The sequence below is a fragment of the Marmota monax genome, unplaced genomic scaffold (assembly GCF_021218885.2).
Source record: "Marmota monax isolate L192 unplaced genomic scaffold, Marmota_monax_Labrador192_F-V1.1 WCK01_AAM20220418_F8-fsc00611, whole genome shotgun sequence".
Taxonomy (NCBI): domain Eukaryota; kingdom Metazoa; phylum Chordata; class Mammalia; order Rodentia; family Sciuridae; genus Marmota; species Marmota monax.
The window spans coordinates 172,821-244,909 of record NW_026695053.1 but is presented as its reverse complement, the minus strand read 5'-3'; the positions used below and the strand labels follow the sequence as shown (position 1 = coordinate 244,909).

General features: G+C 39.0%; 1 protein-coding gene and 1 pseudogene across 1 annotated transcript; one reads left to right on the top strand and one right to left on the bottom strand.

Annotated features, from left to right (window-relative positions):
• Window positions 1-18,518: 18,518 nt before the first annotated feature.
• On the bottom strand, window positions 18,519-19,820 carry LOC124081563 (interferon-gamma-inducible GTPase 10-like). Its single transcript, XM_046427784.1, has one exon. It carries the CDS (start codon window positions 19,818-19,820, stop codon window positions 18,519-18,521), a length of 1,302 nt encoding a protein of 433 aa, XP_046283740.1.
• A 13,639-nt stretch (window positions 19,821-33,459) lies between these two features.
• Window positions 33,460-35,832, top strand: LOC124081572 (arrestin domain-containing protein 4-like; annotated as a pseudogene).
• Window positions 35,833-72,089: the final 36,257 nt, after the last annotated feature.

Below are 72,089 nucleotides of genomic sequence, written 5' to 3'. Positions count from 1 at the left end.
GATCAACTCCACCCCAGTCCCCTTATGCAGTGAGGGGGAGGGGGTTTCAGTAATTTTTATCTAGCAGTGATCTCTCTACATATTCCATCTAGACAGGTATCTGAGAAAACTTGTTTCAGAGGTAGTCCCTTTATTTTTTACAATCTGAAGGTGAGGGAGAAGCTGTATTGACTTAATTTGCTCTAGGAAAACTGGTTAGCTGTGAACTATACAAAATGGCTGCCCTGCCTGTGATATGCTTTTAGTCCACAATTTGGGCTGAACCATGAATTCTCCTTGACTGTCTTTCTGCTTCTATTCTGTATTAACTTGGTCTGCTTTTATTTATTTATTTTTCCAGCTGTTTTGGGGCTGTTTCACTCCCTCTTTCTTTGTTACCCCTCCTTCAGGGTTTGGGGATCAAGGGATTCTGTCTTTATTTTCTGCTCCAAGAATTAAACTCCAAGTCCTTCCAAGTCTCAATTGTCCAGTATTGAAATTTAGAAGATTTACTCTGTTACCTACCTCTCTGGTCAGCTGTTCTTTTACTGCTTCCTATCTGGGCTGTGGCGGCGTAGGGGGTTGCTGGCTAGATCCACTCTGCAAATACCCTATTTTTCTTTAAATTTGTGCTTTATATTTATACCCAACAGTGTAATCCATTGTGATATATTCATACATGCACATGGCATAGTCTGGTTAATTCAATTCTGCTATTCCTCCCTTTTCCCATTTTCCCATTCCTTCTCCCTCCTCATTCCTCTTCTATTCTCCCTTCTATTTTCATGAGATTCCCTCTTCCCTACTTAAATTCTTTATATCTTTCTAGCTTCTACATATGAGAGAAAATATTTGACACTTGAATATCTGAATCTGACTTATTTCACTAGCATGATATTCTCCAGTTCCACCCATTGAACCACAAATGCCATAATTCAATTCTTCTTTATGTAAAACTCCACTGTGTGTACATACCACATTTTCTTCATCCAATTGTCTATTGAGGGACAGTAAGGCTGGTTCCATTAATTGACTATAGTGAATTGCACTGCTATAAACACTGATGTTACTGTACTGTTATAGTATGCTGATTTTAGTTCTTTTGGATAAATACCAGTAAGTGGGAAAACCGGGTCATATGTTAGTTACATTCCTAGTTTATTGAGGAATCTCCCATACTGCTTTCCAAAGTGGTTGTGGTAATTTGCTGTCCCACCAATAATGTATAAGTATACGTCACCTCCCCTAAGTGAGAACGTATTCCCCAAATAAAATGTTGTTTGGTATTCCCAATGTATAATTGTACCCTTTACCCCACATCCTGGCCAGAATTTATTGTTATTTTCATTTTTGATTCTTGAGTGAGATGAAATATCAGTGTAGTTTTGATTTGCATTTCCCAGATTGCTAAGGATGTTGAGCATGTCTTCTTTAAAGTAGCTCATACAAAGCCATTCTGCACAACATGGTTTAAAAAAGATGTATATTACAACCCTTGACTAGTGAGCTTATTTCCAGGATTGTTCTTCTTTAATAGGGATGCAGGATGCATGTCCAAAAACTGCCCTGACTAAAAAAACAAAAAACACTAAGCCAAACCAAAACAACAAACAAATAAAAAAGCAAAAGTTACCCTGATCTGTGCTGGACCCAATGAAAGAGGACCTTTGTGACCTTTACACAAATGAAAATGACCAATAGTTGCCTTTTGGTGGAAACATGCATAATAGGAACTTAAAAATCTGATGCACTGTTACCATCACTCAAAAGTTAAGAGGCAGTTCTTGGGCAGGATTCTGTAGAAACCTCTCTTCCTTCCCAGATAAAACTGAGCTCACAAAGGAGGTATCCTCTTTCTGAGAGCATCAACTCTTTTCCTTGAGGGTGCTTTCCTGTGGTGAGCCGCTTCTGCCGTTTCTGCAGATTATGGTCGCCATTACAAGATGACGCTGGCTCCGCTGTGGTCTGTGACAAACAACTCCTTATCTGGGAGAGTTGGCACAGGATTTTTCACCACCCTGTGAGAAAGCTCCACGCGGCAGCTTTGCATTGGGGCTTGGGATGCTTTATTAAGGCTGGGAGGGGCATCAGAGAGAGAGAAGAAGAAATATCAAGGGCCTGAATAAACTGTTGAAAGAAGATTCCCGAGTTGCGTCTTCCTTGCGGGCAAGGGGTCGCGACAAGTGGTGCCGAAACCCGGGAACCAGAACTTTCAGCAGTCAGGGGTGGTGCACCGGTTAGTCCCAGGTAAGTGGGATCCGCGATCAAAGCAGGGTTAGTCCCTGGTAAGTGGGATCCGCGACCAAAGCGGGGCAGCTCCTCTGTAAACACAGAGAGAGCCTTACATTTTATTGCAGCTGCACTGTGTACTTTCGCTTCTACTTTCGCTTTTGTTTTTTGTGCTTCTTTTGTTGTTGTTACGACAGGGACGCTCCCCTGTAAAAGGAAGAGAGCGGGGACTTTTGTACTTTCACTTTCTTTATAGCTCTAAAAACATTATGGGCGTTGCTTCTTCAAGCCCAATTTTGTTGGCCCTAGATGGGTTGTTACATTCAAAAGGACTTAAGATAAAGCAGAGTACTTTGCAGATGTTTTTAAGAGAAGCTGATATAGCGGCTCTTTGGTTTGCTTTTTCAGGGAGTCTTACGATTCCTAGCTGGGACAAATTAGGGAAAGATCTAGCTTTCGCTCGTGAGCAAGGCACCTTAGAGGGTGGCGTTATACCACTTTGGAAGTTAGTTAAAGGATGTATAACAGATGGTAAATGCCAGGAAGCTGTGAGTGAGGGTCAAGCTATTCTTGAGCAACTGCATGAGGAAAAATCTGAAGGATCATGTAGTGAAGTGGCAGAGAGTATTAAAAGTAACAGTAGTGAGAAGGCAAAAGAGCCTGAAGATAAAAATAGGAGAAGGCTCTACCCAGACTTGACCGAATTAAAAACGCCTGAGAACACAAGCGACTCAGAGAGTTCTGAGGACCTTGATATATTGTTACAAGAACTACATAAGATAAAAATGAAAAAGAAGAAAAAGGAGACACAGGGCACGCAGGCCTACTGTAAGAAGGGGAAGGGAGTTAACATCGGTCAACAAAACTCTGAGGAGGAGGAGGTAGAATATCTAGAAGAAGATATGGTGCCGATTGCCCCACCTCCGTATGTGGGGGGGAGCCAAGGTTCCGGGAGATCTTTTCATGCACAAGTTTGGAGGACAGTTAATACAGATATGGGACTTGCATACCCTGTATTTCAGGACAATAACAGGGGAAGATATCATGAGCCTTTAGACTTTAAGATAATTAAAACCTTGGCAGAATCTGTCCACACTTATGGCATAGATGCCGCTTTCACTCTCACTCAGGTGGAGGGACTTACTAGATTTTGCATGACTCCCTCAGATTGGGCTAGTCTAGTCCGCGCTTGTGTTTCCCCAGGGAAATATTAGGAGTCCAAAGTTGGCTGTTTAATGTTTCTGGCAGTACCCAAGACTCGGAGCGAGGTAGGAGACTTAAAATTACTTCACACAATTCACAATTGTTTAATGCTACATTACCCTCCGCAGCAGTCTGTCTCCAATCTCCGTTCCTGTTTCTTTTGGCTAATGTTACATTACAGGGGATGCTTAATTGCTCTAATATTACCTGTTATTTGTCTGAGTGTTGGAATGGATCCTGGCCTATGGCAATGGTTATGAAAATTCCAACCTTTGTCCCGATCCCGGTTACTGCAGATCCAGAGTCTTTTCCTATTGTTGAACTGATTGGAGCCCGTAGAGATTTTGGAATTATGGCAGCTATGGTGACAGCTGTGGCGATATCTGCTGCTGCAGCAGTTACAGCTGGAGTAGCCATGGCCAGCCAGGTACAAACTGCTGCCACTATTAATCAGGTTATTCAACAAACATCCACCATACTTGAATCTCAAAGTAGAATTAATCAACACATTTTATCTGGGATTCTGGCTGCTAATCAAAGGATAGATCTGCTTCAAGCTCAAGTTGAGGAATTGTCTGACCTAGTACATTTGGGTTGTATTGACCAACGTGCACATTTATGTATAACCTCTGTCAGATTTTATGATTCCAGAAATGCCTCCCGCATCATCGGGGAATATTTATCCGGAACCTGGTCCATGGAAGCAGAAAACTTGATCCAGTCTCAACTAACTCAGATTGCTGTTCTGAATAGCACCCGTGTCGAACCAGTGACTTTGGGTCAATTCACCAGTTGGCTATCCTCTGCCTTTTCCTTTTTTAAGGAATGGGTGGGAGTGGGCATTTTGGGGGCAATGTGTTGCTTCAGTGTTGTGCTTTGTTTGTGGCTTCTCTGTCGCCTTAAAACTCGCCATGCACAAGAAAAGGCTATGATCATACAAGCTCTTGCAGCTTTAGAAAATGGCAACTCGCCTCAAGTCTGGCTTGCGCATCTTAAGCAGTAAACCTTTGTCATGGTCGTTACACCCCAAGTTATTATAACATTGCACTGGGATCGACATGACTTTCCTTGTTATTCTCTTAGTGTTGGAAAGCCCTTGCACTCTGCCGGTCTTACTGCCATTGCACGCAGATGGGTTTCCACACTAGTGCTTTTCTATCGTCTTAAAGTCCGTGCCTTTCTTTCAGGGTGCTGTCAACTTGTTTGTCATTATAAACAGCCACAGTTCAGCCTCAGCTATCCCCCTTCTTCCACCATCGTCACGATACAGGATGCGAGGCAAGGCACTGCACTTGAGTGATCCTTGACGTGGACCTCAAGGAGAGCATGTCCTATTGCATGCGGGTTAGACGCATTCACGCCCCGCCCCACGAAAAAAGGCGTCGGCTGATATGGCTTCAGATCTGGGGAAGGCGCCTCCTTAGGACTGAGTCATACTATGCAGCCACTTCTGCACAGTGGGATAGGACCTCTACTTTCGCCTGTATTGTTTTAAGAAAACAGAAAAGGGGGAACTGTGGTGAGCCGCTTCTGCCATTTCTGCAGATTATGGTCGCCATTACAAGATGACGCTGGCTCCGCTGTGGTCTGTGACAAACAACTCCTTATCTGGGAGAGTTGGCACAGGATTTTTCACCACCCTGTGAGAAATCTCCACGCGGCAGCTTTGCATTGGGGCTTGGGATGCTTTATTAAGGCTGGGAGGGGCATCAGAGAGAGAGAAGAAGAAATATCAAGGGCCTGAATAAACTGTTGAAAGAAGATTCCCGAGTTGCGTCTTCCTTGCGGGCAAGGGGTCGCGACACTTTCCTGCCTTTTTTTCCTTTTCTTATAACTTTCATGAGTTTATTATATAATAAACTTTTATTTATTAATGACTTTTTAAATTATATATAAAGTAAATAAACTATTGAATAAATCATTTACTTATTTTTTAAAAATAAATGACAGCGGAATGTATTACAGAATTGTAATACACATGTAAAGCACAGTTTTTCATACCTGTGGTTATATATAAACTATGTTCACACCAATTAGTGTCTTCATACATGTACTTTTTTTTTAATATTTATTTTTTAGTTTTCGGCAGGCACAACATCTTTGTTTGCATGTGGTGCTGAGGATCGAACCCGGGCCGCACACATGCCAGGTGAGCGCGCTATCGCTTGAGCCACATCTCCAGCCCCATACATGTACTTTGGATAATGATGTTCATCACATTCCACCATCATTGCTAAACCCCTTCCTTCCCCTCCCACCTCTCTGTCCTATCTAGAGTTTGTCTATTCCTCCCATTTTCCCCACTCACCTACTATGAGTCAGTCACCTTATCAGAGAAAACATTCAGCATTTGTTTTTTTGGAATTGGCTAATTTCACTTAGCATTATCTTCTCCAACTCCATCCATTTACCTGCAAATGCCATGATTTTATTCTCTTTTATTGCTGAATAATATTCCATTGTGTATATATGCCACATGTTTTTTTTAATCCATTCATCCACTGAAGGGCATCTAGGATGTTCCACAGTTTAGCTATTGTGAATTGTGCTGCTATAAACATTGATGTGGCTGTGTCCCTGTAGTATGCTATTTTTAAGTCCTTTGCTGTAGACTGAGGAGAAGGATAGCTAGGCCTTAGGTACAGGTCTAAAGCACATAAAGAAGTTTAAATAATAAAGTTTATTGGAGCTGGGGTTGTGGCTCAAGTGGTAAAGTGCTTGCTTAGCACCTGTGAGGCACTGGGTTCAATCCTCAGCACCACATAAAAATAAAATAAAGATATTGTATCTGGCTAAAACTAAAAAATAAATATCTAAACAAAATAATAAAGTTTATTATTATAATGAACTTTCATGAATTTCATGTCTGTTTGTGATCCTCTCATTCAAGACATGAAAGCCAAGAACACAATATAATATACAATAAGATCTTCTCTCAGGTATTGAGGGTGTGGGGCAAACAGACAGTTAGTGTGGGTAATGAATGATTGGGTCAGATTTGGAAGATGGGGGCTGCTTCAAAAGGAAAGAAAATAAACTGTTAATACCTCTAGAGAATTTCCCCCTCCTCCACCTATTGCCAAGTTACCTACCTCCAGAAAGGAGTTAATGAGTGCCCTGGGTGACTCCCTACCTGCCTGTATCTCTGGGTGGCTTAGTCCCTGACCTTGGATAACTCCACCTTTTGAGTCACTAGGCCTGAGGGGAGGAGAGGGCATGAAAACAAAGGAAATCTAAAATGTATAAAAGAGGCAGGACTCCCCCTTTCACTTCCTTGGGCACTACTTAGACCCCTTCTCTGTCTATCTCTCTGTTCTATTCTTTAAATAAAACTTTTTGCCTTGGGGTTTCTTGGGTGTTCAATCTTTAATACCAGGGGAATGGGACGGCCCTTATTCTCATAGATGGTATCATCTCGATTTCATCTCCCTTATCATCTTGGTTCCTTTAGATTTATCTCCTTCTCTGGATAAAGGCAACTGTAGTTTCCCTCTCCTCAGGGGAGAGCCCCAAATGCCTGCTGCTTCACTAACTTTGCTCTCTGCATACTTGCTAGTTGAGGAGATAGTGAAACCTAAACTTTTCCTTTTCCTGAGGGCTCACTATCTCTGGCAGACACACATTTGTGCGTCTTCGTTTTCTGCCTATTTTTATGTATAGTTGTGTACACATGGATTGGATGTTGTGCTTACATGGAACCAAACTGGCTTATAGATAACCAAGCAATCATAAATTTTTTAAAAAATATTTATTTTTTAGCTTTAGGTGGACACAGTATCTTTATTTTATTTTTATGTGGTGCTGAGGATTGAACCCAGTGCCTCATGCATGCCAGGTGATCACGCTACTACTTGAGCCATATCCCCATCACCAATCATAAATTTAAAGGGACATAAAACTAAAGGCCTTTTAGTTCATGTGACTTAAATCTTTGACAAATAAGTTAATTTAAGTTTGTTGGTAAGATAACAGTAAAGATGTCTATAAAATTATTTACCTACATATTTTATTTTTAGGTGGCAGGTAAATAGGATTGGGTTTGTCTCTGTTAAGATGTTTAAAATTCAATGTCCATGGCTTATCAGGTTTTTCTTTGATAGAAAAAAATGTCTTAAAACATTAACTATGCTTGTGTAGTATCTTGATTTTTATGGGTAATCTAAAAACCATGATAAAGATAAAACATCTAAACAATTTATAAGCAAATTAAAAATACTACATTGATTGATAAATATGAAGTATACTTGGCTTTTCAAAAAGTCTATATGTTAATATCTTTGGGTCTATTAAGTGTATTTTTAAAAGTTTTTGGTGTAACATAAATGGACTTAAAGACAAGAGTCACATGATTTTCTCAATAGATGCAGAAAAAGCATTTGACAAAATATAGCATCCACTCATGCAAACACTAGAAAAAAAAGAGATAGAAGGAACATGCCTCAACATTATAAAGGCTATATACTACAAACCGAAGGCCAAAATCATTCTAAATGGAGAAAAACTGAATGAATTCCCTCTAAACACTGGAAAAAGATAGGGATGCCTATTTCGCCACTTCTATTTGACATAGTCCATGAAACTCTAGCCAAAGCAATTAGGTAAAAGAAAGAAATGAAAGGTATTGTAAGTAGAAGAAAAGAGCTCACACTCTTTCTGCTGATGACATGAACCTATATTTAGAAGACTGAAAAAACTCCACCAGAAAACTTCTAGAACTTATAAATGAATTCAGCAAAGTACCAGGATACAAAATTAACACCTACAAATCAATTGTGTTCCTATACATCAAGGATGAATTAGCTGAAACAGAAATTAGAAAAATTATCCCATTCATAATAGTGTCTAAAACAAACAAACTTGGGAATCAATCTAACAAAAGAGGTGAAGGAACTCTATAATGAAAACTGCAGAACACTAAAGAAAGAAAGAAGACTTTAGAAGGTGGAAAGATCTCCCATGTTCTTGGATAGGCAGAATTAGTATTGTCAAAATGGCCATACTACCAAAAGCACTGTATAGATTTAATGCAATTCCTATTAAAATCCCAATGATGTTCTTCAAATAGAAAAAGCAGTCATGAAATCCATTTGGAAAAATAAGAGGTTCAGAATAGCAAAAGCAATCCTTAGTAAGAAGAGTGAAGCAGGAGGAATCATAATACCAGACCTTAAATTATATACACTGATCTATATATCTATATATCTGTATATCTATATATATCAGCATGGTAAATGGCACCAAAATAGGCATGTAGACCAATGGAATAGAATAGAAGACACAGAGACAAACCCACATAAATGCAGTCATCTCCTACTATATTTATGAGATGCCATAAAGTGCTATAAACATACATAGGATAAGATAGCCTCTTGTTGAAGGCACTATCTTGTTGGTGCTGGGAAAACTGGGAATCCACATGCAGTAGAATGAAATTGAAACCCCAATCTCTTACCTTGTACAAAATGCAACTCAAAGTGGATCAAGGACCTAGGCATTAGACCAGAAACCCTGCACCTACTAGAAGAAATTGTAGGCCTAACACTCTAAAACGTCAGCTCAGGAACAGACTTACTTAACAAGACTCCTGAAGCACAAAAAGTAAAATCAAAAAAGAAAATCAATCAATGCGATAGTATCAAAATAAATAGCTTCTTTACAGTAAAGGAAACAATCAAGAGCATGAAGAGAGAACCTACAGAATGGGAGGAAATCTTTGCCACCTGTACTTCAGATAGGGTGTTAAGTTTCAAACAGACAAATAACCCAGTTGATAAATGGCAAAGGAATTAAATGGACACTTCTCAAAAGAAGATCTACGAACAGTCACCAAATACATGAAAAAATGTTCAACGTTTCTATCAATTAGAGAAATGCAAATTAAAACTACACTGAGATTTCATCTCACTTTAGCCAGAATGGGCAATTATCAAGAAAGAGTATAGTAACAATAAGTATTGGTGAGGATGGGGAAAAAGGAACACTCATACATTGGGACTGCAAATTGGTGCAACTACTCTAGAAAGCAGTATGTATATTTCTCAAAAAATTAGAAATGGAACCACAATTTGACCCAGTTATCCCACTATTTGATACATCCAAAGAATTTAAAATTAGCATACCACAGTGACATTCTGCCGCAGTCCGGCTGCAGCAAAATAACTGGGGGGTGACGAGCAACTTGTGTAGATTGATACAGCAGGAGTGGGAGCCATTTATTGTAGGACAACAGAGGTATTTATACATTCCACACAGCTTATCTAATTAACATAAACTAGATATAGCAGTCAACTAACAAGGAATCTCCACACTTAATGGCTCGCTGGTGTTACTTCACAAACCACACCCTCTGGCAAAATGCCAGGCGCCATCCAGACTTGTTTACAGACTCTAACATTTCTCCACACTTAATGGCTCGCTGGCATTACTTCACAAACCACACCCTCTGGCAAAATGCCAGGCGTCATCCAGACTTGTTTACAGACTCTAACAACATAGTTACAATATTTATATTTACACAATATTTACATCAATATTTATAGCAGCTCAATTCATAATAGCTAAGCTATGGAGCCAACCTAGGTGCCCTTCAACAGATGAATGGATAAAGAGAGTATGGGTATGTTTACACAATGGAATAATACTCAGTCATAAAGAAGAATGACTTTATGACATTTGCTGGTAAATGAATGGGTCTGAAGACTATCATGCTAAGTGAAATAAGCCAATCCCCCCAAACCAAAGGTCAAGTGTTTTCTCTGATATGTGGAAGTGAACCCACAATAAGGTGGGGAGTGGGGTATAAGTTCAATGGATTAGACAAAGGAGAATGAACAGAAGGAAGGGGGACAGGGAAAGAAAAAACAGTGGAATGAATCTGACATAAATTTTCTGTGTATATGTACACCACAGTGCATCTCAACATTATGTACACAAACAAGAAATTAATTTAAAAAATAATAACTACGGGTAAATGGCAGAAAGTTTAATAGAGAGAAGGGAGCAGGGGAAGGGGAAAGGAAAAGGAAAGGAGAGGTACTATGATCTGAATTAGAATAAGATATAGTCCATGCTTGTATAATTATGTCAAAGTGGATTCTACTAGTTATGTATAACTAAAAAGAAGCAATTAAAAAATAAAAGATGGAGTCACTCATGTCAGCCCTATCCTAAACTAAATAAAGCCAGGAGGTTATAAAGGAAAGGATTCTTAGGCTTACATGCCTGATAATAACTATCACAAAAGACTCTGCCAAAATCAAAAGTTTGTACTGAGTCAATTTAGCCAGATCTAACAGATCTGCTAACCTCTTGGATCTTGGTTAAAAAAAGTTGTTAGTATTTCTGGAAATAATTATTTGGAAAAAAATCATACTCTGCTCTCATATACTACTGTGAAATTATGAACTTAACTCTTTGTTCACTGCTTCTCTCAATCAGTCCAGGCTGTCAGGATTCAATTGCCACTCTAATACCATTCATTTTCAAACACTCCTGAGTTTTACCATCGATCTCTTAGCCCTGATGCTAACTTACCTTGATTATTCATGTCCCTCTGACAGATAACAAGGATGGGAGACTCCTGTTCCAAGGCCTATGGTCCTCACCAGTAGGAAGCAGCCGAAGAAAGAACTCAGTGGTGTCCACTTCTCTAAGATGCTTCAGGTTCTCTAGTTCTTTGTGGGAAGGGGAATGTTAGACAGCAGGCATATATGAATGGTGGAAACATGGAGTTTAAAGGATTAATTCTATAGACTGAGACTACATGCTTTCAGCATGTCTCTCTTTAAAGCAGTCCACACAAAGACATTCTGATCTAACTGTAGTTAAAAGGATAACAATATATTGTAACACTGACTAATAAATTCTTATTTCCAGAGTTGTTCTTGCCTCTCAAGGTTAAAGGATGTGTCCAAAAACTCCTCTACTGATAAAACAAAAACAGACAAAGAAACCCCCCAAACCACAAGTTACCCCGATCTAGGTTGGGCCTGGATGAAAGAGGGCCTTTGTGACCTCTATACAAATCAAAATGACCAAAAGTTGCCCTTAGATGGAAATATGTGCAGCAGAGACTTAAAAATCGGATACAATTTTACCCTTTATCAAATGTTAAGAGCTAGTGCTTGGATGAGATTCAATAGAAATTCTCTAGGTGACCTAGCTGAATTTCTACCCTGCCCTGATCTTGTTCATCTTTGATGTCTGGATGCCTATAACCCAGAAGTTCTTCTACAGGTGGTCTAGCTGAAACTGGTTGGATCTAAAATGGCTGCCAGACAACCTCTAACTTCAGCATAACTCCATCTGCATGCTAAATGCCACCCGTAGTGCCATGACCATTTACAATTGCCCTATATTATGATTTGGATAGGAGATGTCCTCAAAAGCTCATGTGTGAGACAATGCAAGAAGATTTTGAAGAGAAATTATTGGATTATGAGAGCCCTAACTCAATCATGAATGAATCCCCCTGATGGGATTAACTGAGTGGTAACTGTAGGCACGTGCGGTGTGGCTGGAGGAGGCATGCCTTTGGGGTATATATTTTGTATCTGGTGACTGGTTCTCTCTCTCTGCTTCATGATTATCATGTGGACTGCTTTTCTCCACCCCACTCTTCCACCATGATGTTCAGCCTTACCTGGAGCCCTGAAAGGAGCCTGCTGTCTATTAGACTGAGACCTCTGAAACTGTGCATCCTCCAGTAACCTTTTCCTCCTCTAAAATTGTTCTCGTCAAGTCTTTTAGTCACAGCAACAAAAAAGCTGACTAAAACTCCAAGACAGTGACTTGAGAGTACTATTAAAAGGAGCAAAATGGTGGTGCCCAAATTCCTGGAAAATCTCAGCACATACCTAGAAAAGATATAAATATTCTCCCCCTTACTAGTCTATTCTTTCCCCTCTTTTCTTTTACCCAATTTTACCCTACTGATGCCCAAGGGGCAGGAAGTTGATTTACAAGTTTATCTCCCACTTTTCTAGTTCTTGGCCAAGAATAAAAATTTTTATTGCTCAACCATTGCTCCATCTTATTATTGTTTCCACAATTCTGAGAAGAAGAAAAAAAAGACTCAGCCTTTGGAGACAAAATCTGGTAATACCTTGTGGTCTTGCTGTCCTTTATCCTTGTAACTCTGTCTCTCGTGTCACCTCTCTGTCTCTATTTTTTCCAGGCTTATGCCTTTATTTTATTTCTTTATCTCCTGCCCTTCTGATGTTGAGAGCTCCCTCAAACCTTCCCTACCCTCTTCCCAGCCACCCTAGAAGGTGTCCTGTTTCCCATGGGAAAAGGAACCAGTAGGGGCTGTCTCCCCTCAAGGTGTCTCCAAATCCACTATGGTGTTTTATCTCATTGTATTGATGGCTTTTTCTCACTTCCTATTTTCTCCAGTAGGTGAATTTTGCAAAACTTTTGATAGAGCAGTTGTCTGTAGTATCATTATATTGATTAATTTACTCAAGTGACAAAATAAGGAAACCAGCATAGAGTAAATGGAAACACGAGGAAAGGAAAAACAGACAAACATTTGGATTCACATGTCCCCAATCCCATGAAAATGTGGTATAGGGGATAACCAGGCTGCAGTGGGTGAGGCCTGTCTCAGCAGGACAGTATTCCTGCCCTTAGAAGTCCCTGTCCTTGGGCACAGTGACTAAGCTTATCTGTCCCCTGTGTGGGCCAGGCTCTCTGTATCTAATAAAGAGGGTTCCACCAGTTTGTTTGCTAAAAACATAAAAAATAAAAAGAAATCATGGGCTAATGTTCTTCATAGCTGAAGATGAACAACAACTTTAGACAGTGATCTCATAGGTCAGGAATTCTGTCTTTATCATCCACACTGCCTTGGTGCATGATGGCAGGTTGGGTTTCATACTGGGCAAAAAGTGAATACCTATTTCCACCATGAAATACAGTTGGCATATTAGCTACTTGCAAACTTACATTTTTATCAGATGCAGATAGATTTCTTCTAAAATTGACTTGTTTCTTTCTGCAATATATTTACTCTTAAATAAAATAATAGCAGAGCTTAAATACCTCTTTAACACTTTAATAGCAAACAGTAGGTGATCCCTTTCTTTTTTCACTCAATAGAAATCTGCAAGGCATGAGACTTTGTCCACTGAGCCTCTGCAGAGATACACCACATGATTGAGAAGGTCCACTTGCTGAGTTTTGGGCCTTGTCTCTCTGTGACTCATTTTTATGCAGTGACAAGCGGTATAAACTATCAATCTGCATTGCCTCTCATCCTTCCATTCACTCTCACTGCCTTGGGATTAAACCTTAAAAATAAAGCATTGTTGTGAATTCTTTTAACGATTTTGGGTTAGGGAACATGTCTAGGAACTTAGGTATGCACACACAACATATACTTATATGCATACAAAGCAAAGTTTTCTAAAACTGTATTTGTCATCAATATATTTGACATAATCTCTATTCCAGTCAATTTTCTTATTTAAAAGGTTAGTTTGAGCCACTCAGTTGCTTTTACATCCTCGAAACCGTCATGTTCAATTTATATAAATAATCATTTACATACTGAATGTGCAAACAGGGTTGTATATCTTTCATGCCACTCACATTTCTGACCCCAACTGATTAGGAAAAGGGGCCTATTCCCATCTCCTAACATGGGTAAAAGAAGATACTTCTGGACCAAAAGCATAGTCCTAACTATTTAGGAGTGTCAATTCTAGTCACAATGCAATAACCTCTGTTGGGAAACGTATCAAAACCTGTGATCACCTCCTCATCAACAAACTTTGCAAGATCCAAGTTGGAGTGCCTTCCTATCCTGGGCTTACTTTACGTTGTTTACTTCTGCATCCAAGAGGTCAAAATTTTATATGAACCAAGGACTTTGCTTTTCTTCATTTCATAAAAAGAATTGTCAAAAGTCTGGGGATATAGCTCAGTTTGTAGAGTGTTTACCTCGCACGTACAAGGCCCTGGGTTCAATCCCCAGCCATCACCAAGAAAACAAACAAACACAAAAAGAATTGTCAAATAATGCCTCTATTTTTCTTATAGTGTTCCTTTCTCCTTCTCTTCTAAGAGGTTCTAAACTAGAGCCAAAATGATGCAGAGCTCATTTAACATGTTTTACAAATCTGAGAGTGGTCACTTCTTGCTGCTTAGACTTTGTCAAAAAGATCCCACACAATCAGGAAAGAAGTGTAATTAGAAAGCTTCTTAACTTTTGTTTTCTTTTTTCTTTCGGTACTGGGGATTGAACTCAAGGGCACTCAACCACTGAGCCACATCCCCAGTGCCTTTTTGTATTTTCTTTAGAGACTGAGTCTCACTGAGTTCCTTAGTGCCTCCAGGGTTGCTGAAGCTAGCTTTGAACTCGTGAGCCTCTTGCCTCAGAGACCTGAGCCACTGGAATTATAGGCATGCACCACTGTCCTCAGCTAGCTTAACATTTTTTTCCCTTTCTTTTAGCTGTTACCAAGTCAGGAATAGTGAACTAATCATGACTACTAAACACAATTTTCTTTCATCATTAAAATCTTAATGACCTTATTTTTTCTATTACAAAAACATTAAAAAAATTAGCAGTTTATTGAAATGATAGCCTCAATGTTCTACAAAGTAGGAGGAAATATAAAGCAATTAATTTAATTTTTTATTTAATTTAAATAAAAACCAATTAATTTAATTTCCTTTTAATATGTCCTTCTAGGTCTCTATTCTCTATCCCTGATGTTATCTTTAGCCTATCTCATAACTTTTACGATTACATTTGTGTAGCTCAACAATCTCATTTTAAATCCTACACAGTGCTGTCTGGTTCATGTCAACAAATATATCATCCAAGTTTTGGCTTTTTTTTTTTTTTAACCATTCCAGTGTCTAGTTCTGACTCAGACTGAAACACTCACACAGAGAAGGGAACTGTGTTCTGATATCTTGGGATTCCTTCACAGTTTTTGCTCTTTCTCCTAGAATTCTGCTTTTTTTTTTCATTCAGAGATGGGTTAAATTTCCTGATTATGATGTTGGAACTCTCTCAGCAAGTGTATATTTCCAAATTCTAGCCCTTTGCTTGCTTTTCAGGGTTTCTGATAACAACACTCAAGATTCCTCACAATAACCAGTTCTCAAATACTGGTCATGCTCTCTCCTGCCAACTTCACTGGTTTAGTGGTACCTCCCTTAATACCAGTCCTTTTGGGGTAGAGTGTTCTGAAAATGAAAATATATAAATTCACACATAGACTATACATACAATTGCATATTATTTATGATTTACTATGTATATTATGTTTTACTTATTCTTATTATATGTGATTTAATCCCTTATATGCCAGTATTCAAAATTAAGCGTTGGTTTCTTAGGATACTTCAAAGTTGACCAAAGTTTAACTATGGCCTTGCTGATGAAAACAGATTGGACATATTTCAATTTCCTACAGTTCTTATACATGTAGATTCTCAAATTGTCCCATTTTAGTCTAGTGGTACCATCTCAAATTGTTTTCTGAGTTGTTCGGTCACATCTGTAACATTCTTCAACAATTTCCTTATTTTCTAACCTTACAATGCAGATTTTATATTCATTGCATCAGACTAAGAAGTTCAATTTACTGTCCCAGAGTCATATATGCAGTGGTATTCTAAGATCACAGATTGGGTGGTGACAGGAGTGTTCATTGTTCCTGGATTAGTCATTGCTGTTAGGTTTTTTCCACTATACACAAAAAGATAAAATCTCATGTATTCATACTTCCTATTTTTACTTTAATTATTATTTTTTTTTTTGTTTTACATTTAAATCTTTTTTTTTTTTTTGGTACTGGTAATTAAACCCAGGGACACTTAATCACTGAGCCACATCCCCAGATCTTTTAATTTTTTTTCTTTAAAATTTTGAGACAGGGTCTTGCTAAGTTGCTTGGGGCCTCAGTAAGGTGCTGAGGTTGGTCTTGGACTTGTAATTCTCTTTTCTTAGCCTCTGGAGTCTGGGATTACAGATGTGCACCAGCATTTCAACTTACATTTGGATCTCTTGTCTGTTGTTCTGAATGTCTTGTTACTTAATGACATTAAACTAATTGCTTTTTTTTTTGGCTTTATCCTAATGTGTATAATACATTCACAGTAAAGCAATATCATTGTTATTATTATAAATATTGCTACTGATAAAGTGTAAGTTTTATTTTATCATTGTCTCTGTTCTTGGAATATATTCTACTAGAAATTTACTTTCATATTAATATGTATATTTTTTGGTGCTAGGGATTGAACCCAGGCCCTTGTATGTGCAAGGGAAGCACTCTACCAACTGAGCTATATCCCCAGGCCTCATATGAAAATATTTTATAATCTTAAAATAACTTATATTTGGTTATGCCAACCACCTTAATTTGTTTCATATTATTTTCTATTTCATAAATATTGTTTTTAAAGGTTAATTATTCAGCTGTTTAGGTATATAAAACTTTAGCATGGTTCCAAGATACAGTAAGCTAAAGTGAAATGTAGCTTTTACTACTGTCCCTCTACCCAGTATGATCCTTTCCCTTAAAGGTTATTAAATTTGATTTCTGAGGATTTGTTATTCTTTAAGGTATGTTGAAGGCATATTCATATTTTGAACTTTCTTAGATTGGCAGTGATATTCCATATACATATTTCTATATCTTGATTTTTGTACTTAATAGTCTGTCCTGAAGATGACATCTGAGCAATATAGAAGATATTCCTCACTCCCTGGTATGGTTGTCAAGGCTTCTATTTTATGGATGTACAATTCCCTACTAGAATATTTGAATAGTTTACGGTATTTCCTATTTCAAATAGTGCCATATTTAATAACTTCAAGCAAATACCCTTTTCTACTTTATCTAACTTTTATGACAGATTGTTCAAAGTAGGACCACTGAGTCAATGTGTAAATATATATGTTAAATATATATAAACAATGTAATATGTGTAATTCCCCAGCCTAATTATAGACCATGTGATTTTTTGTATCTTTTTTTATTGATACCAGAAGAGTAAAACGAAATTAAATTTTCACTCAAAATTAAACTTTGTAAGTTTTCCAAATCTAATATGTGAGAAATTATATCTAGGTTAGATTCTGTTTCTAATTTACATTTCTCTTATCAGATGAGAGATGGAACATCTTTTCATATGTTTAGGGAATTTAAAGAAAACATTTATTTTTTAGTTGTAGTTGGACATAATGTCTTTATTTTATTTATTTATTTTTATGTGTTGCTGAGGATTGAACCCAGGGCCTTGCCGTGCTAGGCAAGTGCTCTACTGCTGAGCCACAAACCCAGCCCTGTTTAAGGAATTTTGTATTTCTTTTTATTTCTACTTATTTTTATTACTATCCTCTTTTCTCTTATTCCATTTCAACTTCAGGCACACAATGATCTTTGTTAACAACCAAGGAGTAATTAGGCCTCCAGCATGCACACCCTTGGACCAAGTTCCTATCTTGTGCACTTACCCCTGTAATAAAGTACTTTAGATGAAAGTTTTGTATAACTAATGTTTCTCGGTCATTCCCATTAAACAATATCCAACTCACTCTTTTTTTAAAATATTTTTTTAATTGTGGATGGACACAATGCCTTTATTTATTTATTTTTATGTGGTGCTGAGGATCGAACCTGGTGCCTCACATGTGCCAGGCAAGGGCTCTGACACTGAGCCACAATCCTAGCCCCCAATTTACTCTTTTTATGTATTCACCAAATAAAATGATAATCCTAAAAGAAACAAGAAAGATATGAATCAACATTAATTGGCTTATAAATGATCAGAATGATACCTTTTTAGCAAAATATTGGGAACTCTAAAAAACATGCTATGTAAAAAATTTGTTCAAAAAATTTTTTTGAAGATATGCTATGTGTCCAGAAACTTCACTGCGTCCAATATCTTCAATGAGCCTTTCCTGGGTACAAATAACCAGCACACAGAGATATTCTCTTTTCTTAGCATACAATTCCAGATTCCTGTACTTTATTTTGCCAAGAAGGATCATATCCAAGAATATTGCAGCCTGGCCATGATGCTTCAAGAGATCCTTAAGCCATCTCTTCAGTCTGCAGTGCCATGAAAACACTGAGGTAAAGTCAGGGGCTCTCTGCTTCACTTACCCCATTTTTAAAGCTCTGCTCAGAGATCTTTGAGTCTGTGAAAAGAACTTCCCTTTTAAGGAGAACTTTAGCATCACTGACCACAGTGTCAAGGAAATAAGTCTGTAAATAGAAGACCTTTCTAAAGTAAAGACCAGTGGCAAGGAATCCTCCAGTGACTGAGCAAACTTTCTCAATATATGTCAGTACTTTTTCCCCTAAGGATTCATCCCTGTCAACTGAGAGCAAATGGGGAGATTTAATGTTTGCCTTGAGTTCCTGCATGGATACTTGGAAATCCTTAGCCATATTTTCCAGTGATGCATCATCCAACCCAAAGTAAGATCTGTAGAGGGTTAAGGTCTCCTTTAACTTCTCTATATCATTATCATTGATTAATCCCATCATAGGAATGGTAGCTGATGCTCCAGCCTTTAGGGCCTCCAGCCAGACCATCTGCTTCAGGGAATCTCTCTTCTGATCAATGACAGCCTCAGTAACACTTGGCAGGCATTGCATGAAGATGTAGCGCTTGTGAGCGGGCAGCTCCTTCAGAAGAGTGGTCTCCAGGTTAGGGAAGTCATAGTTAGACACGTGAATGCTAGAGACTAAGAAGACTTGAGCACCATTTATATTGTTATCTTCCAGGTGTTTGAGACAGTCATCTCGAATCTTTTGCAGGAGCTTGTCCCTATTGAAGGATTTAGGTGTGCATATTTTCTGATTGTATATATCGCTATCGATTTTTGTTCGAACGAAGTAAAACTGCTTGTTCATTTTTGCAATGGCTTTGGCCAGGTGTGCATCATTTTCTTTGAAGAGTGTATAAGGGATGATAATGAAAAAATCATAGTCACCAAACATCATTTTCTTCAGGTACTTTCGTGGTTGGAAGTTAGTGGTCCCAATCCCAGGAAGGTCCCATATTATCACATTAGGAAGCTTTGGGTGTTGATATGGAATTCTCTCCATGGTTGTCTCCACCACCCCAGTGGCAGCTGCATCTTTTTCTTCATGCCCCACCCCCCGCAAGGCATTGATGAAAGTGGACTTCCCTGCTCCACTCTCCCCTGTCACTGCAATGTTCAGTGGGGCATTCTGGATATTTTTCAATGCATCGTTAATTGCAGAAACAGTTTTCTGAATATTCCCCTCATCCAGGTGTGATTGAATTGAAGCAATGGTTTCTGGAGAGAGGATTTTGCTTTCCATCTTGAAAGTCTTAAAAAACTTGTCACAGCTGAAGGTAAAATCTTGAGCCTCTTTATTAGGGGTTGTGGAGGAGGATGCCTGACCCATGGCTGTGAGAAGTAGAGGGCACTAGGGGGAGGACAGAAGTGAGAAGTTCAAAGAGTTAGCACAGTAGGGAATATCTTGATTTTGCTCTTAAGGCAAAACAGAACTTCAGCCCTAGTCCCACATTGTGACTGGGGAAACGATCTCTTTTTATTCATGTATGTTGCCAGGATTTCTGGCCTACATGTTAAGTTGGCTCTTAGCAAGCCTTTTTCCTTATCTTGTCCTGCTCATTTTGATGAAGAGATTCTTCATTATTTTCAAGGTCTTATTTTTCTATAGAAACTTTCCTGCCAAGGCTATTCATTTTTAATGTTTTTTAGTTATTGATAGACCTTTATTTATTTATATGCAGTGCTGAGAATTGAACCCAGTGCCTCACACATGTCAGGCAAAAGTGTGCTAATGCTGAGCCATAGCCCAGCCCCAGGCTATTCTTTATTGATCTTCTTTTAGTTATTTTTTTTAATAAAAATAATATTTGCACATATGAGCAGTGAAACAAGGTAAAGATGAAACTACCAACCTGTGCTTCCCCCTTTAGGGTGGCTATAACTGACTTCAAGACTTATAATGTAAACCAATGGAACAGAATAAAGAGTCCATAAACATCTCTCTCTTTATTTATGTATATATGTATATATTTATGCATATATATATATATATATATATATACACACACACACACACATCTCAATAACAGTTTAGAGTGTTCATATATATCAATCGATATTTTACAAAGGAGTAAAGGCAACTCAATGGAACACAGATAATTGTTGAGACCCACAGCCGAAGGGGCCCCAGCAAACTTCCAGCTGCCAGCAAACTTCCAGCTGCCGGCTGATGATTGGCTCACAGCGGCCCCAGCAACATCTAGCTGATTGGCTCCTCAGCCCCAGCAACATCTAGCTGATTGGCTCCTCTGCGGTGATGCTCATTGGGCTGTTTCCCTGCCCTTTCAGACCACGGAGCTGCTCATTGGGGGACTTTTTTGGCTCCGCCCACGTGACCCAGCCAATCGGCCTCAAGAGCAGGAGGATTGTGGGAGGTGGAGAGAAGCTTGTGTGGGAGAGAGAGGCTTGTGGAAAGCCGGTGGTGGCAGTTGAGGCTCTGAGGGTTTTTCCTGAGAGGCTGTTTTGTTTGGTGTGTGTGGTTCTAAAAATAAAGTTAGTTTCTTTTGACAAGTGGCTCCTGATTGTGCCCAGCCAGACTGCGGCATTTGGTGGCTTGCACGGGGAGCGACTGAGGGTAAGGGAACTGCTCGCCCCTGAGGGCAGGGCGAGAGGATGGGTAGCCATTTTAAGATTCTTCTTTTGTTATTTTGTTTCACTTTTGTTTTAAGTTGCCTGTCCCTGGAGATGTGTAAGATGGAAGAAAAACCGCTCACATCTGAGGAACAGATAGGGAGAAAGGACGGATGGACATTTCAGGAGGCTATTATAATGATTTTGTGTTGTTCCAATTTTGTTTCACTCAGTTTCAGTTTTGTTAGGCGTTATCTTGTTGGGTTGTATTATAGTAGAAATACGGGATCAGAAATTAGTAAAAAACAAACTGAAAGAGTGTTAAGTAAATTGTTAGAGGAAGGAGGCATCTCAGTAAAATCAAGAACAATCAGGGCATACGTTGATACAATACAAAAATGTAGCCCATGGCTTTTTAAGGAGGAGTTGTTAAATATATCACAATGGAACCATCATGGTGAAGATTTAAAAAGAATAGAAAAGAAAAGCCCAGGGACTCTGCCAGTTGGCACATTGCCATTGTGGACGTTCATATCTTGTTTGCTTAGTCCAAAGCCTTCAGTTCAGACAATGGTAGAGGAAGAAGAAGACATAATGATTCAAGTAAAAGAGAAGGTCTCTCAAGTTAGTCAGACAGAGGAAAAGATTCAAGTAAAAGAGAAGGCCTCTCAAGCTAGTCAGACAGAGAAAGAAAGTGTAAAACAGAAAAAGCCATCAGGGGGAAAGTTACAACAGGAGACTGCTACTAACACCTTTCTATCACCAGAGGACGTAAGTGTCCAACCAACAAGGCCACCTCCATATGCTGGGAGGTCCCCAACCTCCGCAGTTGATAGTTGGGATCCTGAGACAAGATCTCAAATATTAACATGCCCTGTATTTGAGGCAGGAGGGCAGCGATTTTACGAAGTTTTAAATTTCAAAACAGTGAAGCAGCTAAAAGAGGCTGTAACAACCTATGGTCCTCAAGCACCCTTCACTGTAAGCATGGTCGAATCCATTAACAACTTGAACATGACACCAGCAGATTGGGCTAATATGTGTAAAGCTGTGCTAAATGGAGGACAATACCTGTTATGGAAGGTTGCCAATGAGGAATTTTGCAAGGAGACGGCTAGGCGAAATGCAGCAGCTGGTTATCCTCAGAGAAATCTAGATATGTTGTTAGGAAAGGGACCTTATGAGGATCAGCAGCAACAAATTGCATATGATCCTGGCGTATATGCACAAATTGCTGCAGATGCAATTAAGGCATGGAAGGCTTTACAAGGACATGGAGGTTTACAAGGTCAATTATCTAAGGTAATACAAGGAGCTAATGAACCTTATGCTGAATTTGTAGATAGGCTTATTCAAACAGCTACCAGAGTTTTTGGGAATACAGAACAAGCAATGCCATTACTAAAACACCTGGCTTATGAGCAAGCGAATCGTTGGTGCAGAGATATCATTAGACCATGGAAACATGAAGATTTAAACACATATATTAAATTATGTAGAGACATTAATGAACAAGAGCAAGTCATGGCAGCTGCAGTAAAACAGGCTTTAGATGCCAGAGACATTAATGAACAAGGGCAAATTGTGGCAGCTGCAGTAAAACAGGCTTTAGATGCCAGGCCAAGAACATGCTACAATTGTGAACAAACAGGACATTTTAAAAGGAATTGCCCCATTGGAGGAGGGTTTAACAAAACTAGGTATCAAAGGAGTAGAATACCAGGTATTTGCCCACGATGCCATAGAGGGAGACATTGGGCTAATGAATGCCGTTCTCAAACCACCATAGAGGGTACTCCATTATCAAAAAATGAACAAGGACCAGGTGTTTATCCACGATATCATGGAGAAAGGCATCGGGCCCCATTGCCAAAAAATGGACAGGGGGGCCCAATGCTCCGGGGCCCAAAACCACAAATATACGGAGCACTGGAGGAACCCAGCAACCCCATCAGGGTAGTGCCCAGGACACATTGTCCATCAGATCCCTCATCAGACAAACCAGAGGGAGCGCAGGGTTGGACATCTGCGCCTCCGCCAGAGCAGTACTAACTCCAGAGATGGGAGTTCAAATCATTCCCACAGGGGTGAAAGGACCTCTTCCCAAAGGAACAGTAGGCTTATTATTGGGACGCAGCTCTTCTACTCTAAAAGGACTTATGATAAGTCCTGGGGTAATTGATCCCAATTATGAAGGTGAAATAAAAATTATAGCCAGTTCTCCAAAGGGTATATCAGTAATTTCACCAGGAGATAGAATAGCACAGTTACTAATAATACCCAGCCTACATGATAAATTTTCCAGTCGTACTGTAGAAAGAGGTTCCAAGGGATTAGGCTCCACAGGTGTAGATTGGGCTATGCTTTCTTTAAATTTAGATTCTTGCCCCATGCTAAAACTAAATATTCAAGGACATGAATTTAATGGGCTACTGGATACAGGTGCAGACCTTAGCATCATCTCTCGTCAAGAATGGCCAAAACATTGGCCATTACAACAAGCCACTCAAACGCTTCGAGGCCTAGGAGTGGCGACTAATCCCCATAGAAGTGCAATGGTATTAGATTGGAAGGATCCTGAAGGATGTGAAGGAACTATACAGCCATATGTATTGGATCATCTTCCCGTAAATTTATGGGGACGAGATGTCCTAGATCAATTAGGTTTGACATTAACAAATAACATCAACCAAAATGCACCCACTATTATGACTAGACAAGGTTTTAGGAAAGGAAAAAAATTAGAAAAACAAGAACAAGGTATAGCAGCACCAATACAAATAGATCAAGGAACAGAAAGACATGGGTTGGATTTTCAGAAAGGGCCAGTGAGACAATAAAAATTACTTGGAAATCAGAAAGACCAGTATGGGTTCCTCAGTGGCCCCTGACTAAAAAAAGATACAAGCAGCCCATGACCTGGTCAAACAACAATTAGCGGAAGGACATATACAACCTTCTGTATCTCCCCATCATACTCCCATTTTTGTCATCAAAAAGAAATCTGGTAAATGGAGATTATTGCAAGATTTAAGAGCCATTAATAATGAGATGGTTATTATGGGACCTGCTCAATCAGGGATTCCTCAGTTGTCTGCTTTGCCAAAAACCTGGTATGTTTTAGTTATAGATATTAAAGATTGTTTTTTTTCAATTCCAATTTATCCTGAGGATAGTCCACGTTTTGCATTTACTATCCCTGCACTGAATCATGAAGGTCCTGATCAAAGATATGAATGGAAAGTACTCCTTCAATGGATGGCTAACAGCCCAACTATGTGTCAAATTTATGTTAACAAAGTAATCCAGCCACTTAGAAATCAAAATCCTGAACTACAAATATTTCACTATATGGATGATGTATTATTAGCACACAAAGATAAAAACACATTGCTAGAATGTTATGCCACACTTACAAACTTATTAAAAATTATAATCTAGAGATAGCAATAGATAAAGTACAATTAAATTTTCCAATTAATTATTTAGGAGTTCTATTATCCTCAACCATGATCCGTCCACCAAAAATTCAAATACGAGTAGATCAACTCAAATCACTTAATGACTTTCAAAAGTTATTAGGAGACATAAATTGGATAAGGCCTTATTTAGGTATACCTACAGGAGAGTTGGGACCTTTATTTGATATCCTAAAAGTTCCATCAGATCCAAATTCACCCCGAATGTTAACGCCTGAAGCAAGAAAGGCATTAAAAATCATTGAAACATATATGGAAAATATGCATTTGGATAGAATCGATATAAGTTTGCCTTTATTATTTATTGTACTACCAACAAAAAATATTCCTACAGGAGTATTTTGGCAAGAAGGTCCATTATTATGGATACATTTATCTTATTCTCCTAACACTATTCTTACTAGGTATCCTGAGGCTGTAGGACAATTAATACTCAAAGGAATAAAAGCAGCAAAAGGAGTGTTTGGAATTTCTCCCAATAAAATTATTACTCCATATACTATGAATCAAATTGATGAGTTAGCTAATGAGTTAAATACTTGGGCAATAATCATGTGCAAATCTAATGTTTCATTTGATAACCACTTACCATCTAATCCTTTATTGTCTTTTTGGTCATTGCATCCTGTAATTTTTCCAAAAATGACAAGAAAAACACCTATCATGAATGCTCCAAATATATTCACTGATGGGTCAAATAATGGTACAGCAGCAGTAGTTACCCCTGATCAAACTTTTACATTTTTAGTACCCAAACAATCAGCTCAAAAGGTAGAGCTTAATGCAGTTTTACAAGCTTTTGTGATGTTTAAAGATTCTGTATTTAATTTATTTTCTGATAGTCAGTATGTAGTTAATGCTATAGTATCTCTTGAAGATGCTGGTAGGATTTCCCCTTCTTCTACTGTTTTCTCTTTGCTTTCCACTATACAAAGTCTAATCTGGGACAGAAAAGATCCATTCTTTATAGGACATATCAGGGCACATACAGGATTGCCTGGAGCCCTTAGTTTGGGCAATGATTTAGCAGATAAAACTACACATGACATACATATTTTCTCTACACTAGAAGAAGCTATAAATTTTCATAAAAAGTTCCATGTCAATGCTAATACTTTACAAAATCGCTTTAAAATAACTAAGGAACAAGCTAGACAAATAATAAAACAATGTCAAAATTGTGTGACCTTTTTACCACAAGTTAATCTTGGAGTCAATCCAAGAGGACTGATACCTAACCATATTTGGCAGATGGACGTCACACACTTGCCAGAATTTGGAAAATTAAAATATTTGCATGTTACAGTTGATACTTCTTCTGGATTTTTGATGGGCTCCCTTCATGCTGGAGAAAAAACTAAAGATGTTATAGCTCATTACTTACAAAATTTTGCCACTGTGCATGTTCCAAAACAGTTAAAAACAGATAATGCCCCTGGTTATTCTTCTACCTCTTTTAAACAATTTTGCTCAACATTTGGCATTACTCATATAACAGGAATCCCATACAATCCACAGGGACAAGGCATAGTTGAAAGAGCTCATCAAACTATTAAAATGTACTTATTAAAGCAAAAAGAAGGAATTGGGAAGGGGTATGTATTCCCCAAAGATAAACTTAAAATAACCCTTTTTACTATAAACTTTTTAAATTTGGATTCATCAGGACTTAGTGCTGCGGAAAGGCATATGTGTCCAAAAAATGTGCATAAGCCCAAGGTACTTTGGAAGGATATTCTAACAGGACAATGGAAAGGTCCTGACCCAGTAATTGTCTGGAGTCGGGGGTCTGTTTGTGTGTTTCCACAGGGAGAACAGCAGCCGATTTGGATTCCAGAAAGATTAACTAAAGCGATTTCTACAGACCAAAAAGAAGATGATTTGGCTCAAATCCATAACAACTGATATCCAAAACTCCAGTTTGGCTATTCTTACATCTGCAACAGAACCAGGATGCTTTTTTCAATATCTATTTTATTATTGCCCTTTGCCATATCATGAAGTTCTATTTTGTTTTTTGAGCTCATACAGACCTAGGTTAATGTTTTGCTGATCAGTTCTATTTTTTGACTATAGAGTTTTTAAACATTGCAATGGAGATTTCACCTGTAAAAAGTTATAAGGCCTTTACTATAATGTTATGTGTTGCATGTATTATATTATGTGTGCACACTTGTGTTTTGTGTTATATGTTTGAATGTACGTATGTCCATATATCATATATGATGAGCGCTCATGATAAAATGGATCCAAATATTTTTTCTCACGTGATTTATATGGTTTAATTTAAATTGGGTAAACAACTGTTGAGGATTGTTTTAATATGTAAACAAAAAAGAAGGTTAACAGATCTGTTTGTTTACTTTCACCTTTCCTTTTCATTATATTTAATAATTCTCTTAAAGATAATGTAAATTGTTAAGAAAATTGTTTTCTTTTAGTGCCTTCTGGAATGTTACATAATTTTTTCTTTAGCCATTATTGCCAGAATTCCTATCTTCATCCCAGTGCCGGTGAAGACAATGTAAATTGTTAAGAAAATTGTTTTCTTTTAGTGCCTTCTGGAATGTTACATAATTTTTTCTTTAGCCATTATTGCCAGAATTCCTATCTTCATCCCAGTGCTGGTGAAGTCAAAGATAAAACCAATCTACAGCTTCTACAATAGCCATCACTGAACTGCTTGCAGAACTTGCCTGGACACATTGTGAGCTCACCTGTATGCATTGTGAACTATCTGTTGGTGCAGCGACTTGTGGTAGTGTTGGGGTATTTTTGCTGATGATGTCACCGGTGGTACAATTTTTCAAAGGAGCCCTCAATTGGCTTAATGTCATGGCATTTTGCATCCTCCTCTACTAGTGATGGTCTAAAATTTGGGGGCCAACAGAGGTGAGGCAAAGAACCTCACCCCCCCACTGGTGCAAAGGCCTATCCACAAGTATAGCTGTATGCTGGACCGGTAGTCAGTGACGGGTATGATCCAATTGCAGTGGTACCAACCTAAGACAGGAGGCTGACGCCTAGAGGTCAGTTCATCCGATGACGGGTAAGGACCATATGTTGAATTGGACTGCCTAACAGTCACGGTCCCTAAGCCACATGCTTGTTGTTTAAACAGAGAGGGGGAGATGTTGAGAGCCACAGCCGAAGGGGCCCCAGCAAACTTCCAGCTGCCAGCAAACTTCCAGCTGCCGGCTGATGATTGGCTCATAGCGGCCCCAGCAACATCTAGCTGATTGGCTCCTCAGCCCCAGCAACATCTAGCTGATTGGCTCCTCTGCGGTGATGCTCATTGGGCTGTTTCCCTGCCCTTTCAGACCACGGAGCTGCTCATTGGGGGACTTTTTTGGCTCCGCCCACGTGACCCAGCCAATCGGCCTCAAGAGCAGGAGGATTGTGGGAGGTGGAGAGAAGCTTGTGTGGGAGAGAGAGGCTTGTGGAAAGCCGGTGGTGGCAGTTGAGGCTCTGAGGGTTTTTCCTGAGAGGCTGTTTTGTTTGGCCTGTGTGGTTCTAAAAATAAAGTTAGTTTCTTTTGACAAGTGGCTCCTGATTGTGCCCAGCCAGACTGCGGGCACAATATTTTTAACAAAATATTTTTTTTAACAAAATAATATTTTTAACAAAACAGTTGTAAAAAGTGGACAAGCATGACAGTGAATTTAGACACAGAATTTATGCCCTCCACAAAAATTTACTCAAAATATAGCATGCAAAACCATAAAAACCTTGAAAGATGGCATAGGAGAAAACCTAGATCACCTTGGTATGGCAATGACTTTTTAGAATTAACATAACAAAAGAATCCATATTAGAAATAATTGATAATCTGGGCTTCATTAAAGTTATAACTTCTCTATGAAAGGTGATATTAGGAGAATGAATTTTTCTCCCCATACTGGGAGAAAAGTACTTACAAAAAACACACCTGGTAGAGGACTATTTTCTAAACTACACGAAGAACCCTTAAAATTAACAATAAGAAAACAGATAACACCATTCAACAATGAGTCAAAGACCTTAACAAAAACCTCATCAAAGAAAGTCTATGGATAACAAAAAAATCAAATAAAAAATAGGCTCCACATCATACATTATCAGAGAAAAACAAATTAAAACATCAATTTTGTACCACTACATACTAGAATGACTAAATCTGAAACACTGACACTATTAAATGATTGCAAAAGTGTGGACCATCAAGAACTCTCCTTTACTACAGGTAGGAATGCAAAATGTACATCTGTTTTGGAAGACGGCTTGGTATACTCAACATCCATGTTCCTTGATATTTACCCAAAGGAACTGAAAATATTTGTTCAAACAAAAACCTGTACATGGGTGTTTCTAGAAGCTTTATTCATGACTGTCAAAACTTGGAAACAACCAGGATGAGTTTCAGTAGGTGAGTGGATTAATAAACTATGGAATATTTAAAAAAATGGAATACTATTCAGTACTAAAAAGAAATGAGCTATTAAGCCATTAAAAGATGTTGAGAAGCTTAAATCTTAAATGTGTAATACTAAGCAAAAGAAGACACTCTAAAAAGGCTACAAATTGTATGATTTCAATCTATAGATGAAAGGTCAAATTTGGAAAAAGTCAAAAGAGCAGTGGTTGCCAGGAGCTTCATTGGGTATGAAAAGGCACAAAGGATTTTTAGGGCACTAAAAATATTTGGAATGATACTATAAAAGTGAATATATGCCATTATTCATCTGTCCAAATCTTTGGCATGTAGAACAGTAGGAACCAAGAGCAACCTTAGTTGCATTGTGGGTTGGATCTGGAATGTCCCCTAAAGGCATATATGTTGATGGTTTTGTCCTCAATGCAGCAATGTTCAGAGGTGGAGCTTTTGAGAGTGATGGAATGATGAGGGCTCTGACCTCATCATGGATTAGTTCATTTATGGATTCATAGCTGATGTGCTATTGGATGATGGTAGAAAATTAAGAGGTGGGCCTAGCTGGAAAAAGTAGGTCATTGGGGGACATGAACTTGAAGGGTGTATTTTGTACCTGGCCCCTTCCTCTCTCTCTGCTTCCTGGAAGCCATTAAGTGAGCAGCTTTGCTCTTCCAAGTCTCCCCTTCCATAACATTATTCCTCCCCAGAGGTCCAGAAATTACAGATCTAAATTTCCATGAGATGAAACCTCTGAAACCATGAGCCAAAATATTTTTTGTATTTTAAGTTGATTTTCTCAGATGTTTTACCACAGTAATAGAAATTTGACTAACACAGGGTGATTATAATGTGTCAATGAACAAATGTGTCAGTTGTAACAAACATATCAACTTGGTGTGTGTGTGAGTGTGGGGGGATTATAATGGGGCATGCTATGCATATGAAGGATCAGTGAGTATTTGGGAACTGTTTGTATCTTAATTTTTCTGTAAACTAAAACTTGTCTAAAAAGGAAGTTAAAAATTAAGAAGAAAATATGCAAACATGCTAGACTATACACTTATGATTTTCTAAGACTCTACCCCCTCACCTACCTCTAGCTTTTATTTGTATAAAACAGGCCCACGATGAGGGAGGAAGATCAGATACCTGGGGACTGACTAGTGTAGAAAGTGTCATCAGTAGAAGAGATGGTGTGATCAAAGACTATAGGAGGGGCTGAAGTGGGTCTTGTACAAAGTCAGCCATGCCATGGAGGTGCCTCTGTCACCCTTCCTAATATCAATGGAATTAACCTGGTTCTGGAGTCCTAGATATTTTTGATTAAAGAACATGTATACCTTGAGACAAGGCACCAGATGAAATCACACATCCAGAGCTTAATATGATGAATAATGTGCAAGACCAATATATTGAATGCAATAGAGAGAAAGGGAAGAATTTTTAGACTACAAACCAAGGCACCTCAACTCAGGGTGGGATGTCTGAGAGGAAGGCAGCTCAAATAGATGCCATCTGGTTGCAAGTGAGGGTTTAGGCACATCCTTTAGGAGCTCGCTAGAAGTCATTTAATACAGTCCATGAGGACAGAAAATGGCAAGAATAATCCTGGAAGAAACTTTTCTGAGCAGATATACAAGATCTGGGTTGGTGTATATATAATCAGAGATGGCAAGCATTCTGCATGGAAGAATGGAGATGTCTGACTTGTCATTGGGTGGGTGGAAAGGTATCAGCCACTCATGGGCATGATGTTAGTACTTTGACTGCTTGGCATAATTTTTTTTTCACATACATGAGAGGGTAAATCTTGAGGATCTAGTAGTTTATGGGGGCCAACCCATTGCTGTGTAGAAAGCAGCCCATCCTGCACCCCCCTCTGGAATATATAAGGTCTGGCAAAATACAGAGTAAAGTGAGTTTTGAAGTGGAAAACACAGCCAGAGACTTGAAGAGGATCCAACAGAGTGAAACATGAGTCTCAGCAGATGTTGATTTGGACTAGTGCATTTATAGAGGTTGCCAGAGCAAATAACACAGGATGTCATAAATATTCATGGAGATAGGTCCTGAGTAATTGAGCAGATAAAGAGACTGGGACCCCAGTGACAGAGGCTGAAGGGTATGCAGATGTAGACATCAAACTTCTGTGTCCTGAGAAACTTTGTGGGTTCTTTGGGATTCTACATAGAAAGAAAAAACTAACCAAGGAGCTCAGGTTCAATAATTCACTAGAATAACTCAGAAATCAGAAAAGTGTTATACTTACAGTTCCAGTTATATTACAAAGGGCACACATAGGGCAAAGTATGGAAGGAAGCACAGAGCTTCCATCCTTTCCCCAGGGAATCAGAGCACAGCACCTTGTGAACACATTGCCTGGAAAGCTTCAGAGGTTGCTTTGGTTGATTGATTAAATCATTGACAATTTGATTGATCACAACCACAAAGCTGATTCCTTTACCTCCCTGGTGATTGTCACTCCCTAAATATAACCCTCTAATGATTTGGTTGATTTTTCTAGTGACTAGTCTTCATCTTGAAACATGTAAGAACATACAAAAAAGTTTTATATTGTTTGAATACAGACTATGATAATTTAAGTGATATGTGCATATTTCAAACTTTAAAATAGAAATTAGAGCCAGCGATGGTAGCACACACCTGTAAACCCAGTGGCTTGAGATGTGGAGTCAGGAGGATTGCAAGTTCAAAGCCAGCCTCAGCAAAAGCAAGACGCTAAGCAACTCAGTGAGATCCTGTTTAATAAAATACAAAATAGGGCTAGGGATGTGGCTCAGAGTTCAATCCCTGGTCATCCCCCCACCAAAAGTAGAAATTAAAAGCTAGAATATGAGTTAATAAGCCAATAGAAAGCAAAAATGGAGTAAAATTATACTTATTTAATTTTAAAAATGACAGGAGAAAAGGATAAAGGAATAAAAAGCAAATGGAAAAACAAACAAGGAGAAGGTAAATACAAATTCCAGATATAAGTACTTGCATTAAATGTCAATAAAGTGACTATGCCAATTAAAAGTAGAAAGAAATTGTCAAAATGCTCGGTAATTCAAGAACGTACTACACTGCTTATTTCCATGCATCCTGTACAAATATAGATAAGTTTAAAAATAAAATGATGGAAAATACATATGAGCCAATGCTTAATCATAAAGTCTTGAAAACTATGTTTCAGAATAGAATATTACTTGGAATAAAGAGGGACATTTAAAGGTTAGGGATGTAGTTCAGTGGCAGAGTATGCACTTAGCATGTACAGGCCTGCAGTTCTATCTCAGCAGCAGTATCAGCAGTGGTGGCAGCAGCAGCAGTAGCAGCAGCAGCAGCAGCATTAGCACCACCAACAACAAAGAGGGACATTTGATTATAATAAAAGGAGAAGTTGAGAAACTGTTATCCTTTCATTTGGTCATAATTAAAATATCATTTGAGCATAGACATGCAACAATAATAGAATTTCAAAATACTTGAAGCAAAAGTGTCATAAGTATAAGGAAAAATTACACAAATCCTCAAATGCATTCCTCTGTCATTAATTGGTTATATAAGTACACAAAAATTCAGTAAGGTTGTAAAAGACTTGAAAGCAGATAAACTAATTTGACCAAATTGGCATATATAAAAATATCAAGAAACTACAGAGTACAATTTATTTTTAATTACAGGAGAAACTTTTATCCCAATAGATAATATGCTGGTGTACAAAACAAGTCTCATAATTTTGAAAGGATCCAAATTGGGGACCCTTAAATGTGCATGGTGTTTTGGCAGTTTGGTTATATAATATATATAATATAAAATTATAAATATATTTTCTTGTCATGTCTATTTGAGGTCAGATAAGCCTCCTTTACATGGATGTCTGTATATTTTCCAGAATTAGGAAAGTTTTCTACTATTTTATCATTAAATAGATTTTCTATGACCTTAACTCTTTTCTTCTCAACTTCAGATATTCTAAGAAATGTAGATTTGTTCATTTTTAAATGGTGACCAAGATATCTTGAATGCTTTCTTCATTCTTTTTCTTTTCTTTTCTTTTTCTTTTTTGTTTCACTGGAACATTTTTCAAAATGTTGTAATTCACTAAAAATTGTCTTAAATTCAGAGATTTTTCTGCTTTATCTATTATTTTTTGGAGGCTTTCAACTGCAGTTCTTATTTGACTTATTGAGCTCTTCATTTCCAAGATTTCTCTTTTTCAAGATTTTTATGTCTTTGCTAAATTTCTCCTTCATATCCTCTAGTCTATCTAATTTCATTTAACTATTTCCTTGTACCCCCTTGGATCTCCCTGAGCTATTATGATCATTTTTTTTAAAATTCTGGGTGCTCACTCTGTGGCTACTCCTGAAGTAGGTATGGTATCCTCTACTTGGTGGTGGGGTATTCCTCAGGCCCTATTGATGCTACTAATATGGGACTCTGACATGGGTGGTGCCAGCAATATAGAAGGGCATAAATAACTGCTGTTGGCCCAGAAGTGGATGGGGAGAGGTGATGATGAGAATTTCAGCACCAAGTCTGTGGTCCCTATACCCAGTACTGACATCAGTGTGCGGTTAGAGAAAGTGCAGAGGTGGGGAATCATGGAACTCCTTTTTGCTACTTGGGTAGCAATGCCTGCCTGTGAGCTGAACCTCAGACATAGTCCCCTTTGGTCAAACATACATAAGTGGGGTGATATCTGTCTCCTTGGCGCCTTCAGCTGTAGGAGTGAGAACATGGCTACAGTCAGACAAAATTATTCTTAACTCCTCCAGCTGTACACTGCCAGGGCAGAATGATATCAGGAGCACCAGAGTTTCTCAAGGCTCCTGTGCACAGGACAGCAACAGAAACCACAGTATTGCCTCCCAGACCTATTGGTAACTTGCACCTGAGCATGGCAGAGTGGGGAGATATGATGGTAACTGTATGGTCACCTACCTTCAGTCCTGGCACTGGCAGGAATCCACAGGTGGCTGACCATGCCCCTATCTCAGAGGACAATTTCCCTCATCTCCTGTTTATCGAGGACAGTGCCTTCCATTCCTTTCTGTGTCATAACATCTGTCTCCTACAGTGCAAAGTATCCAGTGAGCTTGGGTTGGAATCACTCTGCTGGATATGGATGAATTTGTGAGGCAGCTACTACTCAATTCCAAGTCAGTGCTGTGGTATCTGTGTGGGGTCCCAAATATGTAGAGGTTTCTGACCCCAAGAGCAGTCTAAATTCAGACAATAGAACCCTTTTCAAGATGCTTCTTAGCTAGTGTCATGGAGGTTTGCCAGGAGGTGATATGAGATCTTTCCCCAAAGCGAAGTTACTGAATAGATTTCAGTGACAATGGTGTGGTGGAATATGTCTGTAATTCCAGGCTCTTGGGGAGGCTGAGTCAGCAGGATCCTAAGTTTGAGGCTAGCCCCAGAAATTTAGAGAGACCCTGTCTCAAAATATAAAGAGGGTTGGGGATGTATCTCAGTGTTTAAGCACCCCTGGGTTCAATCTCCTGTACTCCCCGCAACAAAGGAAAAAAAAAAAGTCCAAGTTAGGTTTGTTAAAGAGGCAGGTCCCCAGGTGGATTGGTGCTTCGTAGGGCACAGCACAGCGGCCTCCGGGGGCCCTTGGCGCGTGGCAGGCACCCTTCACAGCAGCCTCTCTGGACTTCAGTGACGAGGTAGCTGTCGCTGGCCGGAGGGGAGGAGAGGAGGGGACTATGGTGGCCTTGGGTTTCTAGGGCCGGTGAAAAGCCTGGTCTGGTGTTAGAAGAGCGCAAGGGCTGCTACTCCAGCGCCGAGATCATGGCTGGGCACTTGCGCTGGAGGCTGCAGAACTTGTGGCTCTACCAGCATAACTATGCCTGGAGGTTCAAGGTCGTGAGCCCCCTGCCGGTAAAACCATCATTTTATTGCAGCCTTGAAAACATGAATTTCCGTTTTGCTTTCAACTTCCATCTGAATCTTTGGTAACCTCATTTACTGGGAAAAAGGGAAGCATTCAGTATTGTGTGAAGGCAGTTTTGGAATGACCCAAGATACCAGATCAGGTGTAAAACGAGAACTCAAGGTTGTGAGTCATGTGGATGTCAACGCACCAGCATTATTGACTCCTGTGTTGAGAAAATGGTTGGCTGTTTTTTTTTTTTTTTGTCACTTTTGGTTCAGTCTTGCTGATGCTGAAATTGAAAAAAAGGGATACTGTAATGGAGAAGCTATTCCAATCTATAAAGAAATAGAGAATTTTTCTTCTCCTCTGATTGTTCCAAAACACCTGTTTTTCCAAACCCAAATGTATTTGGCTAGTAGGAAAACAAAGACTATCTGTCACATGATTGCCAGTGCGTAAGGAAACCACATAGCTTCTGGGAGTAATGACACTTTGAATGAGAAAATTCTCAAAATCCCACCTGTTACTCCATCCATCCTGGATTTCTGCATTATCCTTAGCTGTATACATTCACATTCCTGGTGCTAAAAAATTGATGCTTGAGCATCAATCAGTTATTGGCACATTCCCTATAATGGTTTTGGCAGTAGAAACTCCAGCGTTGGCAGCCAGTTTATCATGAATATGAACTGGTTGACACTGATCCTGCCAGAACAGCCTGCAGCACCACCAAATTATGTAAATGTGGTATAAAAGGAAGTATTCTCTAGATAGGTTCCTCCTTACCCTCCAGCCACCTGACTGTGAGGGAGAAGCATGCTATCCTATGTTTGCCTGCATACAAGAATTCTAGCTTCAGTCACTTTATTCAAAGGTTGGTCCATGGCCTCCTGATGTAGAAGACACTGAGCCTGTTTCCTTCATTCTCTATACTTCAGAAATCACTGTGTTCATCATCAAATTAGAATATTGCTTCTTTCCCCTGCCTTAATGAGGGTGAGGAAAAGAAGACTAACTTAAGAACATAAGAATATGAGAATATTCCAGTGGGGCAATAGGATGATTACGCGACTTTATATGATGGTCATATGTCTCCTTTGAAAAATGGGGTGAAGATGAAAAAAGTTGGAGAATGTAATGGAAGTCCTGGTGATGGCAGAGTAAGTGAAGGAGTACTTGCGCTGACCTGAGCAGAGGGATGGATGGCAACCATGATGAATAGAAACTGCAGGATTATTTTGACCCTCACATGCTAAGACCTGCTGGTGGGCAGATTCCTGCTGGTGTCACCCTTTTGCAATATCATGTGATCTCCACATTGAAGGTTTTCCTTTTACATTCAGACTTGGATTCTTCAGCAGTGGATATAGTCTGGAACTGGTGGGAACTCTGTGTGAGCATGCCTTTAAGAAGGCTTGTCAATGTAGAATGGAAGAAAGGTGTCCTGAAGTTAAGGCAACATGGATTCACTGGGAAAAGAGTTGCAAAGAGCCAAGCAGCATAGAAGTGTATGTGTGAATGGGAAAATGACCTACTCTAAATACAAAGTGAGGCCCTCAGGTTTTAGCGTCTTCCTGATTTCTTTCCATATTACTCACTGATGTGAGCTGCTTCCCTCTGCCACACTCTCCCACCATGATGTTCAGCCTTACCTTGAATCCTGAGGAATGGAACTGGCCTTCTATGGACTAAGACCTCTGATACCATGAACCCCCCAAATAAACCTTTCATTCTTTAGAATTGTACTGGTGGGGTTCTTTAGTCACAGCAGCAAAAAAGCTGACTAAAACAGTTATTATTCATAAATGATTTTTAATCCTTGTCATTTTGATTTATTTCTGGTTTTTAATTTGAATTAGTTTCTCCTTTGATTGGCTATTCTTCCAGTGTAGTTCCTCCCTTGGCTGATTTTCAATTCTATTTTTCATTTCTTCTTCATGAAAAAATTTGAGTGTTTTGTAGTTTAGGTTTTCTACTTGTGAATTCTTTTAACTTTTGTTTATCATGGAAGGTTTAAATTTCATCATGAACTCTGAAGCTTAATTTTGCTGGGTATAGAAATCTTGGTTGGCATCTATTTTCTTTCAGAGCCTGTTATATATTATTCCAGGACCTTTTAGCTTTGAGGCTCTGAGTTGAGAAATAAGCTTAGATCTGGATTGGCTTCCCTCTAAAGGTGACCTTTTATTTTTCTCTGGCTCCCTTAATATTCTATCCTTATACTATATGTTAGGTATTTTCATAAAAATGTGTCTTGGCATGAGTTTATTGTAATTTTGTATATTTGGGATTTTGTAAGCCTCCTCTACTTGATTTTCCATTTCATTCTTTAGGTTTGGAAATTTTTTGATATCATTATTTTATAGAATACCAATAATTGAATATTAAATACCAAGTCTTTTCATGTTATCCCATATTTTTTGAAATTTCTGTTCATGGTCTTATAACATCTTTTCTCCATGGCCAAATATATTTTCAAGATTACATATTTTGTCTTCATTGTCTCAAGCTCTGTCTTCCAAGTGGTCTAGTCTGCTGGTGATGCTTTCCATTGAGTTTTCAATTTGATTTATTGATTCATTCATTTTGAGGATTTCTGCTTGAATTTTTTTTCAGAATCTCTATCTTTTTATTGAAGTGATTTTTCACTTCATATTTTTTTTCTCTGATGTCATTATTTATATCATTCTTTACCTCACAGGTAAGTTTAACTATGAACATTCTAAATTCCTCCTCTGACATTTCTTCCACTGTGATGTTGATGGATTCTGTTTTGAAGTATTTTGATTTGTTTGGGGCAAATTGTTTTCTTGCTTTTTCATGTTGTTTCTATGTCTACCCATCTAAAAATATGAATTTGAAGCAGTAGTTTCTACCCTGAGGACTTAAAGTAGCCCTGGAATTTTCCAAGACCTCACAGTTTAAGGAGAGACAAATAATAACAACAACCAGTGCAAATAATCTACAGAATTAAACCAAATGGTTTTGCTATGGCAACTACAATATTAACTGTCACTATAGACAGAAATGGTGTAATCAATTATTGCTCATAGTAAAAAACAGTAAGTTTACAAAAGGGTTTACAGTTTCAAATGGTATACAGGAAGAGAACAGATGTGATGTAGGATGTGAGATTATGAAGGAGGAGGAGAGAAAATAAAAGAAAAAAATTAAGGAATGAAAGAGAACAATAAACATTAGCTTTTAGGAAAAGAAAAGAGAAAGAGAATCAAGGGAAACAGAAAAGTGAGAAAAAATATATAAAATAAAATTTTTAAAAAGTAAAAATAAAAGAATATAAAACAAAATCAAAATATACTAATCAAACATCCTCAAAATACTGATCTATGAAAAATAACCACCTTAAAAATTGCTTGAAATTAGAAAAAAACAAATATGAATGTGTATTAAGTGTCCATGAACCATTAAGTTCACAGTTAAATAGAAAAAAGAAAAAAACATTAAAAGAAATATTGATTAAAAATAAAAATTCCCCCATTTGTGTTCAAAATATTCTTAGCTTTCCTTCTCAGCAGTTTTAGGTGGAGTGGGCTAAAGTGTGATGCCTGTTCCCCACTCTGGGTAGGATTGCTGGCATGTGAGAGAAAATCCTGTAGGCAGATTTCCTAAGGTGGTGTTTAGGTTTAGCTAGGCTCCAGGTTCTTCATTGAATGGTGATTAGTCTGAAGATTTTAAATCAGTGCACCTCCAGGGCCCAGCAGTTGCCAGTCTGCACTGTCTGTTCCCCAGAGGATCACCTTTGGGTTCCACTCATGTGGTAGAGGAGCCAATTCTTAATCCCCTCCATCACTTGTTGACAAGGTTTTTCCTCTCGGGTTCAGTTTCCAAACTCAATCACTTCCTCTCATGTCTTTTGAATTCCTGACCAGGTACCTCTCTCCCAGCTGGTCCTCAACTGGATGGATTGGAGGGAAAGGGGAGGAGCCAGGTGGGTGTCCACAATCTGTATTCTCCCGTGTAAACCCCTTTCCATGTTTGATTTTCTTTTGGTCATTTAGGCACATTGTATGTTGTGCAAATGCATTTGTCAGGCCTATAATTTAGGCCAAACTCGGGTTTGCCAGGAGTTGGCTCCCCCAGCCTTCTTGCCTCCTTGATACAGGTGCAAAAATTGTTCCTTCCTTTGTCCTCCACAAGCAGCTGGGAGAGATGCAGCTTTTTTTTTTTTTTTCCCCATACAAGGATATCCTGCCACATGAATTTCAGGGTGAGTTGGGCAGTGTCTTTAGGCTCTGATCTCTCTGTACCCAGTCATGCTTCAGGTATCCTAAAAAGCTGGGTTCCTTTAATTCCCTTATCCCTCCACTTTTCTCAGGGATAAACCACTCCAGTAGATGCCACTGTTGGTGGCAGACGTCGTGGTGGCACTGGGGATCTTTTTTATTTTATTGTATCTGAAATTCTGAGACCCTGGTTTGCTTTGAATGTCCAGTATTATTTTCCAGTCAAGTTCCTTTTGTTTTTACCCACCTTATTCAGCAACTGCCTATCTACTTTCTTGACTTCAAACCATGGAGCAGTCAGGAAAGCAACCTTCTCTATACTGTTATCTTGAAAAAACAGTTGTATTCTTGATTGTTGCCTTTATGACTAGAGTGGGATGAAATCTCAATATACATTTAATTTGCATTTCTCTAATTACTAGAGATGTTGAACATTTTTTTTCATATATTTGTTGACCATTTGTATTTCTTATTTTGAGAGGTGACTATTTAGTTTATTTGCCCAGTTATTGATGGGGTCATTAACTTATTTGGTGTTAAGTTTTTTGAGTTCTTTGTATATCCTTGATATTAATGAATAAAAGAAATCCTTGCTTGTTTACAAGACCCATATATATTTTTTCCCATCCTTTGACCTTCAGTCTGTGAATGTCTTTGTCTATGAGGTCAGTCTCTTGCAAAAAGCATATTGTCGGGTCTTGTTTTTTAATCCAATCTGCCAACCTATCCCTTAGATTGAAGAGTTTAGACCATTTACATTTAATATTATCATTGAGAGGTGATTTTTATTTCCTGTCATTTTGAGTCTAGTGTTCAAATTGGGTTTGATTTTTCTTTGATTAACTATTATTCTAGTCTAGTTCTTCCATCTTCTGTTTTTTTTTTTCCTTTTTTCTTTTTGGTATTGGGGATTGAACTCAGGGGTACTCAACCATTTAGTCACATCCCCAGTCCTATTTTGTATTTTATTAAGAGACAGGGTCTCACTGAGTTGCTTAGTGCCTTGCTTTTGCTGAGGCTGGCTTTGAAATCGAGATTCTCCTGCCTCAGCCTCCTGAGCCACTGGGATTACAAGCATTCCCCACTGTGTCCGGCCTCATCTGCTGGTTTTTATTTTTTTATTTTTTCTTCATGAAATATTTTACTAAGTATGTTTTGTGTAGTATGGCTTTCTACTTATGATTTTAGTTTTTGTTTTTCATAGAAGGCTTTTATTTCTTCTTCAATTCTGAAGCTTAATTTTGCTGAGTATCCTTGCTTTGAGAGGCTGACTTGAGAAATCAGCTGACATCTGGATTAGTTTCCCTCTAACTATGGCCATTCTTCTCTAGCATCTTTTAAAATTCTATACTTATTCTCTGTTAGGCATTTTCATAATAGTATCTTGGAGTAAATCTTCTGTGATTTTTGTATATTTGGAGTACCCCTATGTCTCTTATATTTGAATTTCCATTTCATTCTTAAGGTGTGGAAAATTTCCTGATATTATTTCATTGAAAAGATTGTGTATACCAGCATCAAGCTATTTCATAGTGGGGTAGATAGGGGGAGCATGGGAGGAATAGATGAGCTCTAGATAGGGCAAAGGGGTAGGAGGGGAGGGGAGGGGAGGGGGCATGGGGTTAGAAATGATGGTGGCATGTGATGAACATCTTTATCTAAAGTACATGTATGAAGACATGAATGGTGTGAATATACTTCGTATACAACCAGAGATATGAAAATTGTGTTCCATATATGTAATATAAATTGTAATACATTCTGTTGTCATATATAACAAATCAGAATATAAAGTAAATAAAAAAATAAAATAAAGATTGTGTTTCCCTTTTGTTTCTATTTCAGAGCCTTCATCGATTCCAATGAATCTTTAATTTGGCCTTTTAATGTTATCCCAGATTTCTTAAATATTTTGTTTGTGGTCTTTTAATATCTTTTCTCTCTTTATTTTCAAGATTGTACACTTTGTCTTCAAGGCCTAAACATCTGTACTCAAAATGGGCTGATCCATTGGTGATGCTTCACAATCCCCCTAGTCTGAAATGGAAGGAAAGGCAGGAAGCACACCCAACTCCACAGACTGTAGGCTCCTGCAGGCTGACATCTTAAAGCTAAAAGAGGAATTTCAGGCTGAGCAAGGCAGTGATTTGACCAAGCTCCCTGGGTTTTCCATTATCACTGAAAGTGATTTTAGGCCTTTGCCCGTGGATCTCAGTAGTGTGGCATCATCACTGCTGCAGCCCATCCAGCCTGGGAACCAGCCTTTCCCTTGGTGAGGCTGTCCTAATGCAAGGTGAGGTAAAACTGGAGTGGGAAAAACCCTCACCAATCAGAAGAGTTGCAAAGAGCTTTGGCTTTTCAACAGATGTAGTCTGAGATTGAGCAGGAGGCAAGTCCACGTTTATATCTGTCACATCCAGGTGGGGAAACAAAGCCAAGTCCCTTTGGACTTCTCTTCATGCTTGCCTATCATGTTTACTTTTCTCTAAGAAAGATTTGTGCAAGGACTCCCCAGAGGTTGCTGTCCCATAGAGCCGACCGTAAATGTAGGTAGACAAAATCCCGCGATCAGAAGGAAAGTAGCAGAGGACAGGAGCAGTGTCTGGAGAGGTTGCCTCACGCAGTCCGTGGGCTCTACAGCTCTTAAACAACGCTTAGCGACCACTGGTGCGCACTTCCTGGCTCCAGCCCCCACTACCAGGGCTGGCGGTCTTCTTGGAGACCGAGATCGCGCATGCGTTCTCAGCCCGCCCAGCTACAGAGAGGCATTAACTAAAATAAATTGGTTTCTAAATTTTGACTCCTCAGACTGCCCACCCCCGCGCTTTTTTTTTTTTTTTTTTTTAAATCCCGCGTGTGGTGGTGGGGAGTTAGCCCCTCTGCTGAGCGGTGTCCCTGTGTCTTGGGGGAGGGATGGTGTCCTTCCTGCGGGGCAGCTTTTTGGTGACGAGAACACAGTGCTCGGTGATGGCGACAGGTCACAATGGGCAGCAGCGGTTTAGAGGTGGCCCCGGAGCAGGTGAGGGAGAGGTGGAAACTCTGGAGGAAGATGAACAGGTAGGTACATTCTGATTCAGGACTGCCTGACGGATCTAGAGGCGAAGGCGGGGTTGGGAGTGCAGCTCTGAGCCATGGGGGCTTGATCGCCATCTTGATCCCTACCCTGACTCTGAAGCTGAGCGAAGTCACCTAAGCGTCCTCAGCCAGTCCTCAGCCTCCCCTGGGTTCAGGCAACTCTGGGAAAAGGAGGTCGTGGGGTACCACGCTCCCTCACCTGCTCGCGAGTTCTAGGGAAGCCTGTTTAGAAAGAATGGCTCCAAATTCCTCAATAGGACACCCATAGCACAAAAGTTAATAACTAGAATCAACAAATGGGACTTACTCAAACTAAAAAGTTTTTTTCTCAGCAAAAGATACAATAAGAGAGGTAAATAGAGAGCCTACATCCTGGGAACAAATCTCTACTCCTCACACTTCAGATAGAGCCCTAATATCCAGAGTATACAAAGAACTCAAAAAATTAGACAATAAGATAACAAACAACCCAATCAACAAATGGGCCAAGGACCTGAACAGACACTTCTCAGAGGAGGACATACAATCAATCAACAAGTACATGAAAAAATGCTCACCATCTCTAGCTGTCAGAGAAATGCAAATCAAAACCACCCTAAGATACCATCTCACTCCAGTTAGATTGGCAGCCATTATGAAGTCAAACAACAACAAGTGCTGGCGAGGATGTGGGGAAAAGGGTACACTTGTACATTGCTGGTGGGACTGCAAATTGGTGCAGCCAATTTGGAAAGCAGTATGGAGATTTCTTGGAAAGCTGGGAATGGAGCCACCATTTGACCCAGCTATTCCCCTTCTCGGTCTATTCCCTAAAGACCTAAAAAGAGCATGCTACAGGGACACTGCTACATCGATGTTCATAGCAGCACAATTCACAATAGCAAGACTGTGGAACCAACCTAGATGCCCTTCAATGGATGAATGGATAAAAAAAATGTGGCTTTATACACAATGGAGTATTACTCTGCATTAAAAAATGACAAAATCATAGAATTTGCAGGGAAATGGATGGCATTAGAGCAGATTATGCTAAGTGAAGCTAGCCAATCCCTAAAAAACAAATGCCAAATGTCTTCTTTGATATAAGGAGAGTAACTAAGAACAGAGTAGGGTCGAAGAGCATGAGAAGAAGATTAACATTAAACAGGGATGAGAGGTGGGAGGGAAAGGGAGAGAGAAGGGAAAATGCATGGAAATGGAAGGAGACCCTCAGAGTTATACAAAAGTACATACAAGAGGAAGTGAGGGGAAGGGGAAAAATAATATAAGGGGGACAAACGAATGTCAGTAGAGGGGACAGAGAGAGAAGAGGGGAGGGGAGGGGAGGGGAGGGGAGGGGGGATAGTAGAGGATAGGAAAGGCAGCAGAATACAACAGACATTAGTATGGCAATATGTAAATCAATGGATGTGTAACTGATGTGATTCTGCAATCTGTATATAGGGTAAAAATGGGAGCTCATAACCCACTTGAATCAAATTGTGAAATATGATATATCAAGAGCTATGTAATGTTTTGAACAGCCAACAATAAAAAATTAAAAAAAAAAAAAGAATGTGTAAGCAAAAATAACCAACAGAGTTTAGGCACCATAATGAAAATACAAATAACCGGGACTAGAGCAGACCTCAAACGGATCAGCAAGCTTTCTTTTATTTTGCAGTGAAGTCAATGAATCGGGCAAGGGAGGGCTCATTTTCTGGGTATGGAAATAGCCCTGGATTTTTTTTTTTTTTTTATAATTTACAATGAAGGTGAATTAATCATCGGAGGCTTTGGACATACCGTTGGGACAGTCAGGGAACTAGTTGTGCAGGTTAAAATTTTAACTCAGGAAGGCAGTTGTAAAAAGTTTGAAACTCTCGTCGTTACGGGAGAGATAGGAGCTCAGATCCCTTTCATTGCCTTTCTTCTCTGGGGTTCATCGTTTCCCAAAGCTTTACTATCTGCTTTTCTCCTTCCAGGCCTGATCAGCAATGGGAAAGGGTAAAAGTCCAGGGTCCAGCATTTCAGTATTTGCCTCCTTCCTTCAGGGCCCATTATTTTTTGGGAAAGGATTTATTGGGAGAGGTTTAATGTTTGGCTAATTTCCCCTCCTTTCTCCTGAGCCACACTGCCTTTTTGTCCCCTTTCCCTATTTTTTCTCAGTGCAGTGAACACTCAAGTGAAAGAAGAAAACTGCAGTAGACCTGGTTTAGGTAGGGTGGGAAAAGGGAAGTCTGGGTTCTGTGAGATCTAGTCAGGGGCCAACAGGGCTGTCCCATAAAGATTATGCTCTTGATCCATACACAAGAACAGCTGGTTGAGGGAGGGACATAAGAGTCTTCAATGTGGGCTGCATTTCATTTACCAAGCTGTATCATTGTCCTGCTGCTGGTCCATCTCTACCTTTCTCATTCTTACAAGGGGCACTGTCTGCTAGTAATCTGTGGGTCACAGTGTTCATATCTACCCAGAGGACTCCTGTCCCTAAATCACATCATGACAAAATGTCTTAAGTTATGTATGCCAGACACTGTGCTATGTGATTGCTAGAGTGACAGTTGCTAAGAAAATGTAGGCAGGAATATACTGGGCTTCCCTTCTCATCTTTCTTAATAAACTTAACCTTATAGTTCATACCCAAAGCAGACATGCCTGGGATGTTTATTACTTCCCTGGGGAAACCACAGCAATAAGTTCCAGGGGAGAGTTGACTACATTCAAGTGTGCACAGATGTTTGAAAGAAATTTTATTTAGGTGAATGAGCCTGTTCTTCATTCCTTTCATTTCTCCCTCAGTTCTTCCCTTCTCTCCTCCCTTTCATTCCATTTCATCCACAAAATTTGAGCACCTACTTACTACATGCTGAGTGTGCATAGATATCCTTAGTGAAATCTCAGTCAGGAAGTAGATATGGGTTTTTTATCTGTATGGTTCTTACAATTTATATACTGTTTTATCAGATTGTCATTTTGCCTTATTTGCTTTATATTTAAACTCTTTTAAAAAAGGACAAATAAACATAGATTCAGTCGACTGTCCCTGAGCACCCTCCCCTGATTGTCTTCTGTCTCCTTCCTGCAGTTACCACTGAATTTGGGGATTATCATTCCCATGCACATTTTCTATTACATTTATCCATAAACATTTTATAACTTTTGGAGGCACATTGCAGTCTTGTTTTGCTTGTGTGGCTTTTTGACATGACATTATACTACTATGTGTGTACTTTACAGCTTTAATTTTCTCAACTTGTTATAAAGATTTGTCTCAATTGGTCTGTGTGCCTCTAGATATCTGATTTATTTATATGGTGTTCTGTGTCCAAGGCCCATTACTGTGTATTTCCTGAGAACCTGACAACAGACCTGTTATGTAGTTAAATTATGACATCACTGTTCTACTGAGGAGCAAACAATCTCAGAGAATGAAGTGACTTTCAGACCACGAAATGACCAAGGCCCAGGCTTTCTTTGTACTTAAGGAATTTCTACTCTCCACTGCTTTCTGGATGGTGGTGTAGGTCATTGCACATTGTATATAGGGTGAACTTTGACACTGAGTGTGAGCAACCGGGGGCTTTCAGGTAGGAGAGATTAGGGAAGAGGGCAGAAAGAGAAGGGTAAACAAGGAAGAATCATCCAGGAACTTTACATGTCACCAACTCTCAATCTTGGCTGCTCCTTAGAATTACCTGGAAATTTAGAAAACAGTAATTCCCAGGATGCTTTGGAATTCTATTGTTGTGGGGGTTTTCTGGACAGCAGGGTGTTTCAAAGCTCTCCAGGTTATTTTAATGTTCAGCCAGGATTGAGAACACTGATCATACAGACTTATGCTCACATTGCACAGATTATTCTTTCTGAACCATTTTGACCTTAAGGTACAAATGGCCAATGCTATGCTCTTTTACTCCTAAATTTTTTTATTTTCTAAGAGCATGAATGGTAGTTTAGATAACCATAGCACCCTTATGAATTTTAGGAAATTTAGCATTGTGCCAATGTTATCAATGTTCAATGTATACTGCGTGTTAAATTTTCATCATTTGTCCCAATGATGTTCTTTAATGTTTGTTTGGTTTTTTTTTTTTTTTTGGTTCTGGGTCTCGAACTCAGGGCCTTGTGCTTGCAAGGCAAGCACTCTACCAACTGAGCTATATCCCCAGCCCCCAATGATGTTCTTAATAGCAACTTTTTTTCTCCCTTCAGGGTCATGTCTTAAATTTAATCTTTATTGTCTCTTTAATCCTTTAGTCTGGAATGCTCCCATCTCATTATGTTTTGTGATGCTGGTATTTTTGAAGAGGAAAAGCTTGTTGTTTTTTAGAAAGTCCATTTTGTGGAATTAGTATAGTTTGTTTAGCTCAGCCCCTATTACTAAGTACCCAGATACTTAGGTTGTATCCAGTCTCTTGCTGCTCAAAAATTGTGAGGAACAATTTCATATATGCATCATTTCTGTTTGGGTGCGATATACATATGTATGGTGCATTCTCTAATGGAATTGCTGACCAAAAGGTGTTAATTTAGATAATTTCTTATTTCTGAACTGCTTAGAGGCACTTTTGGGCAAGAAATAAATGGTCACAAGTAAGCTGTGGAAATGAAATGTGGCTTCTCTGAGAGGTTCATTTTAGTCTGTTTTCTGTATCAGGTATTTTTGTTATAAAAAATACCTGATACTGGGTAACATGAAAAAAAAGATTTATTTGGCTGAGGATTCTTGTGGCTATGTCACTTCCTGGGGGATGGTATCACGTTGTAGGAGACTGTGAGAGGTAGTTTACATGGCAAAAGGGAAAGCAAGAAAGTAGGAAGGGGACAGGTTTATGCCTTTATAACAAACTGCTCTAGTCCTCTCCTATGAGCCTCAATTCACTCCAGGAAACTGCATTATTTTTTTCCAAGGGCAGTCATGAATTAAGCCCTACATCTTAAAGATTTCATGCCTTTTAGTACTGTCACACTGGGGACCAAGCTTCCAGTTGGTGGGGAATGAAAACCATATCCAAACCACATAGCAGGCTAGATTAGAGAAAAGATGGCAGTCAGAGCTTTTGCCATGGTTCAAGTCTTGTAGAAACTAAGAAGCTTGAGGTTTTTTTTTGTACACTAGGCATAATGCCAGTTACTTTATTTAGGATAAGAGCATTGGAATACAGATATTAGATAATGAAAGAGAGTACTGCTTCCCTCTTTTTTCCAACAACAGATCAGCAAATGAGATCCATGTGTACAATAGTGTGCAAATGATGCATTGTGGGCATTTCATCCACCAGCCCCAGCCTTATAATATCTGATGTCCTGTTGCTGCCGTGATAAGTGTCAAGCTGTTCAGTGTGTATTCCAGACATATCCCTGCCTTTTAAGAAGAGACCACAGTTACAAAAACCTTGGAGAAGATTAGATCAGTTCAGTCTTAGTCCCTTCCTTTAAGAAATATATAGGAGGATATTTCATTAGTGTTGAAAAAAAATGCACTATAGCATAGGACCTAAGAGGAGAGGGGCTTCCACCGAAGATTATTCCCCCTGCGGATATGGATTAAAATAAGGAGAAAGGAGGTCCACACAGTAGTTCAACAAGGCTTTGTAGAGAAAGTGGACATTGGTTAGATAAGGGGTAAGTGAGAAGAACAGAAAAAGAGGCTGGGGACATAGTAAGTGGGCTTTAAATGACAGGGAAAGTAAGAAGTTAGTATGTTCACTGTTGGTGGTAGGAACCATTAAAAGTATTAAACTGAAGCATGAATTCAGTAACAAACTGAATTAAGGCTGCACCTGTTGGTGATGAGGACATAGAAATGAGAGCCACCTGGAGTTAATAATAGCATTAACGAAGTGAACTCTGGTTGGCTCAGGAGCCCTACTACTTGTTCCTTCCCATTCATCCCCATCTTCCACTCCATGTTCTATGTAGGTTGCTTCTTTTGAAGTAGTTAATGTTGTCCATCTAGAGCCATAAGATAAAATAATTTCACCTGAAGCTTTCCACTGACTATTAGTTTCGCCTATAATTATGTCCTCCTCCCTTTAGATACAAAAGACCTGTTTGTCCACTGTGGAGACCTCATATACCTCCTAAGACCACCAGTGGAGGCTTATAGTGGTACCTAGACAACTCAATTGGGGATGCAATGGTGAGGACAAGAAGCTTCTGTAGAAACTGTGGAAAATGGGACCAGCATGCTCAAGAGAGCAGCAAAAAAGGCTGGTCCTCTCAGAGGCTCACCTGGGAACCTCAGGGCTCAGACCAAATGAACCACCATGTGGAGGCCTTGCCATACTGAAGAGGAGGTTCAGAGAGTTTAAGGAAATGGAAGTTCAGAGGACATGAGTAACTTCCACCTTGGAGAGCCCTGGAATTTCAGCTCTTCTGATTTCATACCCAATGTTGTAATGCCTTCTACAGCACCCTATCTGTACTGGAACTCCATCAACTGGGCAGTCTGATCTTTTATGAGGCATTTAAAAAAATTTTTTTTTTTTAGTTGCAGTTGGACACAATACCTTTATTTTATGTATTTTTTTATGTGGTGCTGAGGATCACATAAAAGGGCCTCACATGTGCTAGGCGAGTGTTTTACTGCTAAGCCACAACCCCAGCCCCTTGTGAGGCATTTTTAACTATGAGAAAGTCTTTCCTTTATTTGAGCCATGCACTAATTTCTGTGTACATTAGTGGCTGTGCACCATGCTTCTATGCATGTGCTTAATTTGTTAATATGTAAAATGGCATCACTCTTGACCAGTAGTCGCATGCAATCTGTTCTGCAGAAAGACTAAACATAAACTTAGTAAAGTGCTGACAGTCCACTGGCATAGGAATTGTCCAAGGAAAACTGTATAATCCATTACAATGGTGCTGTAGAGGAGTTTCCTGCAATAGAAATTGAACTTTATGACCTAAACTGATCTTCCAGTTATTGCATGATTCAGTGGCAGGAAGAGTGGGGACAGATCTTTCTAGTCCCACTGATTTTCTTCCTTAATTCTCTTGTTTCTTCTCCCCTTGGACTCAACCACGATGCTTCACAGAGAAGGGGACCCAAGTCAAATCGGCATTAGCAGCCTTCCCATGGTTCTTGAGGTATACTGTGCTGTTTCTTATGGTATGCCTGGTGGGGGTTGGAATCCAGCATGCCTCCCACACATTTTGTGTGTATGAAGAAGCAACTCTTTCTTTAATTATGACACTTTTAGGGCTGACCAAGGGAGAGCAGCAATAGCAACATCAGGTTTCATAGTGGGTAGGTATGGAAGCAGCTGAGTCTGAAGACCATCAGCCTATCACAGGCAGATGGTGCTTCCAGCAAGTCCTTGTATTCAACTGCCATTCTCAGAGGACAGCATGATGCAGTTGGAGAGACAACTGTTAATTCCATCATGAAGTTCAGGAGTAGACCTTTCATTTCATCTTTGTAGAATGAAGACAACTCTAAACTCAGCCTCACTTCAGTTTCTAGGTGGGTAACCAGATTTTCCTTTTTTTCTTCCTATTACTTCAGTTAATCATTTCTGTAAAATGTACTCAGGTCTGTGTGGCATATCAGAAAAGTGAAACACTAACCCTTATATTTAATGAGTTTGTAGTCTGGCAGAGGGGATTACACTCTTTCTCCTTTTTTCATTTTTTGCCTGCTCTTGAGAATCACCCATGCTAAATCATGGCTAATTCATGACCAGGTGATAAGTTTTGTAATAAAGGAATATAGTGAACTTAATATAGTCTGGATGTAAACCTTTCTGGATTTAAGTGTGCACAATGGCTACTATGGAAGAAGAGTGTTGTTACCTGTTCTGTGCCAGAGAGAGGCCTGGTCATCTTAGTTCTAAAGTTTAAGGAAATGGGGGTTCAGAGGACATGAGTAACTTCCGCAAGCCCACACATGCTAAGAAGTGGTAGAGACAAGTTTTAAACCTAAGTCTTTGTGAGGGCTATCCTGTGCTTTTTGCCCAAAATTTGCAATTCTTTTAAATGCTATTTTACTTTGCAAAAAGGGGTATTTAAAAAAAAACTAATTGAAGACTTTATAAAGTTTCCCTTTACTCATAACCCAACATTGTCTCATATTAGCATCTCATATAACCATAGAACAGTGGTGAGAACTAGAAAATTCATATTAGCTAAACTGGGTATTTGAATCTTTTTAGCTTTTGTCATTAGAAGTTCCTTCTGGTTGTCTTTTGGGTCCCTTCAACAAGCAATCTTCTGCCTTTCAGCACCTCTGCATTAGCAGATATTTCAAAATCATCTTGTATTTTCCCTGTCCCTGTCCTAGAGTCATCCACTTCTCTGGTGTGTTTAGAAATCAGGATGTGGGTGCTAGATGGTAATTGTTTTGATTAGTCTTAATTTGTTCTGTTTCGCTTTTCATGTCAAGTAGGGAGGAGCTGATCTACAACTAGTTCAGGTAGGGCAACATAATCAATTGGTCTCCTTGTCTGTCTCTTCTGCAGTTCTTTTGACTCTGGGAAGATGTCTACTTTGTCCCCAACTGGGTGGGTTCTTATGCTATCGAAGAATCAGATAAAAGTACAACTGGGACAGGAATGAAACTATTCTTACACTCAGGCATAAAGAAGGCAGCACATGGGGGACAGAAATTGCAGGATGACTAAAAGGACAAAGGTGTACAGCTTTTATGGCATCGACAAGGTAGGTAGGGGCTCTGTATCTTGATATTATCATGTGTAGAGGTGGTTTTAGTTGTCCCTGTGTTCTTTTATTTCCCTTTTCATGCAATATGTGTCTCATTGCCATCTTAATTTTCACCTTGGAGTGTGATTTTTTTTTTTACAATACTAATAAAGTAAAGGTAATTATTGGTTACTTTAGTGATTATTCTGTATATGCATTTGCCTCTCATCACCTGGAATTTTCTACTTATCATCTGGAAGAGTCCCTAATATTATTTCAGAACAGGGCAGACAATTGTCTTCCTCATGGATTTGATTTCAATGACCTTGTTTTACCAAGAAAAAAGACTTCTTAGTATCTATGCTGACCACATAGTCTTTGAAGGCTGAGCTGAACCTTTCAACCACCTATCTTCAAGTGTCCTATCTTAATTTTATAGCCTTGAAGATGGTCTACTTTTAACTCCTTATTTTCTGGAATGTTTATTAACCCTGTAAGACTTGAGAGCTAGCTTCCCTGAGAGATTTACTCCCTTAATCTTTATATTTAGGGGTCCCATTTTTCATGGGGTTCCCTGTCTCATATCACTATCTATTCATGGAACTTGAGGATATGTGAAGAGCAGATCTTGGCTACCATCACAGTCCACTCATCTCTTTCATAGATGACAAGACATGCATTCCTGAAATGGGTAATATCACTTATTTTTTTGAAGCAATAAATGCATATTACAAACTGCCATGTGCTAGCAACTGGCATGTATAAATACGAGATGAATAAAGTGAAGCATGTATTCTGAGATGTGGAATAAAAACATAAGCAGAAGCTGGAAAGCATGAAGTAGCTTGGTATGTGTAGGAAACTGTAAGCTCAATATAGTTGGGGCAATATTAGAAACAGCAGGAAAGATCTGCTCTAGCCAGTCATGGAGTGGAGACTTTGGAGGTGTGGAAATTACATGCTCACACTTGTGCTTAGAATGATCATCTCCGCACTAGTGAGATGTGGGAACACTGGAAACAGACCTGTTGGGGTGATATATCCATGTGCACAAGAGATGATAAAATTCCTACCTGAATGATATGACATATAATGTTCATAGGATATGGTAAATGATTAGACATAGGAAATAGGAGGGGAGAATAGTATGAATGAAGCCTGGGTTTTCTGCTCAAGGGTATGGAGAGTGGTTTCATTATTTGAAGAGGTGGATAGGTACAGGAATATCATTAATTACTCAATTTGGACAAATCTGACTTGATCCTTGGTGTTTCAGCATATTCAAACTTCATAGGAGAAGACCTGCTGATTCAGAATTTTTTAAGTAGAAGACATTGATTATGCCTACTATGTGTCTTTCTTCTATGGCATTGTCAGGGTGCCATGTGGTGAATAAGAAGGGTCCCTGCCCTCAGGGAGCTCATAGTCTCCTGAGGGAGATAGAAAGCATTAAGGATATATAACAACAACGTAAGCAGAAAGTATTGGTCCCATTTTTATATTTAGGGGTCTCATTTTTCATGGGGTTCCCTGTCTCATATCACTGTATCTATTCATGGAACTCGAGGATATGTGAAGAGCAGATCAAAGTGCTAGAGGGCCAGCTTTAGACTTAATGTCCCTGTCTTTATCAGTGGGTTACAGTAAATTTTCAAGTTCATAAAGAAAGAACCAATTTTAAGTTAATATTGCATGTTACAATACAAAGTGCTAGAGGACCAGAGGGAACAATGTGTTTAAGAAACAGTAACTAGTCAATTATGACTGAAAAAACAGGTATCAGTGGGGTTGGAGGTAAGCTGGTAAGTGTCAGTGGGATCCAAATTGTCACAGGTCTTAAATGCTCTGCTTTGAAGTTTTACGCTCAATTCACCAGACAATGAGAAACAGTTGTGTTTTTTAAGTAGGTCAATGATATCAAGAGTAGGCTTTTGAATTAGAACCAAGAGTAACTTAGATTAGATTCTAAATAAGAAGCACTTCTTTCTCTTATTGTCCCTGCTGTTTCTGTCTCTGGCTTTTAAAATTTGGGACTATCTTTAGAACATGTAATGTAATATTAACTTAGAATTGGTTCTTTCTTTATGAACTTGAAAATTTACTGATAAAGACAGGGACTTTAAGTCTAAAGCTGGAGAACAGTATGGAGGCTATTTAGCTCACAGTGGAGTAAAGGGCTAGAGGTCACTGATACCATTTATGAGCTCTTATTGAGAAAATAAAAATCTGTTGCCAATCATTGGGCTGTGTGTTAGTCATGTTTTCATTCCTGTTAATACAATACCAGATAAGAGCAATTTATTGGAGGAAAGATATATCTTGACTCACAGTTTCAGAGGATTTGGTCACAGTTGGCTGACTCTATAGTTTTGGGTGTAGGGTGAGGCAGAAGGTGTGGCAGAAGAAAGCTGCTCAGCTCATAATAGCTGGGAAAAGAGAAAGGAGCCTAGGACAAGATACAGTCCCCAAGGGCATGCCACCAGTGACCTAGTTTCTCCAGCCTTGCCCACGTATCTGTAGTTTTAATCACCCAGTAGTCCATTCAGATTATTAACTCATGAGACAGATTAATCAATTGATAATCTTACAGATCTTATAAACTAGTCTTTTACTTCTAAATATTGATGCATTGCCTAACATGAACTTTTGGGGGATATTCCCAGATTTAAACCACAATAGGCTGAATGAGGTCAAATTACAGTTTATAGGATACCACATTCCTATTAAGGAGCTACATTACAGATATAGCTATTAAGTAGCATAACAATTCTCTTCATTGAATGACTATAGCTTTCTTAATCATTGGAAAACATTTTTTTTCCTCTAAAGTGATAGACTATCAGTAGTTTTACTATTTAGAATTGTGTTATTTTGACATGGTGAAGTGGCCTTAATTTCCATCATAGGTACAGAGCTTCAGACAAGGGTTCTGAAAACATCATTTCATGTCTGTTTTTTCTTTTTTGTTTCAGAAAAACTGGACCCTTCATCCACTTTTCAGTTTGACAATTGACAATTCTGTCTTACACCTATGAAAATATTGTCTTATTTAAATTTTACCTAAACTTCATCCTCTCCTCCAAAGTCCTATACTAACTCCTATTTTCTTTCTTTAGTGAGATGTGATTTCTCTAGAAGGGAACTGTCTCAAGCTTCATCTTTGTGCAACTCAGGTTATGGAAAGTGGGAAGGCAGTATGACAAAAGCAGGAAATATACATATATAGATTTAGCTAGGCTGTGTTAATCATAAATATGTCCATCTCAGGTTTCCTGGCACCATAAACGTGTCAGCTGCTGGGGACCAGAGGGTTGGGAGTGGGCGGTCCTACAAGCCTCTATTCCTAGTAGGAGGAAATAAGGGAAACAGAAAAAACAAGTCATTAGGAAGTTGCCGTTAATTTCAAAGGGAGTCTTTTTCAATTGGTCACCATGTCTAAGAAAAGAAATTCCAACTAGAGTATTTTTCTGAAGTAAATACCTGCACAAGGAGACAGCGATTAGACAAGAAAAATTTCTCCAATTAGTTCAAAAGTGTTTCCCTTAGTGATTCATGTTTCTGAATTTTCAATAGAGTTTAAGATTTAATGATTGCCTTGTTTGCTTCTCAGGCTCTTGAAAGTGCTGCCATCTTCAACAGACATGAATATATCCAGCAAAAACCAGCCACTGGGAGGCACCATAAGTACCTGAGCCTGAAAAAGGGGAAAGTTGAAAATTTTGTTCTTTGTCTCCTTAGTTGGGCTGCATTGAATCCATCCCTGATTACAATCCTGCTACAGGGCTCCTGCCAATTGTTTCAGTTCTCAAGTGGTTTATGCACACATTTTTCTCCCTTTTATCAACCTTAATATCAGTAAAGGATTCTCACACTTCATGAATGAAGGCCTCTAATTTCACTTTAGATGACTCATCTTTCAAATTGCTCTTTCCTTGAAGTTCTTGAACCTCTGAAAATGGACTGTGCCTGAGCCTAATATATGAACTATTTTTTCCTTAAGTAATGACAGATGAACTTTCCCTACCTAAAAGATGCATATTATGCATTTCAAGCAAGGATGAGAATATGAAATAGGTATAAGTTCTGTGTTAAATATTCTTCAAAACACATATTATACCATAGTGATAGATAGCAAATAGACATGATTGGTAGGATCATGAAGTTAGGGGGATAATTCTATAAACTTGGCCTATGTGCTGGACCCCTCCACATGTTTTCTCTTAAAAAGCAATTACCTGAGATCATTCTGTCCCTGCTCTGGCTTAAGTCAATAGGATATTACATTCCTTGACAGATAAACTGTTATCTTTATGGCTATTCTCTTGGGATCAAGGAATTTAAGGTCTCTCACTTAGAATAAGAAAACAAATTCCCTGGAAAAGGGGACTTTTCTGACCTTTATATAGACCAAAGTTTCCAAGACTCAAGAACATAGGATTATTAAAAATAAAGCCCATTGTCCATAAAATCTGTAAAAAACAAGTTCCAATTAGAACTAGTCAGCATGGGCGAAAGTGACTTTAGAATGTCATTTTAATCTCATTATAATAGTAAAATTTACCTCATATGGGTTTTGTTTAGGTACCTGTGGGTAAAACTGAGTACAATAGAGGCTTAAAAATCAGATGCAATCCTATTGTCAGTCAAAAGTTGAGAGGACGTTGTACCAGTGGGACTCTAAAAATTTCCTTATGCCCTCCCAATAAAACTGGAAAAAAAGGGGCTATGTTGTTGCTTTTTTCTTTTTGAGATGACACACTCTTTTGAGAGTGTTTTATTTCCTGATAAACTTTGCTATTTTTACTATGTTATGTGTCTTGCCTGAAATTTTCTCCTGCAAGAACACAAGAACTAGGGGCTGAAGCTGTAGCTCAGTGATAAAGCGTTTGCCTTGTATGCATGAGGCACTGAGTTGAATCCTTAGCATCACATAAAAATAAATAAAGATACTGTGGGTTCATCTGTAATTAAATAAATATACATAAAAATGTTTTTAAAAAAAAGAATACAAGAGCTGAGAAAAACAGTAGGATACATAGAGCCTCTAGATTCCTGAGACCACTCAATAGGATATTAAATAGAACTTTTGCTACTGTACATGGGCTGAGTAAAGTAAGTGAGGATTGCATTCTAAAGAGAGCTTCTAGATTCAGGTGCATAAATATTGGTAAGATTTGCCCAACTTGGCCTGGAGAACTTAGCTCTTTGCTCTTCTGCAGCCTGTTCACATGAAGTTAAAAATTAATTATTAAGGCTGGGTGAAGTGGCGCATGCCTGTAATCCCAGTGGCTGAGGAGGCTGAGATAGGAGGACTGTGAGTTCAAAGCCAGCCCCAGCAAAAGCGAGGCACTAAGCAACTCAGTGAGACCCTGTCTGTAAATAAAATACAAAATAGGATTGGGGATGTGGCTCAGAGTTCAATCCCTGGTAACTCCCCCCCAAAATTAATTATTAGGATAGATAGTATTTCAACCTGATATATAGCTCAGTAGGGAACAAATGTGTACTTTCTTATTTTTCTCCATAAAGGAGGCATGAGAAGTCTGGAGGGGTACCTTTGGAACCTCTTGTGGAATATGGATGGTTTACTCTCCCTTTGAATTATATGTAAATGTTTCGTATTGTTAAGGACACAATATGAGATTCACAACAGACAACTATTCATATATAATATGCAATTTTATATGTAATATATGAATGCATGTATACATTTTCATCTTGAGGACAGGACTGACTGCTAAGTGAGGCACCACTGAACCAGTGGAGTTGGCATGAGCAACATTTGAGAACTATGCATTGTAAGTTAAGTGATTTGTCATCAAAACCTTCAAAGGCAAGCAAAGGGCTGGAATTTGGAAATCTGCCACAGAGGACCTCTGAAGAGAATTCCATAATCATAACACATCTGTGAATGAACAATAAACTGAATTCTATCATAGGATAAAGAGTAAAGAAAATTGTGAAGGGGAAGTAAGATATCAGAACATATTTCCCTTTTCTCTATGAGTGTTTTAGTTTAGGTCTGGGCTAGGCTGTGGAAAACTAAAAAACAAAACTAAACAAAACAAAAAACTTGGATGACATGTTTATTGATATGGACCAAGACTGTACTGTGTAGGCTTTAAAATGAAACTTTCTGATTACACTTATTTCCTGGTTTTGTTAGATCTTTTTGACAAAGGCTAAGCAAAAGTGACCACTGTCACATTTGTAAAACGTGCTAAATGAGCTCTGTATCATTTTGGCTCTAGTTTACACCCTTTTATAAGAGCAGGGGAAAGGAGCAACACAAGAAAAATAAAGGCATTATTTGTCAATTTTTATGAAATGAAGAAAATCAAAGCCCTCAGTTCTTATAAAATTTCAACCTCTTTGAATGCAGAAGTAAGCAATGTAAAGTAAGCCCAGGATGGGAAGGCATTCTAACTTTGATCTTAGAAAGTTTGGTAAAAAGGAAGTCATCACAATGTTTGGATTCAGTGTCCCAACAGAGGTTATAGCATTGTGACTGGAATTCATACTTCTGGAACAGTGAAAGGACTATGCTTTTAGCCCAGAAGTGCCTTCCTTGTGCCCTGTTAGGAGGTGGGAATAGGCTCCTTTCCCTGGTAACTTGGGGTCAGAAATGTAAGTGGTCTGAAAGATAGACAACCCTGGTTACACATCCAGTATATAATCATTTACACAAGTGATGTGACCGATGTAAAAGCAACTGAATGGCTCAAACTAACATTTTTTAAAAACTTTTTTTAGTTGTATATGGACATGATAATTTTATTTCATTTATTTATTTTTATATGATGCTGAGGATTGAACCCACATGCCTCATATGTACCAGGCAAGTGCTCTACCACTGAGCCACAACTCCAGCCCCTCAAAGTAACTTTTTAAATGAGAGAATGGACTGGAATAGAGATTATGCCAAATATATTGATAGAAAATATAGTTTTAGAAAACTTTGCTTTGTATTTATATAAGTATGTGTTGTGTGTGTGCATACCTAAGCACCTAGGCATGTCCTCTAACCCAAGATCCTTGGAAGAATCAGTGACAATGCTTTATTTATAAGGTTTAACTCCCAGGGCAGTGAGAGTAAGGGGAAGGTTGAGAGGCAATGTAAATCGATACTTTATGCTGCTTGTCACTGCATCAAAATGAGTCACAGAGAGACAGCCCCAAGACTCAGCAAGTGCATCTTGTTGTGTATCTCTAGAGAGGTTCAGTGGACAAAGTCTCCATGTCTTGGAGATATCCATTGGAGTGTAAAGGGAAAAGGAATTATCTCCTGTTTTTTACTGAAGTATTAAAGAGCTATTTAAACAATTGCTATTATTGGAGAGTAAATGTTTATAATACAGAAATAAGAGGATTGAATCTATCTGCATCTGACAAAAATGCAATTTTTCAAGTAGCTAATACGACAAATGTATTTTATACTGCAATTATGTATGTGCTGTTTGCCCAATATAAAAACTGACCTGCCATCACACACCAGGGCAATGTGGATGATAAAGGTAGAATCTCTGACCTATCAAATCATTGTCTAATGCTGTTATTCATCTTCAACTGTGAAAAGCATCAGCTCATTTAAAAATTTAGGTTTTTTTAACAGACAAGTCAGTGAAACCTACTTTAATAGGCACAGAGAACTGGGCTTACTTAGGACAAATCAGACTCAGTTACTGCATCCAGGGCCAGGGACATCTAAGGGTAGGAAAACTCTTATGCTGAAACAATCCTCACCCACTGCAGCCCATTTATCCCCTAATCTGCATAATGGCCATTCTTGTTTCATCAGTGATTAACTCCTTCATCACAATTTTTAAATGGAAGCTCCACACATTTTATCATATTAGACATAATATTTTAGCATGTGTGTAAAGGAACAGCTGTGAAGGAATACCTGTGAGGAGGCATACAAAGAACAGACACAGACATAAAAGTACAAGCAGACAGGAGGAGTGGAGAGGAGTGAAGTGAAGTGGTGAAGAAGAAATGTAGAAGTGAAGTGTCCGCTCCTCCTTGCCTGGGAGTTTATTAACTCAAAGAACATATACCTCCCGCTACCATGACTATATTCTAATTAGTATTTCTTTAACCAGAGTGCTAGCTAACTGAGATAAGTTCCAGGTTAATACAAACACGGAGCCCCTTCTCTCCAAGGACGTTGCTGAGGAAACCAGATAGTGCCTGCATAGTTGTCTTATTACCTCAGAGGGAGGAGGCTGGGCATTCCAATCATGGAAATCAGGACGCCAGTTACCCACCACCCCGGAGTGTTTGCTCACTGGGGGAACACTTCCCTGACTATTTCCATGGTCAGAATACTTACACATGAAAATAATAAGGTTTTCTTTGTATAAATAAGAACAATGCCATCATGCAGTATTAGCTTTTTGTTGTTGTGATCAAAGTACCTGAAAAGAATAACTTAAAGGAGGAAATGTTTATTTTGGGCTCATGGTTTCAGAGCTATCAATTCATGGTTGACTGACTGCATTGCTCTGGGTAGTAGTTGAAGCAGAACATCATGGTGTAAGGGTATGACAATGGAAAGTTCATGGCAGCAGGGAAGGAGAGAGGAAGAGGGAGAGAGAGGGGGGTGTTGTAGAGGAAGGTGGAAAGAGAGAATATCCAGGGACAAAATATATAATCCCCAAGGCATGCTCTTAAGTGACCCACTTACATCAGCCAGGCTCCACTTGCTTATAGTTACTACCCAGTAAGCCATTCAAATTATATCTGTTAAATGGATAATCCACTGATAAAATTATAGCCCTCATCTCTAATCATTTCATCTCCTGCATTTACACAGCAGCTATTAGGGACACCTCAGGAAGTGGTTAGCTGTAAGGGCCAAGGCTTGTTCATGGGTTCAGGGAGGAGCTGGAGTAAGGGACAGTGCTATGAAGGCAGATAAAGGGGCAGCAGCCTCAGGTTCCTGCCTCTCATCTCCCTGGGGATTTCTAAGTCAAAGCCTGCAACTTAAACAACAACAACAACAACAAAAAGGAAAACAAGAACTTAATGAAAGACAATTACAAAACAAACAAAAAGGCAAACTGTTTTTCCATCTTTCTTCCTACCTCCCCAACACAATACATTTTCTTTTCTTCCTTCTTGTTTTCTTTCTATTTTGCCTGCCACCTCTCCACTGGGAAGCCAAAGGTATGACTGTTGGTGGGCGGTAATAGACACACTGTGGGCAAAAGTCCCATCTCTGGCCAGAGGTAGGAGGAAGCACTAGTCTCTGCCAGGTTCTTAATTTCCAGACTCCCACCAGCCAGCCTGCCTTTTGCTCCCACCAGAGTGGGCAGGGCAAGAACACATGGTCCTGAGGGCCGCACAATGGGCACTTCTGGCCCTCCCACCTGGACTACCTCTGTACCCTTCTCTGACTCAAAGAACAGTCTCCCAGTGGGCCAGAAGTCACTATTACTTGAGGATGGACACTGGATATTTAGAATGTGGACATTAGTCAGGTCAGTGCAACATTCTTCCTGTCCACTCCTGGAGGTAACTAACTGCTCCTCATCCTGACTAGGCTATGTTCTAGCTGCATTCTCAGGCACTTCCTGACTTCCCACAGTTCCAAGGCTGCTGTGGACTGGTCACTGACTCAACTGACAACCGTTTTTTTTTTTTTTCTCCTGAGGGGAAGATGTCACTGGACACACCTGGGCCTGGCCTACCCCTAACAAGGGCAAGGCTGAGAACTAGGGGAATTTGATGGAGTAAGCCTGCAAACCTAGTCTGTTACCAGTGCTGCCATAAGCTGTCCTAATCCAAAACTACAACCACTCCAAACTCTACCTGCTGGCCATTGGCTGGCTGAAAATGAGAGGAGCCAGGGTAATTCCCCTTGTTATCTGTTCTCCCCAAGGTGCCAAAGCAAATCTCCAGACTCCCAGGAAGAGGAGAAACAATCTTTTTTTTTTTTAAATTTTTATTTTTTAATTATAGTTGGACACAATGCCTTTATTTTATTTATTCATTTTTATATGGTGCTGAGGATTGAACCCAGGGCCTCACATGTGCTAGGCAAGTGCTCTATCCTGGTGAGCCACAACCCCAGCCCAATAAACAATATTTATTCCAAGCTCTCACTTTGGGAAAAGGGGAGAGAGGCAGCCCAATTCTCTGAGGAATTAGTTGGCCATCCATCCTGGCAATACAAAGCTTTTCTTTTCACAATTTTATCCCGATTGGTTTTCTGTTGTTGTAGCTCAGTGGTAGCCTAGCATGCGTGAGGCACTAGGTTCAATCCTTAGCACCACATAAAAATAAACAAATAAAATAAAGTCACTGATTTTATATGGGATATGTATCAGGTATAATTTATGGAGCTGAGGCCATCATTGGAGATGGAATATCAATGGAGATGGAGTATCACCAACTCTTAAAAGTTCTATCCTGGCTGGAGTAGACAAGTCTATCTACCATCTGACTACATCAAGTAGATGTCCAGGAGTCCTGGAGCCACACTCTTTCCTGGTCATCTTGTGTTGACAGAAGAAACAAAGCTCACATTCCTTGCTCCTAAGTCAGGAATTCCATCTTACTCTCTGGTAGTAGGCCTTTCCTCGTGCATTCTCTCTCTCTCTCTCTCTCTCTCTCTCTCTCTCTCTCTCTCTCTGCCTCTGGCCACTATGCAGTGAGTGGCTTTGTTCTACCATACCATTCAGCATTCTGCCATGATGTTCTGCTTCACCACAGGACCATAGAAGTGGAACCAGACAAACAAGAACTGAGATCTCTGAAAGCATGGGATAAAATAAATTTTTCTTCTTTTGAAGTTATGTCAGTTATTTTCCACAGTGACAGAAAGCTGATATATCAAAAAAAATCTGGGGCTCCTTTCATTTTTGGAAGGAAGTTGAGATGCTGCCCCTTGAATAACCCAAACTCCTGAGTGTGAAAATCATGTTTGCAGAGAGGCAAGGTACTTGAATTCTCCTCCCTAAATTTCCTATGCCTGCCCTGGGACCCAGACCTCTTTGCTCATGTAGAAAACACATAGAGAGCAGGACATAGAAACTGCCCTGGTCAGTCTCACAAGGCATGTAATGAAATCTGCAAAAGGTTGACAGCAACTTAGTCTCTCTTCAGGCTTCACAGGGAATTTGACCTCTTAGAAAAATAGAGAAGAGAGGTCTCTGGCTTTTTATCAAGACTTCCATTAATAACTAGAACAAGAATGTGAAAGCAGCTCCTATTTGTTCCTCTTCTCAGAAATACATTCTTTTCCAGGAAGGTGAGAGTGAAAGAAATGTTGGCCACTAGGGGCTCACACTACTTATTATTGAATGCATTGAGTCAGAGAGAGAAGAGTGGACAGAGATGACAGGGGCAGGACTGGGCTCCTAGTGACCAGGGTCACATTGCTCAAATCTCTGGGCAGCGTAGAGCAGTGGCTGTGAACTTCTTTTTCTTTCACTACCTCGACCTGTGGTCTGTCCCTTCCTCAGTGAGTGTGAGACTGTTTGAACACTCCCCTCCATTCCTGCTCCTCTGCACACAGTTTGGAGGGAGAACTTGAGTAGGGGGACAATGAGGGGAATTGGAGAGCTTCCCTGGACTCTCTGAAAGCAACATAGTTGCTTTTCCCCCCAGCCTCCTCACATTGCCCTTGGATAGGAGACTCTCCTCCTTTTCTTGGTGGAAATAATATACTGGTTTCAGTCCTTCTATGCCAAGCTCAGGACATCTATACCCTGATCCCCCAATCTGTCTAATAGGCTGTAGACTCTTGTGAAATTGAAATCTCCCTACTACCGCAGCTCACTTCCCTCCTCCCACTGAGATAACTGCTAAAGGGACACGAATCAGCTTTTCCCCTCCTTTTTGTGCTAATCCTCTCCATTATGAAGATGGTGGGGAGGGGCAAACAGGAAGGAATATGTTCAGGTGGACAGCTGCAATCCTGCTGATGGCTCCTGTGTAGTGAATGTTGCTTGTATACATGGACCATGTGGAATTCCCAAAAAATGTCCTTACTGGGTTGTGAGGTATAGGCACAGTCCAGTCCTCCAGTGTGTGCTCACGCACACAAACAGTTAAGTTTTGCTGTGCTTGGCAAAACAAAGGGGTCTGTGAGAAACTATGAACTCTTTGAGCTGTGTCCTTGTTGCAGTCTTGAGGAGATGGGAGAAAAGAATGTTCTGCCAAATTTAAAATCTAGATAGATATAGATATGTGATTGCCCGGAAATTAACTAACTACAAGTCAGATAATAAGAAATATGGAGCACTGTGACCATGAACAAAGTTACTCTGAGAATGTCTATCCATGCTTGATAAGATTAAGCTGCCGGAAAGATGTGTTTCATTTTTGCTGTATAAAAGAAGCAGGGAAGAAATAAAGGGGCTGCTTATTCTCTACTGGATGTGTGCGTGTGCGTGTGTCTTTCTTTATGCATCTCTGCTGTACCAGGAATTACAGATTGTCAGCGGGTTCTGACACTCCAGGTCTCATCTCCCCTTCTCATTGTCTGCAAATAGTGAAACAACCTAATCCTCTTTTGACTGACTTCCTCTTACCCAGGAAGACACATATCCAGTCCTCATTATTGTAATAAAATAAAAGACATCCGTAACACACTGCCGTCTTCATGGTGTAAGGGAGAATCAAGAGTAGCAACACTAGTTTTAAAATCCCTCAGTCACATAAGGGTTGCATAGCTTGTTATCAACATTTTTAGTCTGCCCCAAATTCCAAAAAACAGACTCACTCTTTCTTCTGTTTTGTAACAAGTGCATAGGACGACAAGAGCTTCTTAAAACATTAATCTTCTCTCATTCTAATAAAATAATTACTTATATCTGGTAAGTATTATTACTTAAAAAGGGCTAATTTATAAGAAATTAAGATTCATACATTTTTGATTGAATGGTAAATGTTTTCAAATACCACTTTAAGTTCTAAGTTTCAAACTTCTCTTTGAAAGCAAAATTTAATTGATTTCAAACATCAATATAATTATGATAATTATTACTAATTCTTATATATCAATTGTATCTCTGTCTCCATAAATATATAAATCCTTAAAGTATAAGGTTTAAGAGAACATTTTACTAAACTGATGCTCTACAAACTAATTTTTTATAATGGTCTCTTACCAACTCATACAGTAATAACAAAATAATTAAAATCTAATTATTTGATTTTCTATAATTATATAAACATATTATAGAGCTTATGTGTTACTCTCTACACTGGAAAGTCAACTTAGCTATATTTTTAAAAGATAATTGAAAGACACTAGCTTATTTAAAAGGTAACATTGTAAAATATACAAATGTTTTAAGATCTTCGCTCAAGAAAGGATTAAAGCTAGACATCATTACCCTAAATACATGTATGAAGACATGAAAATACTTTGTGTACAATCAGTGACTTGAAAAATTGTGCTCTATATGTGTAATATGAAATAAATTGCATTCTGCCATCCTGTATAACAAATTAGAATAAATAAATAATTTAATTAAAAAAGACAAAAAAAGAGAAGGAATTAAATTTTCTCTTAATTTGTCCATTTCATATTCTAGATATAACAGTGAAATGGATCAACTAGTTTATATTAACCCAAAGAATTACATACCAAAGTTTATCGACTGCTATTCAAATGAGATACTCAAATAAATTTCAAGATTAAACCACCTTATCTAACTTTTGCCAAGAGATCAATTGTTACAAAAACTTAAGAGGTATACATAAAAATCTCATAAAATTCTATTGTCCATAGATAACTACTGTTAATATCTAATACATAGCCTTCTAAACTATTCTCTATACATATTTTATATAAATATAGGATCATATTAATATTTTTTAAACTTGTAAAATCATTTTAAGTTGTACACAATTGATGTTCTTTTACAGTGATATTTTTAATGCCCATTTTTTAAATCATAGTTCTTTTTTTTTTAATTTATTTTTTTTATTGTTGGTTGTTCAAAACATTACATAGTTCTTGATATATCATATTTCACACTTTGATTCAAGTGGGTTATGAACTCCCATTTTTACCCCATATACAGATTGCAGAATCACATCAGTTACACATCCATTGATTTACATATTGTCATACTAGTGTCTGTTGTGTTCCGCTGCCTTTCCTATCCTCTACTATCCCCCCTCCCCTCCCCTCCCCTCCCCTCTTCTCTCTCTGCCCCCTCTACTGTCATTCATTTGTCCCCCTTGTATTATTTTTCCCTTTCCCCTCACTACCTCTTGTATGTACTTTTGTATAACCCTGAGGGTCTCCTTCTATTTCCATGCAATTTCCCTTCTCTCTCCCTTTCCCTCCCACCTCTCATCCCTGTTTAATGTTAATCTTCTTCTCATGCTCTTCGACCCTACTCTGTTCTTAGTTACTCTCCTTATATCAAAGAAGACATTTGGCATTTGTTTTTTAGGGATTGGCTAGCTTCACTTAGCATAATCTGCTCTAATGCCATCCATTTCCCTGCAAATTCTATGATTTTGTCATTTTTTAATGCAGAGTAATACTCCATTGTGTATAAATGCCACATTTTTTTTTTATCCATTCGTCTATTGAAGGGCATCTAGGTTGGTTCCACAGTCTTGCTATTGTGAATTGTGCTGCTATGAACATCGATGTAGCAGTGTCCCTGTAGCATGCTCTTTTTAGGTCTTTAGGGAATAGACCGAGAAGGGGAATAGCTGGGTCAAATGGTGGCTCCATTCCCAGCTTTCCAAGAAATCTCCATACTGCTTTCCAAATTGGCTGCACCAATCTGCAGTCCCACCAGCAATGTACAAGTGTACCCTTTTCCCCACATCCTCGCCAGCACTTGTTGTTGTTTGACTTCCTAATGGCTGCCAATCTTACTGGAGTGAGATGGTATCTTAGGGTGGTTTTGATTTGCATTTCTCTGACTGCTAGAGATGGTGAGCATTTTTTCATGTACTTGTTGATTGATTGTATGTCCTCCTCTGAGAAGTGTCTGTTCAGGTCCTTGGCCCATTTGTTGATTGGGTTGTTTGTTCTCTTATTGTCTAATTTTTTGAGTTCTTTGTATACTCTGGATATTAGGGCTCTATCTGAAGTGTGAGGAGTAGAGATTTGTTCCCAGGATGTAGGCTCCCTATTTACCTCTCTTATTGTTTCTCTTGCTGAGAAAAAACTTTTGAGTTTGAGTAAGTCCCATTTGTTGATTCTAGTTATTAACTTTTGTGCTATGGGTGTCCTATTGAGGAATTTGGAGCCCGACCCCACAGTATGTAGATCGTAGCCAACTTTTTCTTCTATCAGAAGGCGTGTCTCTGATTTGATATCAAGCTCCTTGATCCATTTTGAATTAACTTTTGTGCATGGCGAGAGAAAGGTATTCAGTTTCATTTTGTTGCATATGGATTTCCAGTTTTCCCAGCACCATTTGTTGAAGATGCTATCCTTCCTCCATTGCATGCTTTTAGCCCTTTTATCAAATATAAGATAGTTGTAGTTTTGTGGATTGGTTTCTGTGTCCTCTATTCTGTACCATTGGTCCACCCGCCTGTTTTGGTACCAGTACCATGCTGTTTTTGTTACTATTGCTCTGTAGTATAGTTTGAAGTCTGGTATCGCTATACCACCTGATTCACACTTCCTGCTTAGCATTCTTTTTGCTATTCTGGGTCTTTTACTTTTCCATATGAATTTCATGATTGCTTTCTCTATTTCTACAAGAAATGCCATTGGGATTTTGATTGGCATTGCATTAAACCTATGGAGAACTTTTGGTAATATCGCCATTTTGATGATGTTAGTTCTGCCTATCCATGAACAGGGTATATTTTTCCATCTTCTAAGATCTTCTTCTATTTCTCTCTTTAGGGTTCTGTAGTTTTCATTGTATAAGTCTTTCACCTCTTTTGTTAGGTTGATTCCCAAGTATTTTATTTATTTTTTTTTTGAGGATATTGTGAATGGAGTGGTTGTCCTCATTTACATTTCAGAGGATTTGTCGCTGATATACAGGAATGCCTTTGATTTATGCGTGTTGATTTTATATCCTGCCACTTTGCTGAATTCATTTATTAGCTCTAATAGTTTCTTTGTAGACCCTTTTGGGTCTGCTAGGTATAGAATCATGTCATCTGCAAATAGTGATAATTTAAGTTCTTCTTTTCCTATTTTTATGCCTTTAATTTCTTTCGTCTGTCTAATTGCTCTGGCCAGTGTTTCGAGAACTATGTTGAACAGAAGTGGTGAGAGAGGGCATCCCTGTCTTGTTCCAGATTTTAGAGGGAATGCCTTCAATTTTTCTCCATTCAGAATGATGCTAGCCTGAGGCTTAGCATAGATTGCTTTTACAATATTGAGGTATGTTCCTGTTATCCCTAGTTTTTCTAGAGTTTTGAACATAAAGGGATGCTGTACTTTGTCGAATGCTTTTTCCGCATCTATCGAGATGATCATATGGTTCTTATTTTTAAGTCTATTGATGTGGTGAATAATATTTATTGATTTCCGTATATTGAACCAGCCTTGCATCCCAGGGATGAATCCTACTTGATCATGGTGCACAATTTTTTTGATATGTTTTTGTATCCGATTTGCCAGAATTTTATTGAGGATTTTTGCATCTAGGTTCATTAGAGATATTGGTCTGAAGTTTTCTTTCTTTGAAGTGTCTTTGTCTGGTTTAGGTATCAGGGTGATGTTGGCCTCATAGAATGAATTTGGAAGTTCTCCCTCCTTTTCTATTTCCTGAAGTAGCTTGAAAAGTATTGGTATTAGTTCTTCTTTAAAGGTTTTGTAAAATTCTGCTGTATACCCATCCGGACCTGGGCTTTTCTTAGTTGGTAGTCTTTTTATGGTTTCTTCTATTTCCTCAATTGATATTGGTCTGTTTAGGTTTTCTATATCCTCCTGACTCAATCTGGGCAGATCATATGACTTAAGAAATTTATGCCTTCACTATCTTCTAATTTATTGGAGTATAAGGATTCAAAATAGTTTTTGATTATCTTCTGTATTTCTGAAGTGTCTGTTGTGATATTGCCTTTTTCATCCCGTATGCTAGTAATTTGAGTTCTCTCTCTTCTTCTCTTCGCTAGCATGGCTAAGGGTCTGTCGATTTTGTTTATTTTTTCAAAGAACCAACTTTTAGTTTTGTCAATTTTTTCAATTGTTTCTTTTGTTTCGATTTCATTAATTTCAGCTCTGATTTTAATTATTTCTTGCCTTCTACTTCTTTTGCTGTTGTTTTGCTCTTCTTTTTCAAGGATTTTGAGATGAAGTATGAGATCATTTATTTGTTGTTTTTTTTTTCTTTTTTTAAGGAATGAACTCCAAGCAATGAATTTTCCTCTTAGAACTGCTTTCAATGTGTCCCATAGATTCCGATATGTTGTGTCTGTGTTTTCATTTATCTCTAAGAATTTTTAAATTTCCTTCTTGATGTCTTCTATAACCCATTGATCATTCAGTAACCTATTGTTCATTCTCCAAGTGATGTATGCTTTTTCCTTCCTTCTTTTATCATTGATTTTCAGTTTCATTCCATTATGATCAGATAGGATGCATGGTATTATCTCTACTCCTTTATATTGTCTAAGAGTTGCCCTGTGACATAATATATGATCTATTTTTGAGAAGGATCCATGTGCTGCTGAGAAAAAAGTGTAACTGCTTGATGTTGGGTAGTATATTCTATATATGTCAATTAAGTCTAGGTTATTAATTGTGTTATTGAGTTCTATAGTTTCTTTATTCAACTTTTGTTTGGAAGATCTGTCCAGTGGCGAGAGAGGTGTGTTGAAGTCTCCCATGATTATGGTGTGGTGGTCTATTAGACTGTTGAACTTGAGAAGAGTTTGATGAACATAGCTGCACCATTGTTTGGGGCGTAAATATTTATGATTGTTATGTCTTGTTGGTGTATGGTTCCCTTAAGCAGTATGTAGTGTCCCTCTTTATCCCTTTTGATTAACTTTGGCTTGAAATCTATTTTATTTGATATGAGTATGGACACTCCTGCTTGTTTCCGAAGTCCATATGAGTGATATGATTTTTCCCAACCTTTCACCTTCAGCCTATGTATGTCTTTTCCTATCAAATGCGTCTCCTGTAGGCAGCATATTGTTGGGTCTTGTTTTGTGATCCATTCTACTAGCCTGTGTCTCTTGATTGGTGAGTTTAAGCCATTAACATTTAGGGTTATTATTGAGATATGGGTTGTTCTTCCAGCCATATTTGTTGATTTCTGTTACTAAACATGGTTTGTTTTCCTCTTTGATTATTTCCCCCCCTTTACTGTCCTACCTCCCACTGTTGGTTTTCATTCTTATTTTCCATTTCCTCTTCCTGTAATGTTTTGCCGAGGATGTTTTGAAGAGATGGTTTTCTAGCTGCAAATTCTTTTAACTTTTGTTTATTGTGGAAGGTTTTAATTCCTCTTCCATCCTGAAGCTTAATTTCGCTGGAAACACAATTCTTGGTTGGAACCCATTTTCTTTCAGTGTTTGAAATACGTTATTCCAGGATCTTCTATCTTTCAGAGTCTGTGTTGAAAGATCAGCTGTTATCCTTATTGGTTTACCCCTAAATGTAATCTGCTTCCTTTCTCTTGTAGCTTTTAAAATTCTCTCCTTATTCTGTATGTTGGGCATCTTCATTATAATGTGTCTAGGTGTGGATCTCTTATGATTTTGCACATTCGGCGTCCTGTAGGCTTCTAGGATTTGGGATTCTGTCTCATTCTTCAAGTCTGGGAACTTTTCTCATATTATTTCATTGAATAGATTGCTCATTCCTTTGGTTTGAAACTCTATCCCTTCCTGTATCCCAATGACTCTTAAATTTGGTCTCTTTATGTTATCCCATATTTCTTGGATGTTCTGCTCATGGTTTCTTAACAGTCTTGCTGAGCTGTCTATGTTCTTTTCAAGTTGAAATACTTTATCTTCATTGTCTGATGTTCTATCTTCTAAGTGTTCTACTCTGCTGGTAGTATTCTCAATTGAGTTTTAAGTTGGTTTATTGCTTCCTGCATTTCTAGGATTTCTGATTGTTTGTTTTTTATAACCTCTATCTCCCTGTATAGTTGATCTTTTGCTTCTTGGATTTGTTTATGTAATTCATTGTTGAAGTGATCTTTCATTGTCTGATTTTGCTGTCTGATGTCTTCCTTGAGACTCCAGATCATCTGAAGCATGTATATCCTGAATTCTTTATCTGACATTCCATCTGCTGCAGATATTACCTCTTCTAACGTTGAGTTGACCTGCATTGCTTGTGGTCCTTTCTTTCCTTGTCTCTTCATACTGTTCTCGTTTCTTTCTGCTTGGTGAAACTGTTGTGCTATTGAATTTTCCCCCTATATATTTATATTGGTCTTGTATAGTTGCAAAGTCTCCCTCACAGGTGCAGGCGGCGGCTCTGCCCCTCTGCGGGCCGCTAGGCTTGTTCTGTCGGTGGTCGCAATTCTGCCTACTTTGCAGGTGCAGGCAGCGGCACTGCCCCTCTGCAGGCCTCTGGGCCTCTTCTGCTGGTGGGTCGCAGGTCTGCCTACCTTGCAGGTGTGGGGGGAGTGGCTCTACCCTTCCGCATGCCGCTGGGCCTGTTCTGTCTGTCGGTTGCAGGTCTGGCCTGTTCTGTTGGTGGTCGCAAGTCCGCCTACCTTGCAGGCATGTGGGGCAGCTCTGCCCCTCCGCGGAATACTGGGTCTGTTCTTCCGGTGGGTCACAGGTCCGCCTACCTTGCAGGGGGGGAGGGGGCGGCTCTGCTCCTCAGCAGGCCGCTGGGCCTTTTCTGTCGGTGGTCACAGTTCCGCCTACCTTGCAGGCGGGGGGGAGGGGGTGGCTCTGCCTCTCAGCAGGCCGCTGCACCTGTTCTGTGGGTTGTCACAGTTCCGTCTACCTTGCAGGTGCGGGGGGAGGGGGCGGCTCTGCCTCTCAGCAGGCCGCTGCGCCTGTTCTGCCGGTGGGTCGCAGGCCCGCCTACCTTGCAGGCGTGGTTGGCAGCTCTGCCTCTCCGAGGGCCACTGGGCCTTTTCTCAATCATAGTTCTTTTATTCAAAACCTTATGTTAAACACTTGAGTTAATCTTACTACATTAAAAACCAAAATTGTTAAAGGTATTCATACATTCATATCTTTTAAAAAATTATTTTTTTAATTAGTTATACATGACAGTAGAATGCATTTATGCACTTGATATATCATACATAGAGGGGATATAATTTCTAATTTTTATGAGTGTACATGTTACAGAATCATATTGGTCATGTAGTCACATATACACATACAGTAATAATGTCTGTTTCATTCTACTATGTTTCCTATCCCCACATCCCCTCCCCTTTCCTCCCATCACTTCCCTCTACCTAATCTAAGGTAACACTATTCTTCCCTCGTGCCCCCTGCTTTAAGATGAATTAGCATCCACATATTAGAGAAAACATTTGGCCTTTGGTTTTGTGGATTGGCTTATTTCACTTAGCATGATATTCTCCAACTCCAACCATTTACTGGCAAATTCCATAATTTTACTCTTCTTTAAAGCTGAATAATGCTCCATTGAGTATATATACCACATTTTCTTTATCCATTCATCTACTGAAGGGCACCTAGGCTGGTTCCATAGTCTAGCTATTGTGAATTGAACAGCTATAAACATTTATGTGGTTGCATCATTATAGTATGCTGATTTTAAGTTTTTTGAGTATAAACCAAGGAGTGGGATAGCTGGGTTAAATGGTGGTTCCATTTCCAATTTTCTGAGGAATCTCCATGTTGCTTTCCATAGTAGTTGCACCAATTTGCAGTCCCACTAGCAATGTATGAGGGTACCTTTTTCACTATATCCTCACCAATATTTATTGTTGCCTGTATTCTTTTTTTTTTTATTAGCTACACATGACATTACAATTATCTTGGCAATTTATACATTTGAATCAACTGGGGTATAATTTCTCATTTTTCTGATTGTACAGATTGCAGAATCACATTGGTCATACAGTCGCCTATATACATACAGCAATCGTAATGTCTATTCTATTCTAACCCTAACCCTAACCCTAACCCTAACCCTAACCTGCCCTTCCTATCCCCCTTCCCCTCCCCTCCCCTCCCATCACTTCTCTCTATCCAATCTAATGTGTCACACTTTTTTTTCTTTTCCTCCTTACAACACCATACATGTATTCTGTATAATGATGAGGGTCTCCTCCCATCTTCCGTGCAACTCCGCTTCTCCCTCCTTTTCCCTCCCACCTCTCTTCCCTATTTAGTGGTAATCTTCTTCTCATGCTCTTCCTCCCTATCCCATTTTGAGTCACCCCCCCCCCTTATA

Coding starts and splice junctions, on each gene's coding strand:
- LOC124081563 (XM_046427784.1), bottom strand. CDS start 19,820: ATGGGTCAGGCATCCTCCTCCACAACCCCTAATAAAGAGGCTCAAGAT.